The 72089-nt window shown below is 42.4% G+C and overlaps 1 protein-coding gene across 5 annotated transcripts; it reads right to left on the bottom strand.

Moving 5' to 3' along the window:
* Positions 1-18048: 18048 nt before the first annotated feature.
* Positions 18049-55012, bottom strand: LOC124041223 (carbohydrate sulfotransferase 15-like). Of its 5 annotated transcripts, none has more exons than XM_046358569.1 (9): positions 54528-55012; positions 30943-31087; positions 29025-29666; positions 28532-28874; positions 27566-27709; positions 26668-26824; positions 26126-26282; positions 19787-19930; positions 18049-19617 (listed from the first exon to the last, which is right to left on the bottom strand). In XM_046358569.1, the coding sequence occupies exons 3-9, from the start codon at positions 29403-29405 to the stop codon at positions 19393-19395; spliced, it is 1551 nt and encodes a 516-aa protein (XP_046214525.1). In that variant the 5' UTR covers positions 29406-29666; positions 30943-31087; positions 54528-55012; the 3' UTR covers positions 18049-19392. The 5 variants fall into 5 exon arrangements, with proteins under 5 accessions (XP_046214525.1, XP_046214524.1, XP_046214522.1 ...); XM_046358568.1 differs by having other exon boundaries at positions 29025-29684; XM_046358566.1 differs by having other exon boundaries at positions 29025-30009.
* Positions 55013-72089: the final 17077 nt, after the last annotated feature.

Genomic DNA, 72089 nt, shown 5'->3' on the forward strand with positions numbered 1-72089 from the left:
TAATAGTTAAACTCTCCCGTAGGTTTACCAAAACATTCAAGGGTCATTTTCTGAAAAGTGGGGTTACAAGTTTATTAACTTTAAAAGTAGAAATACTTTCCCATTGTTCCTCAACTGTAGTGTATGATATACCATTTTCTAGCTCTGAGTCTCTACTTTTATCCAATGCAAAATGTTGTTACATAAGACCGAATCGAGCTGGTCAGTCACATATGCTTAAATCATCAGAGTTATTTTTAGGCGCTCTAGAGAACAACATATACTTAGTTTAACCTGCATTCATTACTACTTTCAGATCAATAAAGTTTTTCTGTAATATAATGAAGGCAGACGGTAGTTCAGACACAGTCTGGACAACTGTGGGGGCAATAGAATAGACAACAGTATCCTAGGCATACAAGTGCAGTTTACATTTTTTTTACAGACATGTCAATATTGTTACTGTAAACAGTAAAAAGTACAGGACCCAGAATCGGCCCCTGTGGGACACTATATTGGTTAGGTCGGGGTGTGACTAGGGTGGGTTATCTAGTTGATCTATACATCTATGTTGGCCTGGTATGGTTCCCAATCAGAGGCAGCTGTTTATTGTTGTCTCTGATTGGGAATCATATTTAGGCAGCCATTTCTCCTTTGTGTTTTGTGGGATTGACTTGACTATGGGATTTGTGGGATTGACTTGACTATGGATAGTTGCCTGTTAGCACTATTGTTAGCGGCACATTTTGTTTGAGATGTATTATTTTGTTTTGCTGTGAGATTCACTTAGTCATAAAAAGATGTGGAACCCAGATCACGCTGCGCTTTGGTCCACTCATTATAACGATCGTGACAGACACCTTTTGTAATGTCCAGCGAATGTGATTTAACACCATCAGTAGATACTCATTGAGTTCTATCTGTCAAGTCATTTTTAAACCAGTTACAAGCAGCCTAGTCTTGGCCCATTGAGGAAAGCCTCTGAATTAGTGATCAACCTTATCGAAAGCCTTTGACAGGTCAATGAAGAGGGCAGCACAATGTTGCCTTCTATCCATACAGTTAACCACGTCATTTATAACTGGGTTTGCAGCAGAGATAGTGCTATGACCTGGTCTAAAACCTGACTGATGTACATTTAGGATACATTTCAAAGACAAGAAAGATCTTATTAAGGATTTTAATATTTTAGCTAGGCAAGAAAGTTTAGAAATAGGGCGGTAATTATTTAGGTCACAAAGGTCACCACCTTTGTGAAGGGGGAATACATGGGCCTCCTTCCAAACCTTGGGGAGAGTACCAGATTTAATCATCAGCTTAAAATATGGATTTATTATTATTTAACAATCAGGGGTTGCAGAGAGCTGCAGTAAAAATGGATCAAGCATATCAGCCCCAATGGATTTGTTTTTACCTCAATCTTAAGCAAGTTATCTAGCACATCATAGATAGTAAATTGTTGAAATTAAAACAAAGGTTCAATAGAATATGACGGGTTAACCGTCAAATCAGCTAGAGGCTGACAGGGGGAAGAGCAGTTTCTCCGTTTCTCTCAAATAAAAAGCCTGCCATGATAATAATAGTGATCAGTTATGATGCCAGAGTCAGAGAGAACTTTCTTATGCAGGGAAGAAGAGGAATTTGTTTACTTCCCTGCATTTACTGTTTTCCAAAATGTTGAAGGATCACCAGCAGAGTCAGAGACAGAGCTTAACCACGTAGCTTGATTTTGATTTCTTAATGGAAATAGTACATCTGTTTCTCAATTATATGAAAGAATGCCAGTCCACTAAAGAGTCAGTTTTCCTTGCTTTGGCCCAGGCATGATTTCTCATCTGATTAAGCTCAGAAGAAAACTAAGGGTTAGATCTATCTTTGACTCTGAATTGTTTAAAAGGAGAGTGTCTATTTGCCAGAGGAATAATTATGGAGGAAACATTTTCCAGAGCCAAATCAAGGTCAGGGGTACAGTAGAATCAGAGTAGAAGATGTCATGTAAAAACCCTTGAGGAGAAATATTTTTTAAGTTATCTTCTTAATTAAACAAGGATTAGTATTTTGCATCTCTAATACATACTATGGGACAATGATCACATGTAAATACTCCACTTTGGGGGTTATTAGTAAGAATTAAATCAATAAATGAGGAGTTAAACAGGTTTCTTTAACAGTTATTTTAACATATCTGATACATATCTGATTTTTTCCCTAATGTGTAAACAGCAAAATAAATTGGATATTTTATCTTCCGTTTGTAATTGGCTTTCTTCTGTGGACGAAGGATCGGACCAAAGCGCAGCGTGGTTAGTGTTCAACATGTTTAATAAAGACCATAAACGTGAACACCACAAAATACCAAAACAACAAATGTGAAAAACCGAAACAGTCCTATCTGGTGCATAGACACAAAGACAGAAGACAACCACTCACAAAACCCAACACAAAACAGGCTACCTAAATATGGTTCCCAATCAGAGACAATGACTAACACCTGCCTCTGATTGTGATCCATATCAGGCCAAACATAGAAATGGGAAAACTAGACACACAACATAGAATGCCCACTCAGCTCACGTCCTGACCAACACTAAAACAAAGAAAACACAAAAGAACTATGGTCAAAATGTGACACCGATTTAAACCATCTCCATATATGGATCTGAATCCTGATACAAACCCGATCCTCCATACGCGACCTCTGTCTGGACGTTCAGATCAGAAGTGTTTTTTTGTACATGACCTGATGTTGACAACCACCCCAAAATGTAAAGGAACAGTGACAGGAAAAGAGTATGGCATCTGTGTGCTACATCAGTGTCAATTTGCAAATTTGTAAAACTGTGTTTGGAACAGTGGAGGCTCCTCAGAGGAGGAAGGGGAGGACCATCCCCCTCAGGGAAATTTCATAAAAATAAAAATAGTGAAGCATTAAAAAGGTTATCTTTTTTAGATAAAACTACACTAAATATATTCATATTTCACCAAACAATTTAATAAAATACTGTTTGCAATGAAGGTCTATAGTAACTTCAACAGCACTCTCTGGGGTAGCACCATGGTGTTGCCGGAGGACAGCTAGCTTCTGTCCTCCTCTGGTTCAATGCAAAACCTGGGAGGATCGTAGGCCTCACCCCCTTCCATAGACCTACATGGTAATTATGACCACTTCCAGAGGACGTACTCCAACCAATCAAAGCTTTTTCAGTATGAACTGACATGTTGTCCATCCAATCATAGGATTAGGATCAGAGAATGAACCTAGTGTGTTGTATTGGGGTTGTGCCACAGAGCATTATGGGGGGTTATATGTGTTGAGAAGCTTGGTGAGTTGATGACATCATTGGATAGAGATTGAAAAGTTATAGTTTAGCATTTTTGGGATATTATTCAATTCAAATTAGTTTCTTCAAATTACAGGAGACGGAGGAGGTAGATTATGAATTATTTTCTTGGTTTTATAACTTTCTCTTTATGTCCAGTTAGTGCAGTTTATTTCAATTTGCCTTGCTAACTTCAGTAGCAAGTAGCAGTAGCTAGCTACCAGCTTGAGTGTGCGTGCACCTTTCGCCGCCGAGCTGGTAGCCTGTGTCCGCTGTTCATTTGGTCAGGGTAACTAATTGGTAACGTTATGTATTTATAGTCCATTTGTGTGTCAGGAGAAAATGTGAATGTGATCAAATTTGTTTTATATTCCAAATGCATCTGGCTAGGCTGCCTATATGTTTTCAATCCAAAATTATTAACTGGAATTAATCAATCAACATAATACTGATGACAGATGTGAGTACATTTTTTTACAAGGCCTATAGTTGCATAGGCCTGCATGATGCAAACATGAATAAAGCAACCTCAACCCTGTGAGTTATATTGTCCATCAGTTGTTGTCTCTGTGTCTGGGTAGATGTAATCCCCCTCCTAATCTAGTTTAAATATAATTCATATGAACACGTATATACGGTTTCTGCAGTTTGACAGGGTTTTTACAACTGATTAATCACTGTCATACCGTATAGGGTCCAGGGCTTTCATGGTTAGGTAAACAGATAAGGAAAAACTCTGGGCCACAGGGGGTAGAAATTTCCCCACCACGCTGGGACCTATGGTGCCACCAGTCTGCTTGCAGTAGTCAGTTATCGTCAGGTATGTGGATGATCAGGGCTTTACTCAGGAACGTTTCTTTGGCTACTTTGATGTGTCAAGTGGGTGAGATGTTTAACTTCATGGACAAACTTGTTGTTCAAACCTACGATGGCGCAGCTGTAATGGAATGTAATCTGCTATTTGAATTTCCAGCTAAGTCCCCTCCTGTTCATGAACTGACAGGAACTGAAGCCACGTCTAATGTTCCCGCTCATCCACTGGCACATGGAATGTTTCCACTCTAGCACTGTGAGTACCCCTATCAATGTTCTCTCTTTACTGTATGTAGAGTCAATCATATACACAAACACAATCACATTATTACACAATCATTTTCCTCCTTGCTTGGACAAACTCATTCTTAGTTCTTTTGTCTAACTGTGTAGTGTGTTGTGTTATTTTTTTTGTCTTCTCAGTTAAATCCTGTCCTGCACTGAAGTCAAGCATCTGAGCACCTCAACTCATGCCTCATACCCTCATTCAATCACTGCTGTGGTCCCTTCCCAAAATGGTTTAAGTAGCCCTCTCACTAACATTTCCCATAATATTGTACTATAAATGTCTTTATTAAATGCTTTAGATAAAAATAATTACTCTTTGATGATTTTTGAAACACACTTACAGGATGTCATAAGGTGAATGCACCAATTTGTAAGTCGCTCTGGATAAGAGCGTCTGCTAAATGACTTAAATGTAAATGTAGACGTCTCCGTGTGTTCCATGCCTATACCGTGTGTCTCCTATCCTCCTACATTTTTGAAGTCACCAGCCTCCACTGGTGTGGACAGTCAGGAAAAAAGGATTGATATAGAAAGAAAATTCAATTTGGGTTCTTAGGGTGGCTGTCTCAACACAGCCTCAGCTGTCTGGGGATGGGCCATGAAATGTAATTAATATGGCTGACTGCTATCTGAATCACTAAAGAAGATAGAAACATTGGGTTGTTCACAGCATGCATGACCTCAAAATGTTAACAAAGAATTGTCTCAAATTAAATTAGATTTTGGTTGATGAATAACATAGTATGCCTCCTAACCTTATAAAAAGCCTTTTTGGCAAACTGTAGTCATATTCTCTGTCTTTAATTTGAAAATTGTCCATTTGTTGCTGATAATTATCATTGTCATTATGTTAGTAGCAGCATTGTTGTCATCATCGTCGCCATAATCATCATCCCCGTCACCATCATCATCATTATATGTGTTAGGTGCCTTTGTCATCCTAAACTTAACGAGATAGAAAGTCACTTTCATGCAATCTTTCATGTGCAATGAAGTTAAATCACTACTGTTGTGGTTGTATCCTCCTGATTCCTGCTTACAAGAAAAAATGAAAGCAGGAAGCACCAGTGACTCGGTCTATAAAAAAGTGGTCAGATGAAGCAGATGCTAAACTACAGGACTGTTTTGCTATCACAGACTGGAACATGTTCCGTGATTCTTCCGATTACATTGAGGAGAACACCACATCAGTCACAGGCTTTATTAACAAGTGCATCAAGGACGTCGTCCCCACAGTGACAGTACATACCCCAACCAGAAGCCATGGATTACAGGCAACATTCACACTGAGCTAAAGGGTAGAGCTGCCGCTTGCAAACGATTACATACTACAAAGGGAAGCACAGCTGCGTGCTGCCCAGTGACACGAGCCTAGCAGACGAGCTAAATCACTTCTATGCTCGCTTTGATGCAAGCAACACTGAGGCATGCATGAGAGCATCAGCTGTTCCGGACAACTGTGTGATCACGCTCTCCGTAGCCGACATGAGTAAGACCTTTAAACAGGTCAACAAACACAAGGCTGCAGGACCAGACGGATTACCAGGACGTGTGCTCCGGGCATGTGCTGACCAACTGGCAGGTGTCTTCACTGACATTTTCAACGTGTCCCTGATTAAGTCTGTAATACCAACATGTTTCAAGCAGACCACCATAGTCCCTGTGCCCAAGAAAACAAAGGCAACCTTCCTAAATGACTACAGACCCGTAGCACTCACGTCCGTAGCCATGTAGTGCTTTGAAAGGTTGGTAATGGCTCACATCAACACCCTTATCCCAGAAACCCTAGACCCACTCCAATTTGCATACTGCCCAAACAGATCCACAGATGACGCAATCTCTATTGCACTCCACACTGCCCTTTCCCACCTGGACAAAAGGAACACTTATGTGAGAATGCTATTCATTGACTACAGCTCAGCGTTCAACAGCATAGTACCCTCAAAGCTCATCACGAAGCTAAGGATCCTGGGACTAAACACCTCCCTCTGCAACTGGATCCTGGACTTCCTGATGGGCCACCCCCAGGTGGTGAGGGTAGGAAGCAATACATTTGCCACGCTGATCCTCAACACTGGAGCTCCCCAGGGGTGCGTGCTCAGTCTCCTCCTGTACTCCCTGTTCACACATGATTGCATGGCCAGGCATTACTCCAACACCATCATTAAGTTTGCAGACGACACAACAGTGGTAGGCCTGATCACCGACAACGACAAGACAGCCTATAGGGAGGAAGTCAGAGACCTGGCCGGGTGGTGCCAGAATAACAATCTATCACTCAACATAACCAAGACTAAGGAGATTATGGTGGACTACAGGAAAAGGAGCACCGAGCACGCCCCCATTCTCGTCAACGGGGCTGTAGTGGAGCGGGTTGAGCGCTTCAAGCTCCTTGATGTCCACATCAACAACAAACTAGAATGGTCCAAACACACCAAGACAGTCGTGAAGAGGGCACAAGAAAGCCTATTCCCCTTCAGGAAACTAAAAAGATTTGTCATGGGTCCTGAGATCCTCAAAAGGTTCTACAGCTGCAACATCAAGAGCATCCTGACTGGTTGAATCACTGCTTGGTAGAGCAATTGCTCGGCCTCTGACCGCAAGGCACTCCAGAGGGTAGTGCGTACGGCCCAGTACATCACTGGGGCTATGCTGCCTGCCATCCAGGATCCCTAAAAATTGTCAAAGACCCCAGTCACCCCAGTCATAGACTGTTCTCTCTACTACCGCATGGCAAGCGGACAAAAAGGACAAAAAGGCTTCTCAACATTTTTTACCCCCAAGCCATAAGACGCCTGAACAGGTAATCAAATGGCTGCCCGGACTATTTGCATTGTGTGCCCCCCCCAACCCCACTTTTTACACTGCTGCTACTCCCTGTTTATCATATATGCATAGTCACTTTAACTATACATTCATGTACATACTACCTCAATTGGGCCGACCAACCAGTGCTCCCGCACATTGGCTAACTGGGCTATCTGTATTGTGTCCCGCCCACCACCCACCAACCCCTATTTTACGCTACTGCTACTCTCTGTTCATCATATATGCATAGTCACTTTAACCATATCTACATGTACATACTACCTCAATCAGCCTGACTAACCGATGTCTGTATGTAGCCTCGCTACTTTAATAGCCTCGCTACTGTATATAGCCTGTCTTTTTACTATTGTTTTATTTCTTTACCTACCTATTGTTCACCTAATACCTTTTTTGCATTATTGGTTAGAGCCTGTAAGTAAGCATTTCACTGTAAGGTCTAGAGCTGTTGTATTCATTGCACATGACAAATACACTTTGATTTGATTTGTTTGTTGAGGTGGAAACAACTGTAAAACAAAAGAAAGCCTGGTGTGTGATTAGCTGGAGTAACTATGCTGGCTTTTCCCCTTCATTGTGTGGGTCACTATCCCCATGGCAACACCTCAACCCTGCTCTGTGCTACACCACATTGCTGGTAGAGTACATTGATAACAAGTGGAACATCCACATGATAACAGCTAAAGAAGACATGCTAAGCTGCTGCTTGGACATGGATGAGCTGAATGGATGCACTAATTTAACATGAAGCCCAGACCAGAGCCTTGCACAGATCTTTTGGGTGATATGCTCAAATTTATTTGTATTTTTTCGCATCATGTGCTAATCATCCAAATGTATCTCAAATGGATTATGAAGCTCAACAAAGTCACTTCTAGATGATTTGAACATGATGCATACCTGTATTAATGACACCTGTTTGAACTTGTTATCAGTATATCAGTGGGAGAACTTGCACAATTGCTGGCTGACTAAATACTTTTTTTTGCCCTACTGTATATATTCTAAAAAAGAAAATGAAAAAGATAACACTAAAACACTATAGTAAATACTAAAGTATACTAGAGTAATGTCCACTGAAACACTGAAGTAAATACTCCAGTATATTACAGTAATGTCTACAAGAACACCACAGTAGATACTACACTACCCTACAGTCATGTCAGCAAAAACACTGTAGTAAATACTAAAACTAACTAACTAACTAATACTAATACTTTCTAGCTATCACATTAATTTTGCAAGTTAGTTAGCCAGCTAGTTAGCCAGTCAGTGGCACTGACAGGTTGAAACTGACATACCAACAAAATATGTTCAATTCTATCCCATAAAACATGACATTGCTAAACAGGCTAATATTGTAATTTTAAAGTTTATTAGGTAGTTTACTGAATAAGTTAGTTACTCAGCAGACGTGGTTTCCATTTCCAACTGATTTTTCTTCTCCCCCTAACTGGTTGTCAACGGTTACTGGTCTTGAAACTCATGTGTTTACCAGAAGTGGCACAAAAAAAATATATTTTTACACAGGTTTGCTGCAGATTCAAGTAGATTCTCGAGAGAATTGTTTGCCATAAAAAAAATCTCTGGCCAACTCTTTGCCACTAGTGGCAATAAATATTATTGCTGCCAAAGGTTTGCTGCAGATTCACCACCAGTGGCAACATTTTTTGGCACATTATGTAGTAATGTGCAGTAAATTTGCCACAAAATTGCAGAACGTTTGCAGCAGCAAATACATTTTTGTAAGTGTCTCCAGCCAGCCACATTATTGGTTACTTTCTACAAGGCCTGCTGAGATAATGGCCTCTGTTTTAATCATGTACACAGTTTCCAGTGTGAGTTTGTTGTCTGACAGGCATAACCTTAGGTTAAAGGGGAAGGGGCTCGTCTCCAGGCTTCCTCTGTTCAGCTCCCGATGGCAGTTACCCTGGCCTCCATTAAAGGGAGAATGGACACACTGAGCCAGAGTTAATTCACTGTACCCTGGAATCACTCGTTGTCTCTAGGGACTGTTAGGAAAGAAATTAATCACATGGGCAAGCTGATGCCATAGATCCAGCTTCACTGTTGCTACTTCCCTCACCAAGTCCTCACTCACCCCTGTAGGTGAACAGTCTACATTACCTGGTCACCTGGTCTGGAAAAACTATTGTCCCTATGCACTAGAAAGACATTAATGCCTTGAAAAGCAGTACATACTGTAATGTATCTCTCCCCTCCACATACAGTGATGCCATTGCACATTCTGGTTCAGTATGTCTCTATAACACCCCTCTAATTAGAATGAACTTCAGGGACTGTAGGAGAAGTGATTGTTATTCGTTAAAATATGAATTGATTAGGCAATCAATTGAGCGAAAGATGCTCCAGAACTTCAATTTCTTACGATAATGTTTAATAATGAACATTGGGCCTCCCTAGTGGCGGAGTGGTCTAAGGCACTGCATCACAGTGATAGCCACTAGAGATTCTGGGTTTGAGTCCAGGCTCTGTCGCAGCCCCATCGCGCACTAGCGACTCCTGTGGCAGGCCGAGCGCAGTGCACGCTGACACGTTTGCCAGGTGTACGGTGTTTTCTCCAACATTTTGCGGCTGGCTTCTGGGTTAAGTAGGCATTGTGTCAAGTGCAGTGCGGCTTGGTTGGGTTGTGTTTTGGAGGACGCACGCCTCTTGACCTTCGCCTCTCCTGAGTCCGTACGGGAGTTGCAGTGATGATACAAGTCTGTAACTACCAATTGGATTCCACGAAATTGGGGAGAGAAAGGGGTTAAAATACAAAAAGGAAAAAAATGTAACTAATAAAAATACCTAAATAAAGAATAAACAGTGACAGACAGCCACTCATGTATCTCACTTAGGTTACAGTGCCTTCGGAAAGTGTTGACACCCCTTGACTTTTCCCACATTTTGTTATATTACAGCCTTATTCTAAAATGTGTTTTTTTAAATAGCCCCAAATACACACAATACCCCATAATGACAAAGCGAAAACAGGTTTTTAGAAATTTTGCACATTTTGCAAATGTATTAAAAATAAAAAACAGAAATACCTTATTTACATATGTATTGAGACCCTTTGAATGAGACTCGAATTTGAGCTCAGGTGCATCCTGTTTCCGTTGATCATCATTGAGATGTTTCTACAACTTGATTGGAGTCCACCTGTGGTAAATTCAATTGATTGGACATGGTTTGGAAAGGCATACACCTGTCTATATAAGGTCCCACAGTTGACAGTGCATGTCTGAGCAAAAACCAAGCCATGAGGTCAGAGCAGAGCACCGAGACAGGATTGTGTTGAGGCACAGATCTGGGGAAGGGGACCAGAATAATTCTGCGGCATTGAAGGTCCCCAAGAACACAGTGGCCTCCATCATTCTTAAATGGAAGAGCTTTGGAACAACCAAGACTCTTCCTAGAGCTGGCTGCCCGGCCAAACTGAGCAATCGGGGGAGAAGGTCCTTGGTCAGGGAGGTGACCAAGAACCCAAGGGTCACTCTGACAGAGCTCTAGAGTTCCTCTGTGGAGATGAGAGAACCTTCCAGAAAGACAACCATCTCTGCAGCACTTCACCAATGAGGCTTTTATGATAGAGTGGGCAGACTGAAGCCACACCTCCGTAAAAGGCACCTGACAGCCCGATTTGAGTTTGGCAAAAAGCACCTAAAGACTCTCAGACCATGAGAAACAGGATTCTCTGGTCTGATGAAACCAAGATTGATCTCTTTTGCCTGAATGCCAAGAGTCACATATGGTGGAAACCTGTCACCATTGCTACGATGAAGTATGGTGGTGGTAGCATCGTGCTGTGGGGATGTTTTCAGCGGCAGGGACTGGGAGACTTGTCAGGATCGAGGGAAAGATGAACTGAGCCAGGATTGATGCAAAGATGAACGGAGCAAAGTATAAACGGATCCTTAATAGAAAACCTGATCCATAGCCATCAGGACTTCAGACTTGGGCGAACGTTCACGTTCCAACAGGACAACGAACCTTAAGTGGCCCAGCCAGAGTCCGGATTTGAAACCAACCGAACATCTCTGGAGAGACTTGAAAATAGCTGTGCAGCGACACTCCCCATCCAATCTGACAGAGCTTGAGAGGATCTGCAGAGAAGAATGGGAGAAATTCCCCAAACACAGGTGTACCAAGCTTGTAGCGTCATACCCAATATGACGCAAGGCTGTAATCGCTGCCAACGGTGCTTCAACAAAGTACTGAGTAAAGGGTCTGAATACTTATGTAAATGTGATATTTCATTTTTTTGATTATATAAATTAGGAAACATTTCTAAAAACCTGTGTTTGCTTTGTCACAATGAGGTAATGTGTGTAGATGAATGAGAACAAAAAAAACTAACAAAATGTGGAAAAAGTCTAGGGGTCTGAATACTTTCCGAAGGCACTGTATTTTCCTGATCAGAGCAGATTATTTTTTAAAGGCATCTGTTGTTTTGGTAATTTAAATGACTTCTGGGGAGGAATTGAACACTATTGAGGTTCAGCTCATTCTTTTGGAATGACCAGTCTGTTGATGAGCAGTAATTGTGACTACTCACCCTTGATAAGAGACTGTCTTGTTTGATGACCTAATGACAACCTAATGTTTGACAACCAGTAGGAGGTGGATCACTCTTGCATTACAGTATATATTTGTAGCAAACATTTTGCACTGATCATGTGATATGAAACATGTGCATGGTTAAAGCAGGAGAAAGCTGTCCTAGCCCATCACACATCGGGCATGTCGTCTAAGTCCCTTGACAAAATGAGAGAATGTCAAATGAGACCTTATCAGTTTCCTTCCGCCTGTCAAAATCCAGGGGAGGATTCGTGTTGATAGCACAAGGAGGGGGCAATCAACCACGCTTCACTGCTGCTGCTTCACTCACCACGCACTCACTCGCCACTGTAGGAAGACAGTCGACATTACCAGTTCTACCCAATCACACTATCCGACCGTAACCACCCTACAACTCCCTAATCAGAAAGCAAAGATGTTGCTATTCATCCTCTGCACTAATCACTTTTCATCAAAAGAGAGAGTTGGTTGCAAAAAATAATTTCATCTAACACCTGTGGTTATAATTGCAATCAAGGTAAACAATGCTCTTGTCAAAGACGCTTTTTCAAGCACTGCTAATTTTGAAATAGTAGTGACTGATCTTACAAAACAGAGCACTTACCCACTATGTTGAGAGTCAAGCTGATCCATTGCTCGGAAAATACTACCGCATGCAACAGGGACAATTTTTCCATAACGGTATAACACTGTTCCAGGGTATGCCTCTGTGTTTGTCTCTGTTTGGGTCTATGGCATACGCTTACCTATGTGATGTTTTTTTCCCATATCTACGACCAAGCAAACAGTCCCTAGAGACAAAAAGAGTGATTCCAGGGGCCAGTGATTTAACTCTGGCTCAGTGAACACGCTCCCGTTACTGGAAGCCGGAGTTGTTTTCTGTCAAACAATTCTCTCGAGATTCTATTTTAATGTTAACAATATCTATTGCTGCTAGTGGCAAACAGTTTACCAGAAGTCGTTTCTGGTGAACACAGGAGTTTGAAGACCAGTAACTGTTGCCGACCAGTCAGGGGGAGAAGAGAAATCAGTTGGAAATGGAAACCAAGCGATCTACCTACCAAAGTTGTCTGCTGAGTGTCTAACAACTTATTAATTCAACTACCTAAAAAACTTTCAAATTGTGTTAGCCTGGTTAGCAATGTCATGTTTTATGGGATAGAATGACACATTTTGTTGGTATATCAGTTTCAACCTGTGCTAACGCTTAGCTAACTATGATATTGTTGCACAATGAGTGTGATAGCTACTAGCTAGCTAGCAAACTAATGATTTGTATACATTTTAAAACATCTATTTTTAGGTGAAGAAGTTGCTGTCTTTTAATACCAATATCCTTCCCCTTCCCATGGTGTAGGAAGAAGCTGTATTGAGAAGAGGATGCACCAACACCATGGAAATATGTTTGTGGTGCATTCACACATAACACTTTTGTGAGTGATAAACTAGTGTATCAACTTCAAGCTTGATATGGTAAGCAAATGCATGTATTATTCTCATAAAAGTAGCCAATACATGAATTATTTCAATAGATGTTTAATTGCTTTAAACTAGTAGCTAGCTCATCTTGATCAAGTGTTCCCATATGAAAAAATATTATAGCATTGTATTATTTTATTTACAGTGCATTCAGAGAGTATTCAGACCTCTTCCCTCTTTCCACATGTTATGTTATAGCCTTATTCTAAAATGGATTAAATGAAAATAACAATCCTCATTAATCTACACCCACTACCTCATAATGACAAAGTGAAATCAGCTTTTTTTCCAAATGAATTAAAAATTAAAAACAAAAATACCTTACTTACCTTATTTATACTTTATCTGGGGAAGGGTACCAAACATTTCTGGAGCATTGAAGGTCCCCAAGAACACAGTGGCCTCCATCATTCTTAAATGGAAGAAGTCCGGAACTACCAAGACTCTTCCTAGAGTTGGCCGCCCATCCAAACTGAGCAATCGGGGACAAGGGTCTTGGTCAGGGAGGTACCTAAAGGACTTTCAGACCATGAGAAACAAGATTCACTGGTCTGATGAAACCAAGATTGAACTATTTGGCCTGAAAGCGAAGCGTCACGTCGGGAGGAAACCTGGCACCATCCCTATGGTGAAGCATTGTGGTGGCAGCATCATGCTGTGGGGATGTTTTTCAGTGGCAGGGACTGGGAGACTTGTCACGGTCGAGGGAAAGATTAACTGAGCCAAGTACAGAGAGTTCCTTAATGAAAACCTGCTCCAGAGCACTCAGGACGTCAGACTGGTGCAAAGGTTCACCTTCCAAAAGGACAACGATCCTAAGCACACAGACAACCCAACGCAGGAGTGGCCTCGGGACAAGTCTCTGAATGTCCTTGAGTGGCCCAGCCAGAGCCCGGACTTGAACCCGATCTAACCTCTCTGGAAAGACCTGAAAATAGCTGTGCAGCTATGCTCCCCATCCATTCTGACAGAGCTTGAGCAGATCTGCAGAGAAGAATGGGAGAAACTGCCCAAATACAGGTGTGCCAAGCTTGTAGCGTCATACCCAAGAAGACGAGACTGTAATCGATGCCAAAGGTGCTTCAACAACGTACTGAGTAAAGAGTTTGAATACTTATGTAAAAGTGATCTGTTTTTTTATTAGTACATTCATTAAAAAAATACAAAAAAACTGTTTTTGCTTTGTCATTATGGTGTTGTGTGTGTTGATTAATGAGGGGGAAAAACTATTTAATCAATTCTAGAATAAGGCTGTAACGTAACAAAATGTGGAAAAAGTCAAGGGGTCTGAATATTTTCCAAATGCACTGTATATACTACAGTATTCACTGTAGTGTTTTTGAGGACTGTAGTATAGTGTACTATTTATTGTGATGTTTTCTAAATTACCTTTTGTTTGTTACCTTTTTAATTAAATACATTTGATATATATTTTGGGGGGGCTTTCTCCTTGAGGAAACTTACTGGACAAAGACTAAACAAGCAAATTGTCCAGAACCTGTAGGTAGATGGGTAGGACGGTGGTCTGACCAGTTAGGTTCAGCGCTTCTGCTCTTTTCTATAACCTGTAGGTAGATGGGTAGGACGGTGGTCTGACCAGTTAGGTTCAGCGCTTCTGCTCTTTTCTATAACCTGTAGGTAGATGGGTAGGACGGTGGTCTGACCAGTTAGGTTCAGCGCTTCTGCTCTTTTCTATAACCTGTAGGTAGATGGGTAGGACGGTGGTCTGACCAGTTAGGTTCAGCGCTTCTGCTCTTTTCTATAACCTGTAGGTAGATGGGTAGGACGGTGGTCTGACCAGTTAGGTTCAGCGCTTCTGCTCTTTTCTATAACCTGTAGGTAGATGGGTAGGACGGTGGTCTGACCAGTTAGGTTCAGCGCTTCTGCTCTTTTCTATAACCTGTAGGTAGATGGGTAGGACGGTGGTCTGACCAGTTAGGTTCAGCGCTTCTGCTCTTTTCTATAACCTGTAGGTAGATGGGTAGGACGGTGGTCTGACCAGTTAGGTTCAGCGCTTCTGCTCTTTTCTATAACCTGTAGGTAGATGGGTAGGACGGTGGTCTGACCAGTTAGGTTCAGCGCTTCTGCTCTTTTCTATAACCTGTAGGTAGATGGGTAGGACGGTGGTCTGACCAGTTAGGTTCAGCGCTTCTGCTCTTTTCTATAACCTGTAGGTAGATGGGTAGGACGGTGGTCTGACCAGTTAGGTTCAGCGCTTCTGCTCTTTTCTATAACCTGTAGGTAGATGGGTAGGACGGTGGTCTGACCAGTTAGGTTCAGCGCTTCTGCTCTTTTCTATAACCTGTAGGTAGATGGGTAGGACGGTGGTCTGACCAGTTAGGTTCAGCGCTTCTGCTCTTTTCTATAACCTGTAGGTAGATGGGTAGGACGGTGGTCTGACCAGTTAGGTTCAGAGCTTCTGCACTTTTCTATAACCTGTAGAGAACACAATAGCTGGTATATACTTGGCATGTAGGTTTTTCCATCATAGGTGGCACAAATTGGGATATGGAGGAGGGAATGGGCATGGCATATGCAAATGGTACATTAGCATATCAATACAGTGTGTAGTATAGTATTCTACAGATTACTATGAAATTATATAGTAAGCACTACAGTTTACTACAGAATACTATAGAATGATATAGTAAGTACAATACTATTCTATAGTAAACTGTAATATTTGTTATGTCGGTTGTTCCTTCTTTGTTTCTGTCTAGCAGCAACCAAGCAAAAAGACAGATTGCCAAGCCTGTCCATTATCTAGTGAGTATACCTTTTAAGATAGCAAAATGTCAAATGTTCTCAGTATCTTAATGATGCTTTTGTTTTGTGTTTTCTGATTGTTTAAGTGCATGTATTCAACAAGCTTTGGAAGAAGGACTTCCATAGGTCCGCAATCTCCAATGTTCACTCAGTAAGTCAATAACTCTGAACTGGCTTTGAAAGCTCATTGCTCAGTTGTCACTTGCCTCACATAATTTATGTAGTTGCCCCTTTAAACATCCTAAGGTCAACATCCCCATAGTGTTCACATTTCTCACATGTAAATGTTATAGCTACTATACATAAAAATATGAAACAATTTATTGGAGAAATATTCCGTCTTTGCTCTTTTCTTCATTGGCATGCTGATGAAAGTTAATATTGTAGCACTTGGCATAATGTTTTCAATGGGAGATAAGAAAGATGTATTGGATTTATTTGTATTTGTTTAATACATTGAATACATATTGTTTAGTATTTTGAATATGAAGTAGGTTTTCTCTGCAAGAAGGAAGCTCATTTAAAGTTATATTTTAATTTGGTTTATGTAGATAAGGCATTTTATTTTGGTTAACATACAAAGTAACGAAATATATAATTTCATTTACATATTCATAATGAGTTTGCAGCAAACAGTAGAATGTTCGCCACAAGTTTCCCAGAATTGTTTGCCAGAAGTTCACAAGTCTCCACAACAGTTTGCCACAAAACTAATTTGCATGTAAAAATATGAGCTTGCTGCTTTTTTAATACTATAATACTGCTCATGTGAACAGTTCTTCTGGATTCGTCTCAAATAATACAATATAGCAAATTTAGTGCAATTTGTAGTCACCAAGCTAACAGTAGTGCACTATAAGGTACAGTATATACACACTGAGTGTACAAAACACTAGGAACACCTTCCTAATATTTAGCTGCAACCCTTTTTCCATCAGAGCAGGCTCAATTCATCGGGGTATGGACTCCACAAGGTGTCAAAAGCCTTCCACAGGAAAGCTGGCCCATGTTGACTCCAATGCTTTCCACAGTTGTGTCAAGTTAGCTGGATGTCCTTTGGGTGGTGGACAATTCCTGATACACACGTGAAACTGTTGAGCGTGAAAAACCCAGCAACGTTGCAGTTCCTGATACACTCAAACCGGTGTGCCTGGCACCTACTACCAGACACCATTCAAAGGCACTTAAACATTTTGTCTTGCCCATTCACTCTCTGAGTTGCACACCTACACAATACATGTCTCAATTATCTCAAGGCTTAAAAATCCTTCTTTAACTTGTCTCCTCCCCTTCATCTACATTGATTGAAGTGGATTTAACAGGTGACATCAGTAAGGATCATAGCTTTCACCTTGATTCACCTGGTCAGTTTGTCATAGAAAGAGCAGGTGTTCTTAATGTTTTGTATACTCAGTGTAGTGTGTGATTTGAGTCAAGGACTCTATCATGACAGTAAAACACTTGAAAAACATGTCAACCTGTGCTGAGACACATCAAAAATTGACTAGAGATTCAAGTGGGTGGCTGGTAATTTATCAAATCAAATACATTTTATTTGTCACATGCGCTCAAATACAACAGGTGTAGACTTCACCGTGAAATGTTTACTTACAAGTCCTTTCCCAACAATAAAGAGTTAAAAAGTAAGAACAATTTGCAAAATAAGAAGGAAATAGTAACACAATAACAATGCTATATACAAGTACCAGTACCGAATGTGCAGGGGTACAAGATATTTGAGGTGAGGTAATACGTATATGTAGGTTGGGGTAAAAGTGACTCGGCAATCAGGATAGATAATAAACAGAGTAGCAGCAGCGTGTGTGAAGAGTGTGAAAGTGTTTCTATGTGTTAGTTTTTGTGTGTATGTGTGTGTGTTTGTGTGTGTGTATGTGTGTGTGTTTGTGTATGTGTATGTGTATGTGTATGTGTATGTGTAGTCAGTGTGTGTGTGTGTGTGGCATCAACATGCATGTGTTTTGTGTGTGTGAGCGTATGTGTTGGAGAGTCAGTGTAGTATGTGTGAGTCCAGTGAGTGTGCATAGAGCCAGTGCAAGAGAGTCAGTGTAGTATGTGTGAGTCCAGTGAGTGTGCATAGAGCCAGTGCAAGAGAGTCAGTGCAAGAAAAAGGGGGTCAACGCAAATAGTCCTGCTAGCCATTTGACTAACTGTTCAGGAGCCTTATGGCTTGGGGGTAGAAGCTGTTCAGGAGCCTTTAGCTCCCAGACTTGGTGCTCCAAGATGAGAGGTTGTTGTTCTGGCACCACACTGCCAGGTCTCTGACCTCCTCCCTATAGGCCGTCTCATCAGTGATCAGGCCTACCAGTGATCGGCAAACGTAACGATGGTGTTGGAGTCGTGTGCAGCCACACAGTCGTGGGTGAACAGGGAGGACAGGAGGGGACTAAGCATGCACCTCTAAGGGTCCCCCATGTGGAGGGTCAGCGTTGTGAATGTGTTGTCGCCTACCCTCATCACCTCGGGGCGGCCCATCAGTCAAGTTAGGCTTGATGCTTGAGTTTACGTAAAATGTGTCCATGTGCAGAGCGTGTACAAACAAGAAAACTACTGGAAAATATAAGTTAGAAACAAATTTGCCAGTCTTTGGTGAGAAGATAGACTTGCATTGGCGAGAAATGAGATTCCATAGTGTGTCTCTGTGGTTCTGTTGCCCTCTGGTGTGAGGATGTGTCCATTGTGAGTCTAGGCCAGTGTAGAATGGCATCAACATATTTCACATTAAAAAAGCAGGTTACGACCACGTGGTCACTTCTTTGCCCTTTACTTAATTGAATGTGGTTAAACAGATCAGCGTATGGCGTTGAAGACGGGGTGTTTCATGTTTGTTTTTAAAGAAAATTGTAGGCAACATGATAAAATCCATTGTGCTGTTTGCTCCCAAATTGTTTTTTACATAATGGTTTCACAAGGATTGAGAGTAAAATACCCAGTGGCAAACAGTATTTTAAAATGACAGATCATTAGCATGGCTCTCTTTTTACTCTCAATATTTGTCGTGTCAAAGCTTTCCCACTAGAGGGAGTAGTCCACCAGGCTCCCAGTCATTTTCCAAGAGTCTTTCCTACAAAAAGCAAACGATTCTACAATATACAGTATAAGGGCACCGCCGTCACTGCATCATCACGAAAGGCAAACAAAAGGAAAAACTTCAAGCACTAGACAGATGCATTGCTCAGGTCTTCGGAGCACCTCATACATTTTACTGACTATATGTTCTCCCATTGTGACTTAATTCATGTCCCGTGGCTTATCCCACTTGACAATTCATCTCATAGGACTCAAATGACCATGGGGGATTTAGTACAGTACTTATTCCTCAGGTCTGTATCCATCTGAGGTGGAGCCATTCCTTATGTCTCTGTCCAGTGGAAGACCTTGTTGTCCAGGATTGTGGCCAGTTTGTGGTTGAATGGCTGGTGGAACTCCCTGAGGAGGTCCCTGGTGCTGGGCAGCATGGGGCCCAGGCTCCTGTCTGCTGCTCTCCGTGTGTTGGACATGGGCCTCTTGGTGAGAGCTGCCTCCGACTGCTCAGATAAAGGCCCTGAGGGACATGCAGTACAGACAGACACATACAGGGTCAGTAGATGTTGAAATTCACACAGAGGAAGAAGCAGACATGCATCACCAACATTGTGTCCTAGCTCTAGACACACCTAGGATGTTGATGTAGTATCAGTGGAATAACTGTTTTTATCCCGGTACGTACCCACATTTAGGAAGTCAAAGACTTTACGTATGGTGAGTCTCAGATTGGCAGCGTAATCTTCTAACTGCAGAACTAGGATCTGATCTCTATGGAAGACAGTCAACCAGTCCAGCAGGAAGACAATATACAGTCCTAGGTTCAGTCTGACCTGGAGAGGATCACAACAAACACTGCAGGTAAGACTTCTATATGATTTCCATAACTCTTCTACTAAGGCTTCATTGTGAAGGTGGAGAACAAGCTACATGCTATGACTCCTGTTAACAGTACACAAGCTAACCTGCAGGGAGTGCTAGAGACCAACCGACAAAAGTAATTATGTCTCTGCAGATGCAGCAAAAAGAGAAGTGGCACCTTCTGAGATGATGAACTTTACATATTTTAAAAATGATCATAAGCTCAACAGCATGGATTCAGAAGTCCAATGTAAACAGGGAGCTACTGTAGGTCAACATTCATGTCGGTTGACAATGACATTCACGTTGCTGAACGTCAAATGCATTTTATTTAGAAAATATGTGCCTTAATAGGTACACACGGAGTCCCATGTTGGCACCAATACAATGACATTACTACCACAAATCAGGCTGAGATGTATGTAGAACAGTGTGAACAGTAGTGGACATCTCTGGCAGTAGGCATCTAGATTTGTGCTTTTCCTATGTAAACTAGCTGTGCCCCAGGCTATGACAGCTGCACCCAAGTAAGGAAATGTTTACAGCATTAAAACTTGTGGACCCCAGGAAGAGTAGCTGCTGAAAGTGGATCCAAATAAACTAAACAAAGCATACATACTGTGCCTGTATAAAACTGAGCCAATATCCATTTCAGGGTTGTAAAAATAGTTAAAACAGTAATAAGAATTTCTGGAAATAAATGCCAATATTTCCAGAGACAACTACTTCCTAAATGACTTACAGTAACTGCATCTCAGTCGAATCTGTTCTGAAAGGAAACTTCACAGTTCTTGATTAGTTAATCAGTTATCAAGTCAGTAGATCTACTGAGGCATATGTCACAGCACATTTTCACCACCTTCCAGGAAGTGGCCGTGATTTGAATAACAAATCCTATTAGACATGGGAAAAACAGTCCTGAGTTATGGATCGCAATTTGGCGTGGAATCAGTTTAGTTAAGAAATACAATTTGGCATAGACAAAGCCATCTCTGCTTAACTTTGCATGCACTTTGTTTACATAATCAGACCTCTTAAAAAATGCAGTCAAACTAAGTGTTTCTTCTTGCTTTTGCACATTTTTATTGTGTTTCCATCTAGACAACACACTATCCACCAAGAACAGTGATACAACAGGATATGCATTCCAATGCATTTACCTTGAACACCTACGGTAGTGCTGAGGGGGGGGGGGGGGTTGTTTTTTTGTGAGCTCAACACTCTGTTTCTCTAGAGAGAAATCAAATAATTCAAGAGAGAAATTAAGTCAAGAACTATGTGGGACGCTGGATTACATGCACATTTTAGTTGTAGTTTTCATTAGGCAAATATTCAACCTCGTTCAGAAGAGAAACATGGTAATTAACTACAATTACCATTATCCATTGTGCCTGTTCTTCCCGGCTCTGACAGAGGCGGATAGCCTACACACAGAACGCATGAGAGAGGAATGTACACAACACAATGATGAGAGGGATAGAGGACATTTTTGAGGTAGCTCTACTGCATTGATAGTTGTAGTAGTTGGTAATAAGCAGTCTTGAAAGTATTGGGACAGTGACCATTTTTGTTGTTTTGGCTCTGTACTCCAGTACTGATATAATACAATGACTATGAGGTTAAGTGCAGACTGTAAGTTTCAATTTGATTGACTGCATTTTGCCACACCCTGATCTGTTACACCTGTTTTTGTGCTTGTCTCCGCCCACCAGGCTAGATGCCCTCAATCTCACACATATAATAATAATAAATGCCATTTAGCAGACGCTTTTATCCAAAGCGACTTACAGTCATGTGTGCATACATTCTATGTATGGGTGGGTGGTCCCGGGGATCGAACCCACTACCCTGGCGTTACAAGCGCCATGCTCTACCAACTGAGCTACAGAAGGACCACAAATCATCAAGGAACCCATCAGGTACAACCCTAAATCCATAAACATGAGCACCCTCATAGACATTATCCTGACCAACTTACCCTCCAAATACACCTCCGCTGTTTTCAATAAGGATCTCAGCAATCACTGCCTCATTGCCTGTATCCGCTATGGGTCCGCGGTCAAACGACCACCCCTCATCACTGTCAAACGCTCTCTAAAACACTTCTGCGAGCAGGCCTTTCTAAATCGACCTGGCCCGGTATTGACCTCATCCCGTCAGTTGAGGATGCCTGGTCATTCTTTAAAAGTGATTTCCTCACCATCATCGAAAAAATGCAGAACTAAGAACAGATTATAGCCCTTGGTTCACTCCTGACCTGACTGCCCTTGACCAGCACAAAAACATCCTGTGGCGGACTGCCATAGCATCGAATATTCCCCACGATATGCAACTGTTCAGGGAACTCAGGAACCAATACACGCAGTCAGTCAGGAAAGCAAAGGCTAGATTTTTCAAGCAGAAATTCAAAACCTGTAGCTCTAACTCCAAAATGTTTTGGGACACTGTAAAGTCCATGGAGAACAAGAGCAAGTCCTCCCAGCTGCCAAATGCACTGAGGCTAGGTAACATGGTAACCACTGATAAATCCATGATCATCGAACATTTCAATAAGCATTTCTCAACGGCAAGCCATGCCTTCCTCATGGCTACTCCAACCCCGGCCAACAGCCCCCCCCCCTCCCCCCGAAGCTACTCGCCCAAGCCTCCCCAGCTTCTCCTTCAACCAAATCCAGACAGCAGATGTTCTGAAAGTGCTGCAAAACCTGGACCAGTACAAATCAGCTGGGCTTGACAATTTGGACCCTCTCTAAAACTATCCACCGCCATTATTGCAACCCCTATTACCAGCCTGTTCAACCTCTCTTTCGTATCGTCCGAGATCCCTAAAGATTGGGAAAGCTGCCGCGGTCATCCCCCTCTTCAAAGGCACCCTAGACCCAAACTGTTACAGACCTATATCCATCCTGCCTATCTAAAGTCTTCGAAAGCCAAGTTAATAAACAGATTACTGACCATTTCGATTCCCACCGTACCATCTCCGTTGTGCAATCCGGCTTCCGAGCCGGTCACGGGTGCACCTCAGCCACGCTCAAGGTACTAAACAATATCATAATCGCCATCGATAAAAGACAGTACTGTGCAGCCGTCTTCATCGACCTGGCCAAGGCTTTCGACTCTGTCAATCACCGTATTCTTATCGGCAGACTCGATAGACTTGGTTTTTCTGACGACTGCCTCGCCTGGTTCACCAACTACTTTGCAGACAGAGTTCAGTGTGTCAAATCGGAGGGCATGTTGTCTGGACCTCTGGCAGTCTCTATGGGGGTACCACAGGGTTAAATTCTCGGGCCGACTCTTTTCTCTGTATATATCAATGATGTCGCTCTTGCTGCGGGCGATTCCCTGATCCACCTCTACTCAGACGTCACCATTCTGTGTACTTCTGGCCCTTCCTTGGACACTGTGCTAACTAACCTCTAAACGAGCTTCAATGCCATACAACACTCCTTCCGTGGCCTCCAACTGCTCTTAAGCGCTAGTAAAACTAAATGCATGCTCTTCAACCATTCGCTGCCCGCACCCGCCCGCCCGACTAGCATCACCACCCTAGACGGTTCCGACCTAGAATATGTGGACAACTATAAATACCTAGGTGTCTGGCTAGACTGTAGACTCTCCTTCCAGACTCATATTAAACATCTCCAATCCAAAATCAAATCTAGAATCGGCTTTCTATTTCGCAACAAAGCCTCCTTCACTCACGCCGCCAAACTTGCCCTAGTAAAACTGACTATCCTACTGATCCTCGACTTCGGCGATGTCATCTACAAAATAGCTTCCAACACTCTACTCAGCAAACTGTATGCAGTCTATCACAGTGCCATCCGTTTTGTTACCAAATCACCTTATACCACCCACCACTGCGACCTGTATAGTCTAGTCGGCTGTCCCTCGCTACATATTCGTCGCCAGACCCACTGGCTCCAGGTCATCTATAAGTCTATGCTAGGTAAAGCTCCGCCTTATCTCAGTTTACTGGTCATGATAACAACACCTACACGTAGTACACGTTCCAGCAGGTATATCTCACTGATCATCCCCAAAGCCAACACCTCATTTGGCCGCCTTTCCTTCCAGTTCTCTGCTGCCAGTGACTGGAATGAATTGCAAAAATCGCTGAAGTTGGGGACTTTTATTTCCCTCTTTAAACATCAACTATCTGAGCAGCTAACCGATCACTGCAGCTGTACATAGTCCATCTGTAAATAGCCCACCCAATCTACCTACCTCATCCCCATACTGTTTTTATTTTATTTACTTTTCTGCTCTTTTGCACACCAGTATCCCTACTTGCACATCATCATCTGCTTATTTATCACTCCAGTGTTAATCTGCTAAATTGTCATTATTCGCTCCTATGGCCTATTTATTGCCTACCTTTTGCACACACTGTATATAGACTTTCTTTTTTCTACTGTGTCATTGACTTGTTTGTATTATTGGCTTGTTTATTGTTTACTCCATGTGTAACTGTGTTGTTGTCTGTGTCACACTGCTTTGCTTTATCTTGGCCAGGTCGCAGTTGCAAATGAGAACTTGTTCTCAACCTACCTGGTTAAATGAAGGTGAAATAAAAAACTAAAAAACATCCTGTTTTCTAGTTTTCCCAGTTTTGACCATTCTGCCTGCCCTGAGCCTGCCTGCCGTTCAGTACCTTGTCACACCGCCCTGGATTATTGACCTCTGCTTGCCCTGACCCTGAGAATGCCTGCTGTTCGGTACCTTTTGACTCTGATCTGGATTATTGACCTCTGCTTGCCCTGACCCTGAGCCTGCCTGCCGTTCAGTACCTTGTCACACCGCCCTGGATTATTGACCTCTGCTTGCCCTGACCCTGAGAATGCCTGCCGTTCGGTACCTTTTGACTCTGATCTGGATTATTGACCTCTGCTTGACCTGACCCTGAGAATGCCTGCCGTTCAGTACCTTGTCACACCGCCCTGGATTATTGACCTCTGCTTGCCCTGACCCTGAGAATGCCTGCCGTTCAGTACCTTTTGACTCTGATCTGGATTACTGACCTCTGCCTGACCTTGACCTGTCGTTTTGTCCGTCCATGTTCTAGTAATAAACTTTTGTTACTTCGACACTGTCTGCATCTGGGTCTTCCCTAAAACATGATACATTTGCTGTTTGTTTTGGTTGTGTTTCAGATTAATTGTGCCCAATAGAAGTTAATGGTAGATAATGTACAGAGTCATTTTTGAGTCCCTTTTATTGTAAATAAGATTAATAATACATTTCTAAACACTTCTACATTCATGTGGATGCTGCAGTACCAGGATTATGTATAATCATGAATGAATTGTGAATAATGAGTGAGAAAGTTACACACCAACATCATACCAAGACATGCTAATATCTCACCATTACAATAACAGTGGAGGATTATTCACAATTCACAATTCATTCAGGATGATTCATAATCAAGGCAGCATCCACAAATGTAAAAGGGTTTAGAAGTCGCTCTGGATAAGAGCGTCTGCTAAATGACTTAAATGTAATGTAAATGTAATTCTATTCTTGATGTAGTCATTGCGTGCTATGAATATGGGACCAAATACTTAACTTTTTACTACTTTAATACACATGTAAGTGATTTTGTACCAATACTTTTGGTCCCCTAAAATGGGGGGAATATGTACAAAAAGCACTGTAATTCCTAAATGGAAAATACCCTCAAATTAAAGCTGTCAGTCTGCACTTTAACTTCATAGTTTGTGTAATTTAATCCAAAGTGCTGGAGTACAGAGCCAAAACAACAAAACAATTGTCACTGTCCCAATACTTTTGGAGCTCACTGTACTTGAAGAACTGGTCAAATGATTTTGTCAGACAGCTCCCCAATGTGGACCTGACAGAAACAATGGAATGTTTTCAATGTTTTGGAAATTCAATGTTCACTATTTTTGGCTTTGGGATATTCATTAAAAAGATCTCAAATATTTTTATGTCATTATTTCATAATACATTTCATGTTTAAAAAAATCAAAAACTGATTATTTTTTAATAACCTAACCGAAATCGAACAGACCTCAAAAAGCACTCATCACTAATCGTTCAGCACGAACATACAGTTGAGAGTGTTGTACATTTTCAATGTCAGCAATAAGAGTAAAGTATTTCTGCTAAATGGCATATTTATTCATAAGAGTCCCGCTCACCGTCATGGCATTGGAGAGGCTTGTGTTGTAGACACAGGAACGCACAGAGTTTTCTGCTAAACAAGCCTCAAACAGCTGTAGGGATTCTGAGACCCTCAGGTCAAAGTCCTCCACAGACTTGTTAGCCATGTTGAAGTACAGGTAGTCTGAATATAACCTAAACCAGAGGGAGACACACACACACACACACACACACACACAAGAAAACATACTTTCTTCAGCTACATTGACCAAATGCACAGATATTCCTATAGTGAAAACTATGTGACAGCATGTCAAAACATTACTGAGTCCTACAGGTATAGGACTTAATTTGATCACGCTGTTGTGTGAGAAGGGTGTACTCAAGGTTTAAAAGGGCTTCTAAAGTCTGATGTTTTCAAGTGGAAATGACAGACTTTATTTGCCCTAACAAAACATTTATCAACCCCCTACAAAAATGTCCATTCATTATAATCCACATAATCATTTACAATTCCTGCTGCTGCATGATTATTTTCCTGCTGTGAGAAACTGCTAAATTAAAATTCCCACATATTTACCTCTCTACTGGGTCTCTGAGCATGACAATGATTTTAGCGTTGGGCTGAACTGCGTGGATGAAGTCCTGGGCCAAGAAAGGAGGCTCCCCATCTGCCCGGTAGTTATAGAGATAGCTCCAGGCTTGGTTGTCCCACATTGTGGATGCGCTTGCTTCACCTGTCAATCAAACATATTTGTGATACCCATTATGTGATTACACTTGACACTGCATATAACACAACAGTGGTAGCCTTTCATAATTCCTAAATAACACTGGACCTTATGGTGGCTTTAGCAACAACATTCTACTTCAAAACCTTGCCCTTAAATGTCAGTTTTGAGTGTTGGCATTATCATGCTGGTTAGTGCATAGCCAATTAAGAGGGAATGGAGTGAATAATGGAGTGAGAGAACTGATAATGGAGGAAGGAGAAACACAGTCTTCTGGTGTTAATAAGTGTCGAAGGTCCTAGACTGGCTGTGAATACTGAATGAGGTTTGTAATCACACAACATCTCTTATACACACACACACACACACACACACACACACACACACACACACACACACACACACACACACACACACACACACACACACACACACACACACACACACACACACACACACACACACACACACACACACACACACACACACACACACACACACACACACACACACACACACACACACACACACACACACACACACACACACACACACACACACACACACACACACACACACACACACACACACACACACACACACACACACACACACACACACACACACACACACGTTGAAAGCAGTACATCCCAAGAGTTTATAAAGATTTTAAATCTTGACCTAATTTTATTATAATTCAATATGTGTCCAGTAGATATAAGTGACCTACAATGACCTGTTGGTTACCTGTAATAATGTGTCGCTGGCTGTGGTCTACAGAGGTATTCCCCAGTATTCCCTCCTGGATGTGGTAGGCAGCCAGTTCAAACAGGTCCAGGTAATCCTCCACAGGGAAGCGTTCTAGGAGGCCATCTTTAAGATGGATGATACCTGCAAGGGAGAGAATGACGTCATCATTCAAACAAATGTCACTATCGTCTACTCCCATCTATGATCTATCATAGACCTTCTCAAAAGCAAAAGGTGATCAAAGTCTGAGAGGAAGTTCTGTCCATATTTTCACACTTGTCAGAGCTCAAAGAAGATCAAGACTTCTTACTTACCTGATGTAGATGCCCTTCTCATTCAATTGTCAGCACAAAGATCAACATCCCAAACCATTTCCCCCTGCTGCTTTGAACGCCCACAAACCCACTTGGCGATGGAGCCTGAAATCAATGCGCTCTGCATGATCAACAGTATAGCTCTCCTTAGAGTGTGATCTGACACCTACACTGCCTCTCAGACTCTTAAACATCTTTTCAAATTAGATGAATTACAACAGACACTAGTTTGGATAGCTGGACCTGGTCTCATCCATCCCCCACACACTACAGTAGAGGTTCAGAGCAACACTTACTCACTCTGTACAAATCTTTGAAAAATAACTGTAAGGAAAATTATAAACAGATGATTATCATAAAAGAGACAACACTTTGGGTTTCCATTCAGTTATTTTGTTACTAGTGTGCAAAGTGTAGAATGTAGGTACAACAATTAGGAAAAGAAGCACACAGCATTACCTCAAAATAGATATAATTTGAATATAAATGGGAAGATGTTATTCCACACATCACTGGTGGTTCCCCCTAGAAATGTATTTTGGCTGGTGAAAAGGCTGTTGAAGCCAATGTAAAAGTTTTCGATCCAAATCAATGGAAGCCAAGCTCTCTGGGCAGCTCTACCAAAGTACAGACGGGGACTAGTGCTTACCAAACCTTTTCCTTGTCCACCAGTGGGGCTCTTTCATGGTGGTGAACTTGACCTCCGGGTGTAGCAGCAGTCGGTGAAACAGGTCCGTTGTGCCACATTTGGGCTGGCCAATTATGTAGAAGTATGGCAGACAGCGCAGGCGGTATTGCTTATTGTCGTCACTGTGGTACAAGTGTTCCTGGAAATGTTTCCTTAGGTAGTCACAGACAGTCCGGAAACTCTTAGAGCGAACTGCATACAAGTTTTTACTGTAAGGATCCACTTTGGTTTTCCCAGAGAGCTCCTCATACCAGCATGGACTCTTGATATTGGGGAGGAACTGACGAGGAATAACGGAAAACAACTGGGAAGGACAAAACAGAGAAATTGTCAAAATACTTTTCAAACACTTCTAGACAATTGTAATGATGCTATTATCTTATTTGCTATTATAAATGCTTGAAAGGATTTTTGTCCTGAGACAAAACGGCACACGTACTCTGCTCATACTCACATGAGAGTCCGTATTGACAACGTCCTTCAGAAGAGGCAGCTTCCTTGGGCTGAACTCAAGCTTAGATGTAATGCACTTCACCAGGAGCTTAATGTTGGCGTAGTCCTTGGTAGAAGACAGATTATGGGGGAGGGTGCTGCTTGGGTTGACTATAGTCCTGAGGTGGAACGGTGACAGGGTCAGCATCAGACCCTTTTTATCCCAGGTTAAGATGTAAGACGCCATGATGAGGAAGGTCAACGTCAATCCTAGCAGGAAGCTGATAACCTTGACCTTTCTGACACTCCTCAGGGGCCCCAATGACCATAGAGGAACCCGCCTCAACTCTAGGACACTGGGCAGGCCTCTGCGGCTGTTATCCCCATCGTCCAAATAGGACATTGTGAGTCTCTTCCTGTAGTTCTCAACTTACATAGGGCAGGGTGGGCCATATGTGTAGTCCATTTGAGGAATGGAACCATGTTTGTAGTCTGTACGAGACATGCTGTAGACCTGATGGAACAGAGCTGTGTGGAGGGGGATGGGTGGTGTCAGAGGGGAGGGACTTCGAGGCACATCTGCCGTCAAGGCACATCTATAATGGGATGGAGGTGTGTGGAGGAGCAGTGGAGGGTTCATCCATCATGACTGCTCCAAATGTTGCTGTAGGCACACCAGGTACTGTAACACCACATACGGTGCTTAAAACAGAGGAAACTTTTGGACACGACTATTCTCAATTAATCTGTGATTCGTTTTTCCCCTTCAACGGTGTAGTGTTTTGAGGGGCCCTGGACTGTGTTATAGACAGCCCACAGCTGTTTCCTGACCAGGTGCTAAGTATTATTCCAGGATGAGGGTTCAGTTAGGGGCGATCGAACATGAGACATCTCAGATGAATTCTTCTTCCTCCACTAGCAAGGGTGACTTCAGCCCAATTACTCATGACAACCTCACAGGCAGCTCATAGCAGCGAGAGTGTGAGTTCTTGTCGGATAACGCTCCCCTGCTTTAGGGAGAAGGATAATACAGTGGGTACAAAAGCTTATAATGTGAGAGCATAATGGTAAGTGTGCACCTTCATCCTCTGCGTTTAGGGCTGATCAAAGTCTATAGAAGACATTTCATCACTATAGGCTAAAATAAACATCAACATTTTAGAACACGCCAGATCTCTATCCTACAAGGAAATACGAGGTTGATCCATGAAAATGTTATGTTTTTGGAGATGAAAGGTTCTCTCGAGACACCAAAAGTGTAGTGTATTGCTACAGGTGGACGAGCAGTGCGGCAAAGGTCTTTCCCTCAAGTTAGAGAGAGAGAAAGCGAGTATTATTTCTGGACCTGTGTGTTGAAGAATTCCAGACACAGGACCGACCGAATGTTTCACAAACTCTTCCATCACACTTCCTGGAGGCATAATTCATCCTGCTATCTTTTCTTCCAGAGTTTACACACGTTAACAATTACTCTGGATGTTGAAATGAAACCCCTGCCCAGAGACAGTGAATTACACTTGGTACATTCAATGAATTCAGTGTTATTTCTCATTGCATAAATGTTGTTCTATTCACTCTTGGGCCTTATTAAAACAGAGACCACTAAACACTTCAGTGAATTTAAATAATCACATATTATATTTCTATCACTGGGTGTCAAAAACTGTGGGTTACACTTTACTTGAGCCATGTTCCATACAACCTTTAGTGTACAGCAATTACAAAACACATTTAGTTGAAAGACACAGTCAATGTATAATATGATACAGTATATGCCATTTAGAATATCCTTTTATCCAAAGCGACCTACAGCCATGCACACATTTTTTACATACGAGTGGTCACAGGAATCAAACCCACTATCCTGGCACTGCAAGTGCCATGCTCTACCAACTGAGCTATGTATCATTATGTAGTATAAAGGTTTGTATCCTACTTACAAGGTCTCAGCTGAACGTGTTCTTCTCCTGGTCGTGATCTTGGTGTTGCTGACGGAGAGGGTCTCCTGTCCTCTCTCTGTAAAACCCATGGAAAGTTATTGTCTGCCAGAGCCAGCATCAAACATCCGGATTGTAGGCTTGATTTCTGTAGAAAGAGAAGAAGAGGATGGAGATGTGCAGGACAGAGAGATGAGGATAGACAATATGAAGGAAAGAGGGCAAGATAACCATTAAAGCCCATATAGAAGCATCTGTGACGGAACTTGCGTGGGAAACTGACAGGGGCTGAGGAGGAGGACGGGGCTGAGGAGGTTGTGAGGGGAGGTGGGAGTCAGAACTGAAAAAATATATAGAAAAATATCTATTTTAGATTTTTTTTTTTTTTATATTGCAGCTTTAAGACATTTTAAATAAATTCCAACATATATTACAGAATGTAGTTCAAATCTATAAAAAAAATGTAAAATTGCATCGGAAAATGTATTTAAAAGTATTTTAAAAAATATATACAGTATCAGTCAAACATTTGGACACACCTACTCATTCAAGAGTTTCTTTATTTTTACTATTTTCTACATTGTAGAACAATAGTTAAGACATCAAAATTATGAAATAACACGTATGGCATCATGTAGTAACCACAAAAGTGCTAAAGAAATCCAAATATATGTTAGATTTGACATTCTTCAAATAGCCACCCCTTTGCATCGATGACAGCTTTGCACACTCTTGGAGCATTGTACGGTGTATAGTTTGTGTTTAAATCCATAAAAACAAAAATACAACAATATAAAAAATATTTAAAAAACATTCATGCAGGTATTTTTATTGCCATATTATCAGTAGCCAATTTGCAATTCTACATATTGAGTGTTGCCAATGACCTTTATATGAGAAGTGTTTATCACATGCTACCGTAGTGACTGTAGAGTTTCTTTAACTTTCCAGTCTGCTCTAGCGCATGCACAGTAGCTATTCCATTAGATAAGATATGTAGCCAGGAGCTAGAGAGAGCTATGCCTTAATCCCCTTAGGCCTTAAATGTCTCTCTTTCTTTCACATGGTAATTTATTATGTCATGTAAATATCCCTGTGTTTCATACTATATTATAGCACTTATTTGTAGGTATAATATCATGTCTTATGTTTGTATATTATTACTATGGAGTATATTACTCTGCATTGCTCCTAATGATTGTTCACTCTGCCTTTGTTAGAACCACAATCACATAAACCACATTCAAATGGAAACAGCTGTGTGTGTGTGAGCGTGTGCGTGTGTGATGGGCCTCACTGTCACGTTCTAACCGAACAGCACAACAGTGGATAAAAGCAATCAGTATTAAGTGGGTGAGTGCATATCCAGCCAACCACTCAGACGAGCTCCAGCTAGACGTATTTACATGGTCCTTCGCATCGCCGGATTCTGACCTGCTATATTTGAGATGTTGAGGTGCCCCAAAGAGGAGTCTGTGCATCTTGCCAAGAGAAGCCTGTCAGCACCCACTTCAGCCCACAGCGCCACACAAAGCCGTTGCGTCACTGAAGAAGATGGCGCAAGTTCTGGTTAGCAACTAAATTGCCCGTGTTTATTTTTAGGAAATGTTGTGCGTGCATCCGCAATGTAAGGTTGGGCGTTTATATTGTTGGGGATCATTGATGATGTTCACTGCCTCCTACTGATACTGTACCTGGCTTGTGCAATTTCTCTTGTTAGATCTGTAACTTATTTGTTCTTTCGACCTTCTAGTAGCATTGTTTGCCTGTTTAATGCATACGTCTAAGTTCAGAATGGCCAGTTAAAGATGCACTACGCAGAAATTGCTCTACCATTTCCTGGTTAATAAAATTCTAATAGTTCGCCTAATTTCAGTTTATAAGACAAAGTAAGCAAGTATAGTGTAGAGAATCATTATACCATCTAAACCGATGTGAAATATTGTTTCCATAACCAAAATTTTAGTATTTTTAGCTGATGTACAAAACCCAAAAGTAAAAGATGCAAAAACAAAACTAAAGAACAGGAAGCATACACATGTCACATAAAACAGATCTACCGCGTCTTAGACTTGCTTTCAATGAGAATGACAGCCTATAACACATATTTCTATAAAATTACATATTGCCGCTTTAATGAACCTATTGCATCGTTATATTTACTATTATGAGTATCAAATTAAATCAATGCACCGAATACAACAGGTGTAGACCTTAACCAACAATACAGTTAAGAAAATATGACTAAATAAACTAAAGTTTGTTTTAAGTTACACAATAAAATAACAATAATGAAGCTATATACAGGGGGTACCGGTACCAAGTCAATGCACGGGGGTACAGGTTAGTTGAGGTAAATTGTATATGTTGGTAGGGGTAAAGTGACTATGCATAGATAATAAACAGCGAGTAGCAGCAATGTAAAAACAAAGGAGTATGAGGTGCATGTTACCATTACTGGAAGAGAGTGTGTTATATGCCAGCTACAGTTAGTAAGTTAGTAGAAGATTCTAGACCTCTGGAGCGCTTCTGCATGCACATTTGATTTATCTGATAAGCTCTCTAGCTGGCGAGAGGTTCTAGGAGTTTCTGAGACCATCCTCCATGCTCCAGCATGCACAGTAAGATTCATGACTCCGGCACCAGATTCCGATAAGATCTCCACCAGTCAGCAGAGAGGACCATAAATCTAGCCTTGTCTAAGTAATTAGTTCTCTCTCTGAGATATGTTTATAAATATACTGCTGTAAATGTGTATGCTGTTATGTGAATATCCCTGCATAGATGCTACGCCATTCTTTCCTGAGTACATATTCCCGTTGCATAGCTTACAACATTTTTTGTGATTGCCTTTCAGAACCACAAGTCGATTTCTAAATCACTGAAGAGTGTGTTTATGTGTTAATACTACATGTGGTGGTAATGAAGATAAATACAACTGGACACATCTGCCTTGTAGTGAGTCAGAACCTTAACAAATCAGCATTAAGTACTTGCGGGTGAGGGCATTCACAGCTAGTTGAGGCTCTGGCTGAGGTGGGTGCAGACTTTGGTGTGGTAGACTGTGCACTCTGCAGTTGTCTTCGCCTGCTGGGGAGCTAAGGCCACTCCGGGGAGCAGAAGCAAACCTGATGCTCCCTTGCCTCTGGCCGGAGATGACTAGAGGGATGACTAGAGGGAAAGCGGCTAGACCACCACGGGGGGCGGTGCGGCGCAATGTAGGCTCTAGCCAGGGGGGCCTGGAGCAGGATTTCTTAAACCCCCCCCCCGGTGCATGTTTTGGGTTTTGCCCTAGCACTACACAGCTGATTAAAATAACCAACTCATCATCAAGCTTTGATTATTTGAATCAGCTGTGGTAATGCTAGGGGGAAAAAATCTAAACGTGCTGCCAAGAGTGGGGGCCAGGACCGAGTTTGAGAAACCCTGGCCTACAGAAGTGACGGTCATGAGAGAGGAGGCGGTATTGACGTGTCCGTATCAAGAGCTTTATTCTGTAGTTCACCACTACACAGTTGAACATACACACAAGATCACTTCTGATACAGAGAACTGCTCAGACGGATCCAGCTCCCCGTTTTTAGACTACCAGAAGAAGGTTAGGTTATCATTAGCATCATCGCTAACAGCTACACAAAGTGTAGACATACGCTCGCGCCACACATACATCGCCTTCGTTAAGTATTCAGACCCCTTGACAATTTCCTAATTTTGTTACATTACAGCCTTATTCTAGAATTGATTCAATTGTTTTCCCCCTTGTCAACACATAAAACCCCATAATGACAAAGCAAAAACAAGTTTGTCAAATTTTATTATCATTTTTTAAAGATAAATATTTGAAATATCACATTTACATAAGTATTCAGACCTTTTACTCAGTACTTTGTTGAAGCAGCTTTGGCAGCGATTACAGCATTGAGTCTTCTTGGGTACGACGCTACAAGCGGGGCGGCAGGTAGCCTAGTGGTTAGAGCGTTGTAGTAGTAACCAAAAGGTAACATGATCGAATCCCCAAGCTGAAACGTAAAACTCTGTCGTTCTGCCCCTGAACATGGCAGTTAACCCACTGTTCCTAGGCAGTCATTGAAAATAAGAATTTGTTCTTAACAGACTTGGCTAGGAAAATAATGGTTACAAAAAAGAAGCTTGGCACTTCTGTATTTGGAGAGTTTCTCCCATTCTTCTCTGCAGATATTCTCAAGATCTGTCTGGTTGGATGGGGAGCGTCGCTGCATAGCTATTTTCAGGTCTCTCCAGAGATGTTCGATTGGGTTCAAGTCCGGGCTCTGGCTGGGCCACTCAAGAACATACAGAGACTTGTTCCGAAGCCACTCCTGTGTAGTCTTGGCTGTGCACTTAGTGTCGTTGTCCTGTTGGAAGGTGAACCTTCGTCCCAGTCTGAGGTCCTGAGCACTATGGAGCAGGTTTTCATCAAGGATCTCTCTGTACTTTGTTCCATTCATATTTCCCTCGATCCTGACTAGTCTCCCAGTCCCTGACACTGAAAACATCCCCACAGCATGATGCTGCCACCACCATGCTTCAGCATAGGGATGGTGCCAGGTTTCCTCCAGATGTGATGCTTGGAATTCAGGCAAAATAGTTCAATCTTGGTTTCATCAGACCAGAGAATCTTGTTTGTTTAGGTGCATTTTGGCAAACTTCAAGTGGGCTGTCATGAGCCTATTACTGAGGAGTGGCTTCAGTCTGGTCGCCATAAAGGCCTCATTGGTGGAGTACCGCAGAGACAGTTGTCCTTCTGGAAGGTTCTCCCATCTCCACAAAGGAACTCTAGTGCTCTGTCAGAGTGACCATCGGGTTCTTGGTCATCTCCCTGACCAAGGACATTCTCCGCTGATTGCGCAGTTTGGCCGGACGGTGGTCCCAAAGTTCTTCCATTTAAGAATGATGGAGGCCAATGCATTCTTGGGGACCTTCAATGCTGAAGAAATGTTCTGGTACCCTTCCCCAGATTGTGCCTCAACACAATCCTGTCTCAGAGCTCTACGGACCATTCCTTCAAACTCATGGTTTGGTTTTTGCTCTGACATGCACTGTCAACCGTGGGACCTTACATAGACAGGTGTGCCTTTCCAAATCATGTCCAATCAATTGAATTAAACATTGGTGGACTTCAATCAAGTTTTAGAACTTATATATATATTTGTTTGTTTTTTACATTTATTTAACTAGGCAAGTCAAATTTTTATTTACAGCTCCTAGCCTGGTCAAACCCTAACCCGGATGATGCTGGGTCAATTGTGCGCCACCCTATGGGACTCCCAATCATGGCCGGTGGTGATACGGCCTAGAATTGAACCACGGTCTGTAGTGACGCCTCTAGCACCGAGATGCAGTGCCTTAGACCCCTGCTCCACATATTGTTGAAATCAATTTTAATGTCTGGATTCTGTGATCCCGCCCGTGTTCTCCACAACGCAGATTTTATAGGGCCCTACAAAACGCTTTATAGGACCTTACAATACGTGTTATAGGGCCCTAGAATACAGAGAGGGATTTAAGAAGCCAAATTAGGAACCACTTTGGCCACCCTGTAGACTAGATGTCATTACCATTCATTTATTAATATTATCAGGCATTACATACATTTGAGGAAATATGCAAATGTATTTAAAACACATTTGATATCTTTTTTTTACCGTATGGAAGGGAATGATTGATACAGTAACACACACCCACAGTCATTTCTACCATAATCTAGAATCCTTGTGGATATCCGAGCAGATGTTTGCAGACACCATGAGTGCTCAATGTTACAAAGGTTGATGCGAGTCCAATTTCCATTTGGATTACCCACAATGTCTACATGCTCTTGAGCTGAGATAGAAATACAATTACCCCCCCCCAAAAATGCAATGTGTTTGAGGTCCTCTCCACAAGGTGGTTGCCTGGCTACCCATCCACATCGCTCTGGCCAATCTGTCTCGCTGTCTCTTTCTCTGTGTTCTGAATTAAATTGGAGTATTAGGGCCTGCAGGAACAAATATCAAGATTTATACGTGGCTTTCATTCCCTGCCAAGGAGATAAATTGTAATCTATTGACTTGAGCTGAGTGAGGCCAGCCAGATAAACATTAGGAAGCGTGTGTAAGTTCAGCATTACGCTTATGAACGCAAACACATTCCGACTGTTCTGATTGGTCCCAGAAACCGATGGGTTGGGCCAGAGCCGGCCTAAACAATTCCGTTATCAACTTTGATTGGTTACATTTGTTAGAGACGTTCCAATCACATATTTTTCTTTTTTGTACAACGCCCCTCACACAAACAACTTCTAGGATGGCAGATTAATAAATTAGTTTTGGGACAGTGACAAATATTGTTTTGTTTTGGCTCAGTACTCCAGCACTTTTGATTTGAAATTATACAATGACTATGAGGTTAAAGTGATGAGTGGGGAAGTTAGACGCACAAATATCATACCCCCAAGACATGCTAACCGCTCACCATTACAGTAACAGTGGAGGTTAGCATTTTTTGGGCATCTGTAACGTTTTCACTCATCATTATTCACGATTCATTCAGGACTATCCGTAATCATGGTAGCATCCACATTAATGTAGAAGTCTTAATTAATAACATATTCTATTCTTATTTACAATAAGAGTGATGACACAATACATTATTTACCATTCATTTCTATCGAGCACAAAATCATCTGAAATACAACCAAAACAAACAGCAAACGCATCAACAAATTTGTAGTCACAAGCTTGAAGTCATCATTGTGTGCTATGAATATGGGACCAAATACTACACTTGACTACTTTAATACACATAAGTGAATTTGTCACAATACGTTTGGTCCCCTAAAATGGGGGGACTATGTAAAAAAAAAAAAAGTTGTTGTAATTTGACCCCTTTAAATGAGTGAATTTGGCTATTTTAGCCCGTGGCTGACTAGTTTATAAAATCAAGCACACAGCCATGCAATCTCCATTGACAAACATTTGTAGTAGAATGGCCTTACTGAAGAGCTCCGTGACTTTCAATGTGTCACTGTCATAGGATGCCACCTTTCCAAGAAGTCAGTTCGTCAAATTTCTGCCCTGCTCGAGCTTCCCCGGTACCGGGGCAGTGGAAACATCTAGGATAACAACTTCTCAGCAGCAAAGTGGGAGGCCACACAAGCTCACAGAATGGGATCGCAGAGTGCTAAAGCGTGTTGCACATAAAAATAATTTGTCATAAACACTCACTACAGAGTTCCAAACTGCCTCTAGAAGCAACGTCAGCACAAGAACTGTCCGCCGGGAAATGTGGGTTTCCATGGCCGAGCAGTCGCACACAAGCCTAAAATCACTATGTGCAAAGCCAAGCGTCGGCTGGAGTGGTGTAAGGCTCACAGCCATTGGACTCTGGAGCAGTGGAAACGTGTTTTCTGGAGTGATGAATCACTCAACATCTGGCAGTCTGACGGACGAATCTGGGTTTGGCGGATGCCAGGAGAAAGCTACATGCCCAATTGCATAGTGACAACTGTAAAGTTTGGTGAAGGAGGTGCTGTTTATGGTTTAGGCCCCTTAGTTCCAGTGAATGGAAATCGTAACGCTACAGCATACAATGAAATTCAAGTCGATACTCTGGTTCCAACCTTGTGGCAACAGTTTGGAGAAGGCCTTTTCCTGTTTCAGCATAACAATGCCCCCATGCACAAAGCAAGGTCCATACAGAAATGGTTTGTCGAGATCTGTGTGGGAGAACTTGACTGGCCTGCATAGAGCCCTGACCTCAACCTAATCGAACAACTTTGGGATGAATTGGAACGTTGACTGCGAGCCATGCCTAACATCAGTACCCGACCTCACTATTGCTCTTGTGGCTAGAAAGCCTTCCCAGAAGAGGTGAGGCTGTTATAGTAGAAAGGGGGGCCAACTCCGTATTAATGCCCATGATTTTGGAATGAGATGTTAGACGAGCAGGTGTCCACATACACTACATTATCAAACGTATAAGTGAATTTGTCCCAATACCTTTGGTCCCCTTAAAATGGGGGGACTATATATAAAAAGTGTTGGACTTTCTAAAAACAGTTCACCTGATATGGATGAAAATACCCTCAAATTAAAGCTGACAGACTAGTAGTCATTGTATCATTTCAAGTACAAGGCCAAAACAACAAAACATTTGTCACGGTCCCAAAACTTTGAGCTCACTGTAAGTAGGGATCGATAGAACAGAGGAATTAAATTCAGTATGAGTCGTCAGGCAAACAAGGTGTAGGTCCAGTATGTAGTTTGCATGCAAGCAGAGCATACATAAACTGTGTCTCCAGGATGAGAGATCAGTGGTGGTACTACTACAAATGTAGGATCTTAATTTAAGCTACTTTGCTAAAGCCGGAAAATAATCCTGCAGCAACAGGAAACATGAATTATTATGTTGATTATAATTTATGAACATTTTAAAGGGGTTGATACATTTTAAGAAAGGGAAAACCAAGTCTGAAATTTCAAAGTGGAAATTACAAACTTCAGAAATCTTTTTAAACCTCAAATACACTACAAGTTTCACATTTCCTGCATTGTAGTAATAATTATAATGAGTATTGCGATACTGGTATTGTCCCGGCCCTATGCAACAAGGTGATCAAATTAAGACCCTACACCTGTACTGGTTCTGGGGTAGGAGGGGACATAAATCTGAAAGCAGGGTTCTGCCCTCTCTTCTGTGTGTTATTTTTGTTGTTGGAGGGGGGGGGGTCTGCTCTACCGCTAAAACCCACCCGACCCCCCCACACTCAGGAGGGCACGGAAACACCTGAATACACAAATGAAAACTTTAAAAATAGCAGGTCTCCTTGTAATGATATGCAGTTACAAGCCAGATGCCTACAGACTCAGGGACATGGAAACCCAGCAGCCCCAGATCTCATGTTTGACTTTCTCTGTAAACAGAGAAGGGATGCCTCCAGGAGCCCATTACAGCAGGTCTCTCCCTTTCCCACACACACACACACACACACACTTGTCCACCAAGGTACACACACAAACCCCCAACAGTGACCGTACGCACATATTGTCACAAACCGGCTCGAAGTTGTGACAAAAAGGGAGACAACATGGAGATAAGGAATAACAAAATATCATAAAGTTTGCTGATGACACAACGGTGGTAGGCCTGATCACCGACTACGACGAGAACGCCTATAGAGAGGAGGTCAGTGACCTGCCAGTGGTGCCAGGACAACAACCTCTCCCTAAACATCAGCAAAACAAAGAAGCTGATTGTGGACTACAAGAAATGGGGGTCCATCCAGGATCTCTATGCCAGGCAGTGTCAGAGGAAAGCCCTAAAAATGGTCAAAGACTCCAGCCACCCAAGTCATAGACTATTCTCTATGCTACCGCAAGGCAAGCTATCCAGATGATCTGCATTGACCCTTCCCTACTCCATTCCATATGTCCCTCTGACCATTACCCCTGGTCTCTCTCCATGTCCAATCCTCAGATATCTAGAGGAGAGAGCGTCACTACCACCAGGAAGACACAATGCTGTGACAGTCCGTTATTAAAAGGTAGATTGTAATTAATATAAAATGGCAGATTTACATGTCCTTGTGTAATTCATGAATATTAGGCCTTGTAACATTTCATTGGGAGTAGGTTATGCAGTCACCTGTATTTCACAGCCTCCATCACACCCTCACACACACACACACACACACACCAGCCCCCACTTCACCCCTCTCTGTGCTGTGGGAGAATGTGACAGGCAGCAGCCCAGTGGGATTCCTAGGTAGGCTTTCAAAGACACAAAGTGCTATCATAGGGGATGTCTCCATCCTTTAAAGTACTCACTTTCATCCATGTTCTGGAATGGGAGTGTGAAGATTTTTTTTAACTGGATATATTCAGACGTCAACATTTCCTCAATCAAAGTTTGTACCAGATGTAGCCAATTGAATAGCATATCATTATAGAAAGTGCATCCTCCAATTGCAACGTTTGCATATGCCCACACATATTGTCTGAAGAAAAGGTTGTATTTTAATACCCTCAAACACCAAGCATACAGCAGGCTACCTAATTTCAATCAAAGCGTACAGTGCATTTGTAAATTATTCAGACCCCTTCACTTTTTCCATATTTTGTGACGTCACAGCCTTATGAAATGGATGAAATTATTTTTTCCCTCAGCAATCTACACACAATACCCAACAATGACAAAGCAAAAATATTTCAAATGTATTGATTTTTTTTTAAAAGCGGAATTACCATATTTACGTAGGTATTAAGACCCTTTGCTATGATACTCGAAATTGAGCGCATGTGCATACTGTTTCCATTGACCATCATTGAGATGTTTCAACAACTCCTCAGTAGAAGGCAGATGACAGCCTAAAACCCCAAACAGCAAGCAATGCAGGTGCAGAAACAGCCCAGTTGGAGTTTGACAAAAGGCACCTAAAGACTCTCAGACCATGAGAAACAAGATTCTCTGGTCTGATGAAATCAAGATTGAACTCTTTGGCCTGAATGCCAAGCATCATGTCTGGAGGAAACCTGGCACCATCCCTACTGTGAAGCATGGTGGTGGCAGCATCATGCAGTGGGAATGTTTCTCAGCGGAGGGCCTGGGAGACAAGTCAGGATCAAGGGAAAGACGAACAGCGCAAAGTATAGAGAGATCTTTGATGAAAACCTGCTCCGGAGCGCTCAGGGCCTCAGAATGGGGCATTGTCCAAAAGGACAACGACCTGAAGCACACAGCCACGGCAACACAGGAGTGGCTTCGGGACAAGTCACTGAAGGTCCTGAGTGGCCCAGCCAGAGCCTGACTTGAACCCGATCTAACATCTCTGGAGAGTAGAGAATACCGATTAATCGGACGATTTTTCAAATGTATTTCTTTGTAATAATGACAATTACAACAATACTGAATGAACACTTATTTTAACTTCATATAATACATAAATAAAATCAATTTAGCCTCAAGTAATAATGAAACATGTTCAATTTGGTTTAGATAATGCAAAAACAAAGTGTTGGAGAAGTAAAAGTGAAATATGTGCTATGTAAGAAAGCTAACTGAACGTTTCAGTTCCTTGCTCAGAACATGAGAACATATGAAAGCTGGTGGTTCCTTTTAACATGAGTCTTCAATATTCCCAGGTAAGAAGTTTTAGGTTGTAGTTATTATAGGAATTATAGGACTATTTCCCTCTATACCATTTGTATTTAATTAACCTTTGACTATTGGATGTTCTTATAGGCACTTTAGTAATGCCAGTGTAACAGTATAGTTTCCTAACCCTCTCCTCGCTCCTCCCTGGGCTCGAACCAGCAACACAACAGCCACCATCGAAGCAGCGTTACCCATGCAGAGCAAGGGGAACAACTACTAGAAGGCTCAGAGTGAGTGACGTTTGAAACACTATTAGCGCACGCTAACTAGCTAGCCATTTCACTTCGGTTACACCAGCCTCATCTCGGGAGTTGATAGGCTTGAAGTCATAAACAGCGCAATGCTTGACGCAAAATGAAGAGCTGCTGGCAAAACGCCCGAAAGTGCTATTTGAATTAATGTTTACGTGCCTGCTTCTGCCTACCACCGCTCAGTCAGATACTTAGATACTTGTATGCTTGTATGTTCAGTCACATTATATGCAACGCAGGACACGCTAGATAATATCTAGTAATATCATCAACCATGTGTAGTTAACTAGTGATTATGATTGATTGTTTTTTATAAGATAAGTTTAATGCTAGCTAGCAACTTACCTTGGCTTACTGCATTCGCGAAACAGGCAGTCTCATTGTGGAGTGCAACGAGAGAGAGGCAGGTCGTTATTGCGTTGGACAACTTAACTGTAAGGTTGCAAGATTCAATCCCCCGAGCGGACAAGATGAAAATCTGTCATTCTGCCCCTGTACAAGGCAGTTAACACACCATTCCTAGGCAGTCATTGAAAATAAGAATGTGTTCTTAACCGACTTGCCTAGTTAAATAAAGGTATAAAATTTATTTTTTGCAAAATTGGCCTCCAAAAATAAAAATTTCCGATTGTTATGAAAACGGACCAAATTAAACGGCCATTCCGATTAATCGGTCGACCTCTACTGGAGAGACCTGAAAATAGCTGTGCGTCGACGCTCCGCATCTCACCTGACAGAGCATGAGTGGATCTGCAGAGAAGAATGGGAGAAACTCCCAAAATACAGGTGTGCCAAGTTTGCAGTGTCATACCCAAGAAGCCTCAAGGCTGTAATCGCTGCAAAAGGTGCTTGAACGAAGTACTACTTTACAAGCCCTTAACCAACAAAGCAGTTAAGAAAAATAAGAGTTAAAAAAATATTTACTAAATAAACAAAAGTTTAAAAAAATAAAAGACCAACAATAAAATAACAATAACTATGCTAAATACAGAGGGGGTACCAGTACCGAGTCAATGTGCGGGGGTACAGGTTAGTTGAGATAATTGAGGTAATATGTACATGTAGGTAGGGGAAAGCACAGATACTAAATGGCAAGTAGCAGGAATGTAAAAAAGGGAGTGGGGGGATCAATGCAAATAGTCCAGGTAGCCATTTGATTAGCTGTTCAGCAGTATTATGGCTTCAGGGTAGAAGCTGTTAAGAAGTCTTTTTTGGACCTAGACTTGGCGCTGCGGTACCACTTGCCGTGCGGTAGCAGAGAGAACAGTCTTTGACTAGGGTAGCTTTGGGCATTTTTAAGGCCTTCCTCTGACACCGCCTGGTATAGAGGTCCTGGATGGCAGGAAGCTTGGCTCCAGTGATGTACTGGGCCATACGCACTGCCCTCTGTTGAGCCTTGCAGTCCGATATGGAACAGTTGCCATAACAGATTGTGATGCAACCATTCAGGATGCTCTCGATGGTGCAGCTTTATAACTTTCTGAGGATATGAGGACCCATGCCAAATCTTTTCAGTGTCCTGCAGGGGAATAGGCATTGTCGTGCTCTCTTCATGACTATCTTGGTGTGTTTGGACCATGATAGTTTGTTGGTGTGTTTGGACCATGATAGTTTGTTGGTGTGTTTGGACCATGATAGTTTGTTGGTGATTTGGACACCAAGGAACTTGGAAGCACTCAACCTGCTCTGTGCTCGGCCCTTCTTTTCCTGTAGTCCACAGTCATCTCCTTTGTTTTGATCACTTTGAGGGAGAGGTTGTATTGCTAAGCTTACATATGGAATTTATTTAAGATTTAGCAAAAAAAAATGTATTTAATTTTACCCCATTTGTTAGTAGTTACCATGCACTGCACCCGGCCCACCACAGGATATCCCTACCGGCCAAACCCTCCCTAACCCGGACGACACTAGGTCAATTGTGTGTCACCCCACGGAACTCCCGGTCGCGGCCGGCTGCGACAGAGCCTGGACGCGAAACCAGAGTCTTTGGTGGCACAGCTAGCACTGCGATGCAGTGCCCTAGACCACTGTGCCACCCGGGAGGCCCATCATTTACCCATTTTATTGAGAATTTTAGGTGTAAGAAAAACATTTTTTAAACAAAGATAAGATGTTGATTTTGGCCTTTACTACTAAAGCCTATAGAAATGCATTGGATAACACATTCAGAAATGGCAAAAAGGACAGACAATAGCTAAATCATAAGAAAAAAGGTTGAGGTATCTTATATATATAATCGTTTTTAATGTTTGTTTTTTTACACATATTTAACCCCTTTCGTTGGGTTGCCACAAAACTACCTCTAACTTCCATTTGTTGAACCAACTTGTAATGCTGAAGGACAGCACTGCCATTCGGCCAGTTCACGAACAAACCACAATAATGTGCAGTAACCTATTGCCTAATAGGCCTATGACTACGTGGTATAGCTATTTGTAGGCTATAGTCTAATGTAAATACTAATATATATAGTTTAGTTTATTACTTCCACCATTTTGAAAGAACAAGCACCCTTGAAAAACTTGAAAAAGCCATACATACACATGAGTAAAATCATGGAGGATAACACACAATGCAATCTGGGACTTATTTCTATTGTGGTCCTCTTGAAACAAGATGGCTAGACAAGATTGAACACGGTTGAACAAAGTATGACAGCACCAGATCCTACTCCCTCTGATCTGGCAGACTCACTAAACACAAATTCTTTGTTTGTAAATTATGAGTGTGACCCTGGCTACCTGTAAAAACAAATGTTTTTAATTATTTTACCTTCTGGTTTGCTGAATTTAAGGAATGTTAAATTGTTTGTACTTTTACTGTTGATACTTAAGTATATTTTAGCAACTACATTTACTTTTGATATAAAGTATTTTTTTTAAAAACAAATACTTTTACTCAAGTAGTATTTTACTGGATGACTTTTACTTAAGTCTTTTTCTATTAAGGTATCTTTACTTTAACTCAAGTATGACAATTAGGTACTTTTTCCACCACTGGGGTCATTCATTTGGGCACAGAAGTCATCCGTTTTTTTACCTTATTTTTAAAGCTGCCCAGAGAGGACGCCGTGGCAACTCATTCTACTCGGAGGCTCCAGTATACAATAAAGTACATTTCCCAGCATTACTCCTGAACCTCTATAAGCACACATTAGCAACACCTGATCTGGTGCAGTGATTGTGTGTGTCCCTAACATGGGGAAAGTAGTCAGTTAAATATTTGGGCGCAGAACCATAAATACTCCTGTAAACCAAACCCGGTCTAATCTGGGACACTCTAGCCTCAACAGGCAGCCAGTTCAGTTCCTGAAAGCAGCTCCTGCCTATGTGAGTATGTGGACTCACCTTCAATACTACCCTGATCAGCTTGTTCTGGGCTATCTGGAGCTTGCCCTTCATAAGCTTAGAGAAGTCCCCAAACCAGGAAGTACTAGCGTAGTCAAAATGGCATTGAATAAGGGCAGTGGCTAGTACTTTCATGGAGCCCTTATCAAGCAGCTTGGACTTTCTAGCCAAAAACTCAGTCCTAGCATTAATCTTCCCTAGCACTTTAGTAGCCATGCTCACACCTCCCAAGCTTCCATCAAGGATGCATCCTAGGTAGCTAACAGAGGTTTTAGTAGTCAGCACCTCACCCCTTAATTTCAGAGGACCTACTGTACTCAATTCAGGTCTGGATCCAAAAAGAATTGCCTCAGTTTTACCTAAGTGCAGAGATGGTGCATTATCTCCAAGCCATTTGCTAATGTTCGTAAGTCTGTGCTAAATATGCTCTCCAACATAGTTTTACTTTCGTGAGACACAGGAAGTGTCGAGTCATCCGCATAAAGGAAAAGATGGCAAGAACAAGAATCTTTCATATCGTTAATAGACAGTAAAAACAGTAGAGGCCCAAGCACGCTCCCCTGCGGAACGTCACAACTCATTGGTTTTGCCTGAGACAGTGGACCATTGACCTACAACTTGCTCCCTCCCTGATAAATAGGACTTTACCCAGCCTCGAGGGATACTGCTCAACTCCAGTGCCTCCAGTTTGGAGATTAGGAGAGAGTGGTTAACTGTATCAAAGGCCTTCTGTAGGTCAAGCAGTACCATTCCACAAATATTTACTTCATCCATCTCTTTCCTGATGAAGTCAGTCAAATAAAGTAGACATGAATCAGTGGAGTATGTTTTTCTAAAACCCGACTGAAAATCATTAATTTGTTTGTTGACATGTATTAATACACTTGCTCATGTAAAACTCTATCCAGGATCTTTGATGTTATACTGAGGATAGATACAGGCTTATAATTCCCAGGTTCAGACCTTATCCCCTTCTTATACAGAGGTATAACTTTAGTGTGTTTAATGTCCCTGGGAAAAATGCCTAATTCAAAAGAGTGGTTAACGATATGTGTAATACAAGGGCCAATTTGCTCAGCAGAATCTATAAGAAACCTTGCAGGAATGTTATCCTGGCCTGTGGCTTTGGAGCGTTTAAACTCTGCCAGCATACTGGCTATTTTGGCTGTTGCTACCTTTGCAAAAGAAAAAGAGTTTGGCTGAACCCCTAACTCGGCATAATACTTCTTGACTTGGTCATTCCCATACAAAGCTGAACTGTTGGGCAGCTTGCTGATGGCAACAGAAGATTTTTTTAAATATATAAAAAACAGAAGAGTTAAATTCATTGGCAACTTCTGCTTTTTCATATACCATCTCCCCCCTGATGTTCAGCCTAATGCTGTTTTGTTTATTTTTTGGTAGTACTACTACAGCCAAGTTAAATTATTTCCCAAACCTTTTAGGATCTTTTCTTTTCAATGATTTTATCAGCAAAGTAACCCCTTTTAGCTTCATTCATCCTGCTCTGTGCTTCATCCATCCTGCTCTGTGCTTCATCCATCCTGCTCTGTGCTTCATCCATCCTGCTCTGTGCTTCATCCATCCTGCTCTGTGCTTCATCCATCCTGCTCTGTGCTTCATCCATGCTGCTCTGTGCTTCATCCATGCTGCTCTATGCTTCATCTATCCTGCTCTATGCTTCAATCATCCTGCTCATTTCTCTCTTCATCCATCCTGCTCCGTGCTTCATCCATCCTGCCCTGTGCTTCATCCATCCTGCTCCGTGCTTCATCCATCCTGCTCCGTGCTTCATCCCTGCTCTGCTCCGTCCTTCATCATCCTGCTTCATCCATCCTGCTCCGTGCTTCATCCATCCTGCTCTGTGCTTCATCCATCCTGCTCCGTGCTTCATCCATCCTGCTTCATCCATCCTGCTTCATCCATCCTGCTTCATCCATCCTGCTTCATCCATCCTGCTCCGTGCTTCATCCATCCTGCTCCGTGCTTCATCCATCCTGCTCCGTGCTTCATCCATCCTGCTCCGTGCTTCATCCATCCTGCTCCGTGCTTCATCCATCCTGCTCCGTGCTTCATCCATCCTGCTCCGTGCTTCATCCATCCTGCTCCGTGCTTCATCCATCCTGTCCTTCATCCATCCTGCTCCGTCCTTCATCCATCCTCCTTCATCCATCCTGCTCCGTCCTTCATCCATCCTGCTCCGTGCTTCATCCATCCTGCTCCGTGCTTCATCCATCCTGCTCCGTGCTTCATCCATCCTGCTCCGTGCTTCATCCATCCTGCTCCGTGCTTCATCCATCCTGCTTCATCCATCCTGCTCCGTGCTTCATCCATCCTGCTCCGTGCTTCATCCATCCTGCTCCGTGCTTCATCCATCCTGCTCCGTGCTTCATCCATCCTGCTCCATGCTTCATCCATCCTGCTCCATGCTTCATCCATCCTGCTCCGTGCTTCATCCATCCTGCTCTGTGCTTCATCCATCCACCAATATCTCTACCTGTACATGACCATCTGATCATTTATCACTCCAGTGTTAATCTGCAAAATTGTAATTATTCGCCTACCTCCTCATGCCTTTTGCACACAATGTATATAGACTTTTTTTTCCTACTGTGTTATTGACTTGTTAATTGTTTACTCCATGTGTAACTCTGTGTTGTCTGTTCACACTGCTATGCTTTATCTTGGCCAGGTCGCAGTTGCAAATGAGAACTAGCCTACCTGGTTAAATAAAGGTGAAATAAAAATAAAATAAAAAAATCCTGCTCTGTGCTTCATTTCTGTGACGTTTATATAGGACAAAATCATGCTGCTCTTGAGAGTTCTTAAATTTGGCCTTATTTCTTGCTTGGATAGATTCTAGAATCTCATGATTAAACCAAGGGCTAGATCTCCACTTTATTCTGACCCTTCTAATAGGAGCAATCACATTCACCTCACCAAGGAATCCACATTTAAAGGCTTCCCAGTCACCCCTACACTATCCAGCACAGGTGACCAGTCAATTTTAGCCACTTAAACATTTCAACACAGTATTTTTTGAGTCCTCTGATTCTAACAGTTTTGTGACACTTAAATGTATCTTTAAAAACTCTTTGTGCAAAATGTAATAAATTGATCACTGATTCCATATACTATTACTCCACTCTGCTATATTTTGGATTTATCAGGCACAAATATTAAGTCAATCGTACTTTGCACTGTTTCACATACCCTGGTGGGATCTATTATCAATTGGGTCCGAGTAAGTGATCTACAGAAGTGCATAAAGACATTGCGGAATGTGCTATCCTTTTTACAAACATCATTATTGAGATCCCCAAACAAAATGATTTCCTTCACCAGGCAATCATTACAATTTGACAACAATTTCAAGACCTTCATTGAATGCAATCTGATTGGGCAGCCAGTAACACTCCAAACAAAATCGGCTTGGTTTTGGGAAGGCAAATATCCAACCAGACAATCTCTAGCTTACTATCATTGCACTGTTTGCAAGGATAACTTTATTGTGAGTAGGCATTTCATTGTATTGTGAAGCTTAAAATGCTGTATTATAAATAAACTTTGATTTGATTAGTTTTGTGGACACGAGGCGGTCGCGGTCACGCAACCAGGTAACCCTGCCTGCGAACTTCAAAACCAGTGTCTGCCCTCAGCCCAATTGGGAATTTCCTATTGGTGTAACGGTCTAAGAGATTGGTTGCTCCTGTGGGAGACCTAGGTTCATATCCCACATGTTACATTAGCTTGAACACATGGTTACAATATACAGTACTGTTCAAAAGAAAACAGAGAGGTGAACTATCAATTCATATAATTTATTTGCATAGATTAAACATTCTATCAAATCAATTGAACAAGCAGTGAACATAAATAATTGCAGGAAATTTATTTTAAAACAGCCATAAAATCAAGCTTTTGGTGTGGTGTATTCATACATCTCAATAAACTATAACCTACATGCATTATTACCTCCAACTTGGACCAATTCACATTCCCAATTGCCCACCCTGACATACCAAGCTAGAACAGCCCTGCATCTCAACCTATAGCCAATGTAGGCTAAATATCACAAGCAGGGCTACAGCAACTTCCAGAGAGTCAGGCTCCTTGGGCTATGCAGTGGCCACTCTGGTTGGGGTGTCCTTGGCAGAACGGTGTAACCAAGTGGTCACATATCATTCTGGGTTCCACTGCGCAAGATGGATGTCAAGGCAGACACACAGTGAATTTTGATTTTTTTTGTAATGTTCTGATTGGCCAAAGTGATCAAGACTCCGACGGGCCTCCACATTGCACACATGTAGTCTATAGTTCATCATTCTCGCCACCATCAGAGAGAAGACCGGGAAGAAACCACCATTTACCTCTAGGCTACTATACATATTTATTTAGTTTGTGATTCTATAATTTTTCATGGAATTTTTGTGGTAATTAAATAGAATTTATTTAGAATTTATCCGAATACATTTTCCAGAAATAGTTTTACCAGCACTGTGTATTCTATAATTGAAAAACTACACCCCTGGTATTTACAGCCTTCAGAAAGATCTGCTTTGGGCAGGATTGACTACAGGAAAGGAGAAGGAAATAAAATACGACAGAGAGTGTGTTCTCTATAAATCATGCCATTATTTCAGATCAAATATGACATTAAAAAGTACTCTTCCCTCTCTCTCCCAATACTCTGTCTCCTTTACCCCTTCTACATTTCCCCTTTCTCTCACATTGACTGACTATAGACAACTCTTGCCTGACTTTGTTGTGCAGTCCATCTCTCTCTTAATACTCGGTCGTTCCAGAGACTTGGCAAAGCAGTTAAAGAGGAGAGTAAGAAAGTGAACTAATCCGGTCTACATGTTTACCACTTCCAGATGAATGTCTTGTTCAGAACACTCTGTGAGGGGAGACCAGAGAAGCTTCTTCTCTGGGATTGGGAAAGAGATGGCACAAAAACACTGAACCATTGCAAAAGAGTGCGATAAGAGAGGAATCCCCTTCTGGTAGGGGACATTTGTGATATGTATTGTGCAAAACAATAAGTAAAAACTAGGCTTTGTGGTAAAAAGGACTGGTACGCTTTGGAATAACAGCACACCGTTCATCACCCTCTATTGAGAATAAGTGCATCCAGGTAGAGAACATAGCCTTAGGCCTGGCCCAGAGTAAGTCTGGTTAGATGTTGGCAGGGACATAGCCTTAGGCCTGGCCCAGAGTAAGTCTGGTTAGATGTTGGCAGGGACATAGCCTTAGGCCTGGCCCAGAGTAAGTCTGGTTAGATGTTGGCAGGGACATAGCCTTAGGCCTGGCCCAGAGTAAGTCTGGTTAGATGTTGGCAGGGACATAGCCTTAGGCCTGGCCCAGAGTAAGTCTGGTTAGATGTTGGCAGGGACATAGCCTTAGGCCTGGCCCAGAGTAAGTCTGGTTAGATGTTGGCAGGGACAGAGCCTTAGGCCTGGCCCAGAATAAGTCTGGTTAGATGTTGGCAGGGACAGAGCCTTAGGCCTGGCCCAGAGTAAGTCCGGTTAGATGTTGGGAAACCAAAATGTGTTCTTAGAAGAACACAGAGATCTGTAAGTCTGATTAATTTACCTCATTGGGTCAGATTAGGTTTCCTTTTTCCACCATTATTTTTGTTACAGAGAAAGAGTGATTCACTACTGAAATATATCAACATCAGGCTATTTTCTCTCATTTCTGAAAATGTAATGAACATGTAACCACAAAAATATTTCCCCAATATTTTAACTTCTGACATTTATTGGAGGGTTGTGTCTGTAAGTCAATGAACTCACAACCCCATTGACACGGTTTGAATATCTATGCAACCAAAGACTCTTACCGGCAGCAACTTTTACATTAGCAGAAGGGTTCCCAAACTGGTGTAACAACCCCGATTCTATGAACCAAGCGCAACCCCATTTTCAAATCAGGTGACCCCACATGGGGTCGTGACCGCTAGTTTGGGAAAATGGGGCCTTGAAAGGAGTCTATAAGACCCATATTGTATGTCCATGTCCTATCACTTGAGAGATAAGGATAACTAGCCTAGTGTTGTAAGAGTCATTCCCAGAAGACACTGTTTTCACAAGTTCAGGGCAGCAGGTCATTGCAGTCCAGTGCTGAGACATCTGGCACCAAGCTGTGGTTTTGAGCTAAGATCTGTATGGCTTCTATTGAAGTGTGGGACCATTGCACGGTGCTTTAATGTTATTAAAACATCATAACAAGGTTTTGTTGAAAGGTTCCTCCTACTGTTTAACAGGTGCATTTTCAGTGAGGGGGAAAGAGGACAGGGACCAATGGGGATAGGAGGTATACAGAAGCTGTGGAACTATGACTGAATGGAGGAAAAGCATAACATGGCAACAGACAAACCACTGTAAAATAGATTACAAGTATCTAGAGCCATAAATGTAGATACATGTCTCTGTATCTATCTATTCAAAGTAATGTATTTTATGGGGGGGCATATCATGGAATCCTGTGGTTAGATGTACCGTGAATGGCCTGAAACAGCAGATAGCAAATACACTAAATCTTTGTTATGGCCCACAGAAGATAAATGATGTCAGCACAGCCTATTAAATGTGAGTAGCCCTTGGAGAATAGATTCTCTCTGCCTGATCACTAACTGGGCATCGATCAAGTCAATCAATATCTGCCATGGAGGAAGGGGTGGGGCTTGCGTTAGCATTACCCATAAAACAACAGATAACGATCTTCATGACTCAAAAACAAGTCAAGGCGTCAGGCTAATATGCCTACTCCTCCACTGAGCCCATCAATCCGAGGATGTAGCTACAGTATATGGATAGAAACGAGCAGAAGCTCTCCAAGGAGGTCTACTGTACTGCAGCACTCTATGAAGCTGGCACTGTTTAGAGGCAAAGTGTCACACTGAAGATATAAAGTAACAGTGATGTTGAAGCTTCCATCAGGAAGTCCATCTATCATTTCACCTGTCATCTCCTTCTCCCTGGACTAGTGTCAGCAGTGTGGTTGGCTGGTCTTACTGTGAAACTGCTTAGACACACAGACTGTCATCACCACTTGTGGTTCTGAGCGTGGATCATGGATTGTGCATGCACGCACGCACACACAAAATCTATTCCTAAAATGACAAAGTATTTTTTCCCCCAATTTGGCCTTGGCGGCAGGGTAAGCTTCCCCATAGCAATCTCTCTTTTCATGCTTTCAACATGACCAAAGTGTACAACATAGTGCCAAGAGAAACACAGCCTTGGCGTCTCAAAAGCTCCAGACTTTTGCTCAGCCTATTGGTGACCACAAAACCTCTAGTCCAGTGAGTTAGCCTCCAGGGTAGGGCACAAACTTCGAAAAACAGTAACTGGGGAGACCGAGTTACGAAAAGGTCCTTCAACCTCAACCACCCACCTCTCCCCAACCCCGACCCTCCGCTTGCTCAAAGGCACTTTAAGCGTAAGTCAACATGAGTCCACAGAGACAGGTTTATCCAAAGGTCATCTGTCTACCTACCATGGCCTCATGTCAGAGCACTGAGCAATAGCCTAGACAGGAGGGGGAGAGAAAACATCAGAAGGAAACAGTGGGCACTCTTACATCTGGCAGATCGACAGATTGTACCACTGATTCAGACATCAAACACCTCTGGATGCCAGTGGATGATTCATACAATATGGTATTGCCATCCTACCTGACATGTGTGTGTGCGTGCGTGTGTGTGTAGTCAGATATAATGTAATGAAACAATTAAATTGTGGGAGAAGATACTACATTTCTGATGTGCCGAGAAATTCATTTGTTAATTCCACCTCATGGAATAGCCTATTCTGGTTTAGTCTCTGGTGGACTAGAAGAAGATTCGACCCCCAGGAATGACAGACATTCTACAGCAGTTCACTGAGGAAAAATAAGTCTGCCTCAGAAAAAGAGCATTCTGACACAGCTCCTATCTGAGCAAGCACCTCTATAATACATTCCACTCAACACAGAAGTTTAGTTTTACATTCGGTTGAGTTGTCAACGACTGTGAATTCAATGTGAAATCAACAAAACATTTCACCATGTCATTGGATTTAGGTTCAAAGGTGAGTGAAAAAAAAAGACAACGTTACCTTACATTGATGACTTTTTGCAAATCCAACCAGTTTTCCACCTTGATCACATTTAGTTTTGGGGTTGTAATGAAGTGGAAACAATGTTGATTACACCAGTTTATGCTCAGTGGCATGAGGAAATGCAATTTGGCATTCAATTAGGCCCCAATAATGTGTTAGATATAATGTGTTAATGGATGTAATCTTCAATTAATGGGTACACTTTTAGTTCAACCTGAGGGCAGCAGTTTGTCTTTATACGTCTTCTAAGGCAATCTATTGTAGGAGTACATAGCCACAAAGCATTAAACTAATTGGCTGCTCTTTGTTTGTTGAAACTCTAGTTTGATTCCAAGATGAGAACATTAAAATGTTGACAACTCACAAAAATGGTCACTGTCGCTAAAATATTGCCATGGGCGTTGAAATTTATTCAGGATAGGCTAATTTCCTAAACTTAATTTTCTGCAAAATGTTGAAATTGGTTATCAGAAAGAAGTACATTGCCGGTTCCATTATTTATTTTGTTCATAAATGTCATCACAAGTTGGAGTGAAGGCTATAATATAGTACAACCCCTGTGAATAGGGTAAATATTTCTAGGTGGAATAGCAGTACTATACGAGAGAATGCTCTCATTACTAAGCCAAAGTAAGACCAAACTTTGTTTGGTTTGCATACCGGGCAACAACGGTCAAATTTTGCCTACACATGCTGGTAATAACGAGTGGCCAAATTAAATTGCTGTTACTCACATTCAAGATCCGATGAATCAATCAAAGCGACTTCTTTGCGCGCTCTTCGTGAACATTCCACATCCATTCTAGTAATACAAAATTAACTCAGTTTTGTCTCAATAAGGTAAGGTATACGAGTTTATACAGGCACATTATAATGAATTCACAACTGCGTTCTTTTGAATGGCACTCTATCAAACACTGGTTTTATAGCGCGGGCGTTTACTGACTATCAAGCAAGGATCTAAGTGGGATCCTTCGGGTGTCCACACTCTGACGTCACTACATTGCAATTCAAATTCAACACGGTTAAATTAAGGTAACAATTGAGGTTAGGGTTTAGGGCATGGATATCCCAAGGATCCTAGGAAAGCAATAACCTATGAAGCATCTCGTCTCTCCAGATTATTTTATGACCGAGCTGCAAGAGTCTGAAGAGTGGAAGGGACCAAGGGAAGAGAGGATTTGGGTACTCGACAGCCGCAATAATCACAGCAATACAACGAACATTCCTACTGTAGGCGACACCAGTGTCTGCATTTCTAGCCCCTTCTACTATTTATGATGCAAACTATGTTCATAAATTAAGGTTGGCAGAAACATGTAGAGAAATTTTCAAAAAGACCGACAATAGCATCAAAAAACACGGAATTTCAAAATAAAAAAGGATTCAGACTAATCAGGCATTCCTGCCAATATACAGGCTCTGACCAGCGTCATAAGCAATTGCAACACTGGTAAATGTTACTAAATATCATCTAGACTTAAGTATTCATGCTGCATTCATAACCAGGTGGGAAGGTGGTAATTACCCTTCTTTTAAAAATCAAAGAGCAAAATGTAATCAAATAAGCTTTTTTTTTTTTGCAATGCCATAAAATAACCACTTTATGGCCTCTGAAGAATCATAGATGGGATGGTTCTTTAAAAAATCAAAATAAAATCAAAACCAGAAATGTTTCAGCCCTCCAAGATAGGAAATTAATAGCCCTTATGTAGTGTTTTAAGCCTTATTTCCATATTTCCCAGAGTGCCTTCCAAGTCAATTCTAGAGTTACCAGTATCACCCATGACTGTGCTTGCTAGTGACAGAGATGTGCTTGTTGCGTTCATTCATTTTCAGTCCTGAGGCTTTCACCAAGTGAGACCTTGGGTGAATATGTTGTGATAAAATGGTACTATATAAAACACTACAATTTCCCAAAATATTCTGTTGAGGGCCTAGTTTTACCCTAATACAGTGACCTGAAACGTATGTTTTACAGATGTCATCAGGCCTGTAAATCACATTATGCCTTTTGAAATCCATCTAGATTGGGGATATTCAACATTTCACATTTTTATTCAACTGCAACTTGATTCAGAATGACGGCCAGGGTTGGGAAGACTAAGTTAAACGTCTAAACTGGAACAACCATTTCAGTAACGGGTACAATAAGTCTAAGTAAGAGATTGGAATAGTTTAGAAAATGTTATTTATATTTGAGTAGCATAAGATTATTTTATCAATCAATGTACATGCAAAAACAAACTGTAAATATTAAAATAAACTATTTTTTAAAATCTACCTGCAATAAAGCATACTGGGAAATATGATAATAATGGGCATGGTTTAAGTTCATCTGTGGTTATGAAAACCAACACTGTGGTTCTTTTAAACCACTGAGTGTTAGTTTAACTCTTTATAGTGTTGATTTAACTCTTGAATCAACACTACAAATGTTACACTGAAATATCAACACTAGTTATCACTGACCAATTTGCTTGTATGCTAATAAAGGGACACATCTGCAGGCTTCCAGCGTTTCAATAACCTTTTAGAATTCTGAAGAACCAGCAATGCCACGTCCAAGAACCCCAAACTTAACTCAAAGGTGCTTTATCGGGCAAGAGTTATCCAAGGAACCTTAAGATCTGAGGAAGAATCATTTAAGAAACGTAATTTGCAGTTGTGAATTCGTAAATACGAGTTAAGTGCATTTGCGTAATGAACTGAGAAACACCATCAAACATTGAGGTCATTAGAAGACGTGTGATTGTTTTGCTTTTTTCCCCACAAAAAGCTGCTTTCACTTTCTAAACCAAATGGAAGATGAACAGAATACATTTTGTATCATCAATTTGTATATTGCTCTTACCATTATCAACACCTGCTGAAGAGGCCGCCATTGTTGTTGTCTCTTTTACTGACAAATTGCGTCAGAGGTGGAAGTAGGAATCTGTGAGCACAGCGATTATAGACGAGTTTCCCACTAGTAACTAACAGTTGGAGGGGCATTCAAGTGAACATTTTCCAGTCGTATACTGGTATATGATATGTCACAAACACAGCATTATTGGAACCTCCCCCATAGCCACAACTTGTATTATACCATGACCCAAGTGGAGACTGTTTAATTCTACATTAAACAGTCTCCACTTGGGTCAAGGTGTAATCCTATGGGGCGGCAGGTAGCCCAGTGGTTAGAGCGTTGGACTAGTAACCGAAGGTTGCAAGATAGAATCCCCAAGCTGACAAGGTTCAAATCTGTCGTTCTGCACCTGAACAAGGCAGTTAACCCACTGTTCCTAGGCTGTCATTGAAAATATGAATTTGTTCTTAACTGACTTGCCTAGTTAAATAAAAACATTCACGTGCTAGTCAGAACTAGGAAACTGAGAAATGTCTGACTTGCTAACTGGTTGAACACGGCACGTGAATAACTACAACCAAATTGTACATTTCAGAGTTTCCTAGTTACAACTAGCACATGAACACGGCTTCAGCAAAAATACATAATCAGGTAAAATACTATTTTCTTAAATAAAGTGAACTACTTTAAGACAGAAATTATGGGAAGGAGGATGGGTGGGAATATACCATAATCATCTAGCAATCCAAAATTTGCGTGTTCAAGTCGTGTTGTCAACAACTGTAGCTTTTTAACTACGCCTTCCCCTAACCTTTATTCTAATCTTAACCCAATTCACCTAACCTTTTACGTAAATTCTTGTTGTTCTTATCTCCTTTGTTGTTGACACAACAAGCAACCTTGTCTCAGAAAAAGACGTAGATCACTATATGCCGGTAATACTAATGATAAGTTACATCATCCAATTCGTATGTTATTGTATGACCGTATTATAACTTACCCCCTCTAATTCATATGATATTGTGTGACGATTATTCCATTCATAATGTAACCTAACATAAAGTAAAGTACCAACCTAAATAGAGGGGAACAGATTTACGTACCAAATCTTCCGACCTGCCCTGAGACTAGGTTGTGGAGGGAGAAGGTAGAAACTGAATAAGCAACTGACCTTGATAAATCTGAGAAACTGAGATTGTAAAGGCCAAGGCAGCTTTTTACTGCAATTTGGCTGTCAAATTCTTTATTTCTTTATAGTCTAAAACACTAGTCCTAACTCCTTTTTTTGGGTAGGCACAAAACTACCTTCATACTTCCATTCATTTTAGTTTTTAATTGGCTACCTTCAGACAGGTACCGTGACACGTATCGGGGCCGTAGAACGAAACGGAGAACACCATCATGTTTGTGAGAGTCTCCCCTTAAAAGTAGGTCAAACCATTTGAATATAGATGTTTTCGTGAGAAGACCGATTTTTGGGATGTCTCATGGTCTGACTAACATCGCTCTAGCTCTGCCACCTTTCACTACAGATGCGGTGGATTGAGACGCATCAAATGCAAAAAAAAAGCTGATATCTGGCTTCAACTGACAGATTTGGATGGGGATTGTTTTGTTATGTAACTTAGATTGTGTAGATGCAAAGCCTCACGCTGAAGATATAGAGTAACGGTGATGTTGAAGCTTCCATCAGGAAGTCCATCTATCATTTCACCTGTCATCTCCTTCTCCCTGGACTAGTGTCAGCAGTGTGGTTGGATGGTTTTATTGTGAAACTGCTTAGACACACAGACTGTCATCACCACTGTTGTGGTTCTGAGCGTGGATCCTGGCGTGCGCGTGCACACACTCAATTTGGCCTTGGCGGCAGGGTAAGCTTCACCATAGCGATCTCTCGTTTCATGCTTTCGACATGACCAAAGTGTACACCATAGTTTCAAGACAAGAACACCCTTGGTGTCTCAAAGAAATAATAGAATAATAAAACACATCATAATAAAAGTAATAATAAATACATAATGAGTAAGGATAACTTGGCTATACACACAGGGTTCCAGTACCGAGTCGATGTGCAGGGGTACGAGGTAATTGAGGTAGATATGCAAATATAACTCGTCCCACTGGGCACAAACTGGTTGAAGCAGGTAATTTCAATGAAATTACGTTGAACCAACATGGAATAGATGTTGAATTGACGTCTGTGCCCAGTGGGGTATGGCCTAAGGCTTTTTTCTGATATACTGTATAATTTGTAGCATACACTCTCCTAGGAAATTAAACAGTAATTCACCATAGCCATCCACATAGAACAAAATGATCCTCATCACAGCAATCGATTTTCATTACATGCCAAATTGCATAGAACATTAAAGTGGCTTCCAGACAAGAGATTGTAATGAAATCTCTTCAGATGAGACTGTAGTCTTGCAGTGGTGATGAAAGACATGCTTATACATCTGTATCAAGCACATAACATATTTTAGAGGACCCGGTGAAGCTTGTCCGTTTGACTACAGTCATGTTCCTATAACGGTAACCTGTTATGATCTCCACAGACTCAAATATGACAAACAACCTTTCAACCGTCAGCTGACGTGTACTTCACATCACATTGCAGCTAATTGAAACACACTGTGCAGTGTTCAGGGAACAAAAGAGAAGATTCACTACCCACACGTTTCCTCTACTACTTTGAGTCTACATGGTCACATAAGACATGGCGATATCACGGTGAGACGAGTTGACTGAGCAGGGGGTGAAATGTACACCCAGACCATGTTAAGGTTCATGTATGACATGGACACCATCGTGTTTGTGAGAGTCTCCCCTTAAAAGTAGGTCAAACCATTTGAATGCTATAGATGTTTTCGTGAGAAAAAAATTCAATAAAAATTGCATTAAAAAAACAAATCCCCAAATATTCCATAAAAATTCCATAAGAACTCTAACAACGTATTTAACGTGGTCTCTTTTGCCTTCAAAGGCCATATGAAGCAGGGATGCTATTTAGATTTGGAGAGAAACAACAAGAATTATTTAAAATATTCCCAGAATCCCCTGGTTTTTAATTGGAATCAGAGACCACTTCCCATTGTTCTTGATAATGCCAAACAGTCTATCAAGGACAATCCTCTTGACATAATATGACATTCTGTGACAACCAAGGTTATGTAGAAGTGGACGATTGTAGGGTAAATGATACTGAGTGTTGTTGTTAGAGACTGCTAATATTTATTGTGATGAGTCATTGAACTGCTCTATTAATTAAGCTATATGCAGGGTTGGAGTTATAGACTGAGGTGGTGAATACATTATTTTCAGAGAAGTTTTCTGAGTGAATCCACACGGAACAAAAAGAGACCATGTTTTTTTTTTATCCATAGAATGGTCCTTTGGAGGAAAGATTGTTGAAATATATTTGACATTTATATCTAAAAGCATAATTTAGAAATTATTCATCAAATTCTTCCAGATTCATATATTCATGTAAGAAAAGTGTTTTTGGTATTACAGAACCAGCGGTAAAGCTTCATATGATACCAAGTTTTGCTTTGTAGACTCTACAGATGAAACATTATGGAGTCTTAAAGGAGGCCTGGGGTAAGGCCACTATGTCATAAATATACCAACATTTATTAATGATTTCTCAATTATGCTTTTAGATAGACATATAAAATATATGTCAACAATCCTTCCTACTAAGGACCGTTCTATGGAAGAAATGTTGTGAATTACTCTTGTCGTGTTTCTTCTACTTTGAGAAGAAAATGTGTTCTTCTGTGGAGATCGAGCTCTCCCCCAATCCATTACATCTGTTTCTTGGGCTGAAAAATAAATGAAATGTTGATTACTGCATGATGTTCATCTTTCCAAACTCCCAGCAGTTGCGGCATTAAAAAGGTGAGATAGTTCATTTCTGACAAGTGAAAAAGCCAGCCGGAGAAGGTCCATGGCTCTGCACGCACAGAGATAAACACTAATTTGAATAAATCATTTCCCACCAGCGCAAATCCATATTCATGAGAGGCTGAGTCTAATTGCTGATAATTCCCGGCTTGAGCGATACAGATTTATACACATTTCACTGTAGGAGGCTGGGTCCGCATGCCGATTGGATCACATCATCTGTCAACTCTCTCAGGCTCTCAGGCGAATCCTGTTAACTGGATAATCAGTTCTGATCGATTTTTAATTGGTTTGTTATTGAAACTCTTTTTTTAGACAGGGGTTGATGCACTCATGCACATATCATTAAATGACTAAACAAAACACATCTGGATCGGCTCAGAATAGGAAACTCCATTTTCATGTGGACACAGATTACTCTTTCTCATGAAGAGCCCAAATTACACTTCAGATGATTCATGCCAACAAACAAGGAGAATAGCGGACTGGCCACCGGGAGCACCAGGAGAGCTCCCGGTGGGCTGGTAAACCTCTGGGCCGGTGGGCCGCCTGCCTTATACATTTTATACTACTAATAAAAAAGTTGGCAGAAGGTTGAGCGACACGGGCCAATCTCCCCTTTCCCCCAGGCCCGTTAGTCTATTCCAAACGAACCTCTATGCAACCCTTAGCCCCGCCCCCTTTGTCTCGCTCACACTCACAAACACATTGTCACAAACAGCTCGAAAACTAGCTACAATAGAAAATGGAAAAGCAGAGTAAAAAAAACATAAGGGTGGGGCTGAAAAGTTAAGAGACAAAAGAGTCAAAAGTCTTCACTCAAATGCAAGTAAATGTATAAAACTAACCGACTTACTTGGTAGTAGTAGTACTAAACTCAGCAAAAAAACGAAACGTCCCTCTTTCAGGACCCTGTCAGTTAAAGATGATTCGTAACAATTCAAATAACTTCACAGATCTTCATTGTAAATGGTTTAAACACTGTTTCCCATTAATGAAAATGCACCTGTGGAGCGGTCGTTAAGACACTAACAGCTTACAGACGGCAGGCAACTATGATCACAGTTATGAAAACTTAGGACACTAAAGAGGCCTTTCTACTGACTCTGAAAAACACCGAAAGAAAGATGCCAAGCGTCCCTGCTCATCTGCGTGAACGTGCCTTAGTTAGGCATGCTGCAAGGAGGCATGAGGACTGCAGATGTGGCCTGTATAAGGCAGGTCCTCACCAGACATCACCGGCAACAACGTCGCCTATGGGCACAAACCCACCGTCGCTGGACCAGACAGGACTGGCAAAAAGTGCTCTTCACTGACGAGTTGACCGTTTTGTCTCACCAGGGGTGATGGTGAGATTTGCGTTTATCATTGAAGGAATGAGCGTTACACCAAGGCCTGTACTCTGGTGCGGGATCGAATAGAAGGAGGAGGGTCCGTCATGGTCTGGGGCAATGTGTCACAGCATCATCGGACTGAGCTTGTTGTCATTGCAGGCAATCTCAACGCTGTGTGTCACAGGAAAGACATCCTCCTCCCTCATGTGGTACCCTTCCTGCAGGCTCGTCCTGATATGACCCTCCAGCATGACAATGCCACCAGCCATACTGTTCATTCTGTGCATGATTTCCTGCAAGAAAGGAATGTCAGTGTTCTGCCATGGCCAGCGAAGAGCCTGGATCTCAATCCCATTGAGCACATCTGGGAACTGTTGGATCGGATGGTGAGGGCTAGGGCCATTCCCCCCAGAAATATCCGGAAACTTGCAGGTGCCTTGGTGGAAGTGTGGGGTACCTGCAGTACTTCCTTGGTGGAAGGAGTACTTAATGCAGCTTCTGGCCACACCAGATACTTGCTGTTACTTTTGATTTTGACCCCCCCCCTTTGTTCAGCGACTCATTATTCCATTTCTGTTAGTCACATGTCTGTGGAACCTCTTCAGTTTATGTCTCAGTTGTTGAATCTTGTTATGTTCATACAAATATTTACACATGTTTAGTTTTCTGAAAATAAACGCAGTTGAGAGTGAGAGGACGTTTTTTCGTTGTTGCTGAGTTTAGTACCAGTGCCACAGACACTAACATCGAAGTGCTAGCCTGGCAAGAGGAAGATGCCACAACCCGGTTCGCAGGTAAAAGAGTAGGCGGGTGTCAATATGATGCGTACTGGTGGCGAAGTCAGGTGCAGGAGAGCAGAGTGAAGTGAACAGGCACACACTTTATTCTGGTAAAAATACCAAAGGCACATCAACGTGCCCAAAACACGGAACATAGACAAATGTCTGGCGCGTAACAAAACACCACGTAACAAAATACACGTAACACACAATCCTACACAAAGACATGATTGGGAACAGAGGAATAAATACATGTAGATTGGAAAATGAAAACCAGGTGTTCAGAGACGCCGCCCGAACAAGGTGAGAGGCCGACTTCAGCGGGAGACGTGACAGTAACCCCCCCCCGGCGCGTGGCTCCAGCGGCCTCTGGGACGACCTGGAGGGCAAGGCGCAGGGCGACGGTGGAACTCACGCAGCAGCTCAGGGTCCAATACATCACCCACCGGAAACCAGCACCTCCCCTCTGGACTGTACCCTCCCACTTCACGAGTTACTGAAGGCCCCTCACCCGATGCCTTGTATCCAGTATGGAACGGACGGAGTGCGCCGGTTCCCCCTCGATGTCCAGACGGGGTGGAGGAACCCCCCGTACCTCAGAGTCCTGGAGCGGACCAGCCACCACCGGCCCGAGGAGAGACACATGGAATGAGGGGTTAATATGGTAATCGGGGGGAAGCTGTAACCTGTAACATACCTCGTTCACTCTCCTCAGAACTTTGAATGGCCCCACAAAACGCAGGCCCAGCTTCCAGGCATGGCAGGTGGAGGGGCAGGTTTCAGGTCGAGAGCCAGACCCTGTCCCCTGGTGCGAACACCGGGGCCTCACTGAGGTGACGGTCCGCGCTGCTCTTCTGGCGCAGCGCAGCCTTCTGGAGGTGACCATTGGCGGCTTCCCAGGTCTCCTCCGCGCGTCTGAACCAATTCTCCACCGCAGGAGCCTCGGTCTGACTCTGATGCCACGGTGCCAGAACCGGCTGGTACCCCAATACACACTGAAAGGGAGCGAGTTCTGCGCCATCTCTGCCCAGGGCATGAACACCGCCCACACCCACGGCCGGTCCTGGCAATAGGACCGCAGAAACCTGCCCAAATCCTGGTTCACTCTCTCCACCTGCCCATTACTCTCGGGGTGAAAACCCGAGGTGAGGCTGATTGAGAACCACAAATGTTCCATGATCGCCCTCCAGACTCACGTAGTCACCTGGGGACCCCGATCAGACACTATATCCTCTGGCACCCCGTAGTGCCGGAAGACGTGTGTAAACAGGGCCTCCGCAGTTTGTAGGGCCGTAGGGAGACCGGGCAGAGGGAGTAGATTACAGGAGAAACAATCCACAACGACCAGGACCATGGTGTTCCCCTGTGAGGGAGGAAGAACTGTTAGAAAATCCCCCGACAGGTGTGACCAAGGCAGTTGTGGAACGGGTAAGGGATGTAGCTTACCTCTGGGCAGATGTCTAGGAGCCTTACACTGGGTGCACACCGAGCATGAGGAAACATAAACCCTCACGTCATGAGCCAAGGTGGGCCACCAGTACTTCCCAGACAGACAGCACACCATCCAACCGATCCCTGGATGACCAGAAGAAGGTGATGTGTGGGCCCAATAGATCAACTGGTCACGGACAGCAGACGGAACTTACTAACGCCTGACAGGAAACTGGAGTGGAGCGGGCTCTGTATGCAACGCCTGCTCAATGTCCAGTGAGGTAATGGGAGCAGCCACCTGGCCAAAACCCAGGATAAATCTCCGGTAGTAATTGGCAAACCCTAAAAATTGCTGCACCTCCTTTACCATGGTGGGAGTCGGCCAATTACGCACGGCTGCTATGCGGTCACTCTCCATCTCCACCCCTGATGTGGAAATGTGATACCCTAGGAAGGAGATGGCCTGCTGAAAGAACAGGCATTTCTCAGCCTTGATGTACAGGTCATGCTCCAACAGTCGTCCACGTACCTTGCGCACCAAGGACACATGCTCGGTGTGTGTAGCGGAGTACAGTGATTTACTGTCGTATAATTTTACTTAGCTAAATATGCATTTTCGTTTGATTCTGCTTGCTTTCGCCTTGTCTTTCTAAACGCTAAATTGCATTAGACATATACAAACGTTAATTAGCTCATTTTATTTCATGTTTATACAGCCATTGTGTCGCGCTGGTATAAAGGGTCGGGAGACAGGCGCAGGAATGTCCCAAATTAAGCGTGCCATGTACATGCATGGGGACCAAATAAACATGTATACAAAACATAGGGTAGAAACCCAAACAAAAGAGAGAGAAGTACCTTGAATAAATACACAATCGAACAATGATTATCACACTGGACGAGACCCATAATCATCTGCACAATATAGGTGGCATGAAAGCCAAAACAACACAGCACAGGTGCTCACACGAACCAACAGACATTGTAACAATAATCGACAGGACACTGGACACACTTATACAATTGCTAATCACTGGGAATAGGGGCCAGGTGTGCGTAATGAAATTTCCAGAGGGATCCGTGACACATTGGTTGCAAATAGTATACATGTTGTAAAACCAATCAAGTCTTGTCCCTCTCAAATTCACATTTTGTGCGGGAGAATATGTCTACAATGATTTGTTAGCAATGATCCTATATAATAATAATAATAATATATGCCATTTAGCAGACGCTTTTATCCAAAGCGACTTACAGTCATGTGTGCATACATTCTACGTATGGGTGGTCCCGGGAATCGAACCCACTACCCTGGCGTTACAAGCACCATGCTCTACCAACTGAGCTACAGAAGGACCACAGTTTCTGCCAGTTCACCTCTTACTAGACAATCTATTGAAACTCATCATCATGCCAGCAGTCCGGTGTGAACGGTGAGTAAAGCCACACAAAAAAAACATGTTGTGTTGTTTCATATCACTTGATATGAAATAGTGGGGCTGCTGCTGTGTTTTTGTAGTTTTTCAAAATTTGGCTTTTATTAGTTAATTTAAATATTATGTTATTAATATCCAAGTTGATGATAGGTCCAGTCCAGTTTCAGTGGAAGTGAGCGTTGAGGTTGATGACAGGCCCAGTCCAGTTTCAGTGGAAGAGAGGATATTTGTGGTTGATGACAGACCCAGTCCAGTTTCAGTGGAAGTGAGCGTTGAGGTTGATGACAGGCCCAGTCCAGTTTCAGTGGAAGAGAGGATAGTTGTGGTTGATGACAGGCCCAGTCCAGTTTCAGTGGAAGAGAGGATCTTTGTGGTTGATGACAGGCCCATTCCAGTTTCAGTGGAAGAGAGGATCTTTGTGGTTGATGACAGACCCAGTCCAGTTTCAGTGGAAGAGAGGATCTTTGTGGTTGATGACAGACCCAGTCCAGTTTCAGTGGAAGAGAGGATATTTGTGGTTGATGACAGACCCAGTCCAGTTTCAGTGGAAGAGAGGATATTTGTGGTTGATGACAGGCCCAGTCCAGTTTCAGTGGAAGAGAGGATCTTTGTGATTGATGACAGGCCCAGTCCAGTTTCAGTGGAAGAGAGGATCTTTGTGGTTGATGACAGACCCAGTCCAGTTTCAGTGGAAGAGAGGAGGATCTTTGTGGTTGATGACAGGCCCAGTCCAGTTTCAGTGGAAGAGAGGATCTTTGTGGTTGATGACAGGCCCAGTCCAGTTTCAGTGGAAGAGAGGATCTTTGTGGTTGATGACAGGCCCAGTCCAGTTTCAGTGGAAGAGAGGATCCTTGTGGTTGATGACAGGCCCAGTCCAGTTTCAGTGGAAGAGAGGATCTTTGTGGTTGATGACAGGCCCAGTCCGGTTTCAGTGGAAGAGAGGATCTTTGTGGTTGATGACAGGCCCAGTCCAGTTTCAGTGGAAGAGAGGATCTTTGTGGTTGATGACAGGCCCAGTCCAGTTTCAGTGGAAGAGAGGATCTTTGTGGTTGATGACAGGTCCAGTCCAGTTTCAGTGGAAGAGAGAGTCAGGGAAGGCCAGGATGCCAGACCAAGTTTTGATTATTTCAATAGACCCAAGTCAGATGACCTAAAAACATTTTTTGGTTTCCACCCTATGCAGGAATCAAAGAACTTTGTGGTACAGAGGGTTTTCTGATTTCAAGACGGCACCAATCGGAAATGGCTGTCATACAATGAAGAAAGCTATGCGTTATACTGTTCAATTTGTATGGCATTTGCAAAGCCTACTGACAGCAGTATTTTTATGAGTGGAATGACGGATTTGAAAACATGTTCACTTAAGTGTAGAAGAGCATGAGAAGAGCAACATGCACAGAAGTAGTGCTGATGCATTATTTTTAAGGTCCTCCGGAGCAGACATTCAGAGTCTGCTCAGTGGTAGTCAGGTGTCTGCAGTCAGGTTTCTGCCCACACAGAGCAGGTACGCAGGGGAAGGCAGGTGCTGGAACGTGTCGTAGACAGAGTGAAAGCCATTGGCAAGAGGGGGCTCAGTTACAGGGGGATGCAGTCTGAGGCTGCGTATACATTAGAGGACACCAGTATCCATCACAGTCATTTCTTAGAGATGATAGTACTGCTGGGAAAGTATGACGTCTGCTTGAAAGAACATCTCACAGAATGCTTTGAGAAAAGCAAGAACCTACATCAGTCTGGGGCAAGAGGCAGAGGTTCTCTAATCATACTGTCAACACCGTCATTCACACAATTCAGACCGTTATCCATGTCAAGTAAAATTGAGCGAGCTGGAATGTTCTCTGTCCAGATCGACACAACTCGGGACATAACTTCTCAAGACCAGTCATTGTGAGACATGTGACAGACGTTGTACAAGAGAGGCTTGTGGCTGTTGTGAGGTGTGAGGCATCCACTGGACAGTACTTTGTCCAGTTGTTGACAGATGTCGTGGATAAACTCAAATTAGACATGAGCAAGTGCATTGGCAATGGTACAGATGGAGCATCCAATATGCAGGGCAAATATAAGGGCTTCTCTACTCTGTTATCCTCAAAGTCCCCCAATCAAGTACATGTATGGTGCTGTGCAAATGTCCTTAATCTGGTTGTCTGACACAACTGAAATTGAACTGAAATTGTCTTACTAAGTGGGTCACTGTTTGCTCTCCTTAACGACATTGCTGTGTTACTCTGTGAATCCTACCAAAAGATAGATGTGTGGGAGAAGAAGAGCAGGGACACGCGACACAGAAGCCTATCTCCAATCTGAGAAACACGCTGGTGAGCTAAGGATAGTGCTTTGAAGAAGGTCTTTGTATCCTTTAGAAAACCAGACAGGGTCTCTGTGTTGAAGTACTCCTCACACTATCAGCCATCAGACAACTGTTCATGTGAAGGCAAGAGGATTTTCTGAGGTTCTTCTCCAGTATGAGACAATACTATATTTCTTCGGATATTTGAGAACATGTCACCACTGTCCAAAGACCTGCAGACAAGTGGGATGAGCATCCTGTCTGCCCATCGAATGTTTGTGGCTACACAGGAAACCCTGAAAGGCATGTCAAGAGGCTGACACCACTAAGTCGGCTCCAGACACATTTGTTCAGTTTGCAAATAAGAAGATCAAAGAACAGGATGAGGACACAGAGCTGGAGGAGGTAGAAGCCACTCTGCCACAGAAAAGGGCAAGAAATAAGAAAATCATGTCTGGAGAGATGTCTCAAGATAAAGATTTGACAGAGGCTGAGAGTGCCTATAAAGTCCACAATCAAATGATAGATACAGTCACAGATATTATCCACAGGTGAGTTCTGTCTCATGGCACTATATGCTGACCTAGCCCTTCTGGACCCTAGAAACTTCTCCCAAATAACATCCAATGGTCCTCTAGAGACAGCCCGTCAAGAGCTCAGCAAATGTTTGCTTCGATTTGATAGCCGAGCAACTGTTGACAATTTGCTGTGTGAGCTGAGGAGCCTCGCTATACAGTGGAAAAGACTGAAATGTTCAGGATTGGAAGAACATGACGAGGACTGTGGAGGATGGCCCTGATGGAAATGAAGATGAGGTGGAAATGAATGCTGCTCATCCTGCAAAGAATGTCCACTGTCGGTACAACCTGCTGACTGATGCATATCAGATCCTTGGCCTTGACTACTTGTTCCTACTCACCCTCTCAGTTACCCAGGTAGTTCCTACTCACCCTCTCAGTTACCCAGGTAGTTCCTACTCACCCTCTCAGTTACCCAGGTAGTTCCTAATCACCCTCTCAGTTACCCAGGTAGTTCCTACTCACCCTCTCAGTTACCCAGGTAGCTTGTGAGTAAAGTTTCTCTACCTTAAGGTATATCAAGAGCAGACTCAGGAGCACTCTCTCAGAAGAACACCTAGAGGCCTTCATGCTGATGGCCACCGAGAAGGACATCCTAATAGCCCTGGATACTGACATGGTTACTGAGGAGGACATCCTAATGGCCCTGGATACTGACATGGTTACCAATGAGGACATCCTAATGGCCCTGGATACTGACATGGTTACTGAGGAGGACATCCTAATAGCCCTGGATACTGACATGGTTACTGAGGAGGACATCCTAATGGCCCTGGATACTGACATGGTTACTGAGGAGGACATCCTAATGGCCCTGGATACTGACATGGTTACTGAGGAGGACATCCTAATGGTTACTGAGAAGGACATCCTAATGGTTACCGAGGAGGACATCCTAATGGCCCTGGATACTGACATGGTTACTGAGGAGGACATCCTAATGGTTACTGAGGAGGACATCCTAATGGTTACTGAGGAGGACATCCTAATGGAGGAAGGACATCCTAATGGTTACTGAGGAGGACATCCTAATGGTTACTGAGAAGGACATCCTAATGGTTACTGAGAAGGACATCCTAATGGTTACTGAGAAGGACATCCTAATGGCCCTGGATACTGACATGGTTACTGAGGAGGACATCCTAATGGCCCTGGATACTGACATGGTTACTGAGGAGGACATCCTAATGGCCCTGGATACTGACATGGTTACCAATGAGGACATCCTAATGGCCCTGGATACTGACATGGTTACCAATGAGGACATCCTAATGGCCCTGGATACTGACATGGTTACCAATGAGGACATCCTAATGGTTACTGAGAAGGACATCCTAATGGTTACTGAGAAGGACATCCTAATGGTTACTAAGGAGGACATCCTAATGGCCCTGGATACTGACATAGTTACTGAGGAGGACATCCTAATGGCCCTGGATACTGACATGGTTACCAATGAGGACATCCTAATGGTTACTGAGAAGGACATCCTAATGGTTACCGAGGAGGACATCCTAATGGCCCTGGATACTGACATGGTTACCAATGAGGACATCCTAATGGTTACTGAGAAGGACATCCTAATGGTTACTGAGGAGGACATCCTAATGGTTACTGAGGAGGACATCCTAATGGTTACTGAGGAGGACATCCTAATGGTTACTGAGGAGGACATCCTAATGGTTACTGAGGACATCCTAATGGTTACTGAGAAGGACATCCTAATGGTTACTGAGAAGGACATCCTAATGGTTACTGAGAATCACATCCTAATGGTTACCGAGGAGGACATCCTAATGGCCCTGGATACTGACATGGTGATTCATAGAGTTGCAGAGAAAAGCCAGCTGTTGAGAAAATTTCCTATAACTTGTTTACTTACAATTATTTTACTCCTACATTTCTGTCTCTTTTTTTAACATTAACATTTAAGTCATTTAGCAGACGCTCTTATCCAGAGCGACTTACAAATTGGTGCATTCACCTTATGACATCCAGTGGAACAACCACTTTACAATAGTGCATCTAAATATTTTAAATATTCTGTCTTTAATATTGCTGTCCAGTACATTGACAGAGTGAAGCCAGCCAGCTGATCCTGAGCAGCAGTTAGACAGTTCTGTGTTTCAGTGAGTATTGTGGATATTAACGCATCTCTTTTTCACTCTGGGCTTCATGTGATGTGAGGTAGTTCGATCATGACAAGTTCAGTGTGTGTTCTGTATAAGTTTTATAACAATGTGCAGTGTTTGTGTGTGTGTTCTGCAGCCTTTTTAAAGTAATACTGCAATAGTGATCAATGGTTGACGCAGCTAGGTGGTTGTATTAGGGGCTGGTCGTGTGTGTACATGTGTGTGTTAGCAGGGCGGCCGTTATGGAGTATACGGGGGCCGGTTCTGGTGGGCCGGTCTGGATCAAAGTCCAGGGCCGATTTTTTTTTTCTCCCAGTCCGTCCCTGCACAAGGAAGATAAATCCTTTTCACTCTGAATGAGAGGGTTTTCAAACGGAAGCTTTGTTGTGGAAAATTCTAATGCTCGTTTCCTCCTCAAGACAACAAAACGAATGCTTGTGTTTCTCTCTCAAAGTGTTATTCTATTCTCACATATACTGTAGTTGTATGAAATCTGTTCCATTAGTCATCTCCTGAAGATACAAACACAATAGATTAAATGGTAAAAACATGATTTTTTTAAACCTCTATTTTTCATCAACAATGACAAGCGGTATTCTTTGGCCTTTATCCTGCCCCCTCAAGGAACCCCATCTGAGACAAGATGTTGTAATAAAGAACAGAGTGTGTATGAAGTGTTATTCCGATTCTGTTGTGAGTCCCTATATGTCTCAATGATCTCTACAACAGCAGAAACATTACGACCGTAGCCTTTGCCTTTCTGCCTGTAATCTATCACAAAACAATCTGAATCTCTGCTCATGGTTCAGTGATTAATCTCTAGCACTGATTGAACATTGTTGAAACCATGCCTCGGTCTTCTGGGAACCCAGTCGACTTTCATTCAGAGGATGCTGCTAGTGGTACCCTCTTCCAGGAATAAATGATTTAGGCTGTTGCATCTCCTGTCTCTATCATTGGGCCTATATAATATATAGAATAACATTGAAGTTCATTCGTCAGCCATTAGTTCGTTGGCAAAGCCATTTTGAAGGGACGTCTATAAATGATTGCGTTAGCGGGTGAAGGCACTGATAGCACTGAGGTCTTTGATACTGACAGGATGTGCTGTAATTAACACTGTGTGTTCTGCTGAATGTTATCTGTGCAGCTGACCTTTGACTGGACCAAACCAACAACAAAATGCATTCTAGGGAAACCATGACAGCACAGTAGCTTTGTGAGTGGAGAGATGAGAATGCTGTGCCTAATATAGAGAGGGCGTGCAACATTTCAGCCTGACGAATATAGTGGGACATTAGGCTGTATTGATTTCTACCTGGAGAGGACGTGCCGAAAGTGCCTTTTGCTTTATGTGCCACTTTGAGATTGTCTATGTAAACATGAAATGTATGATTCTGTAAAAATGTTAAAGTACCATTATGAAGGTATTCCCAAAGAGGACGTGCCAAAGGACAAACAGTACTTGGCCAATGACCTGAGCCTTTCTGTGAGTCTGCAGTAGGATGTGTTTGAACAGAGAGCGTCTACGTAATTAGTTTTTGGCCAAGTCCCTGTGATGA

This window comes from Oncorhynchus gorbuscha, linkage group LG08, assembly GCF_021184085.1.
Source record: "Oncorhynchus gorbuscha isolate QuinsamMale2020 ecotype Even-year linkage group LG08, OgorEven_v1.0, whole genome shotgun sequence".
Classification (NCBI taxonomy): domain Eukaryota; kingdom Metazoa; phylum Chordata; class Actinopteri; order Salmoniformes; family Salmonidae; genus Oncorhynchus; species Oncorhynchus gorbuscha.

Excerpts from the sequence above, each read along its gene's own strand:
- LOC124041223 (XM_046358569.1), bottom strand. The coding sequence starts at position 29,405 with ATGTCCTATTTGGACGATGGGGATAACAGCCGCAGAGGCCTGCCCAGT. Across the intron at positions 26,283-26,667 it reads CTCAGAGACCCAGTAGAGAG|GTTATATTCAGACTACCTGT; the intron begins GTAAATATGTGG and ends CCTCTGGTTTAG. Across the intron at positions 19,931-26,125 it reads GCCTCTCCAATGCCATGACG|GTCAGACTGAACCTAGGACT; the intron begins GTGAGCGGGACT and ends GATCCTCTCCAG.